The sequence below is a fragment of the Pleuronectes platessa genome, chromosome 14, assembly GCF_947347685.1.
Source record: "Pleuronectes platessa chromosome 14, fPlePla1.1, whole genome shotgun sequence".
In the NCBI taxonomy this organism is placed as follows: Eukaryota; Metazoa; Chordata; class Actinopteri; order Pleuronectiformes; family Pleuronectidae; genus Pleuronectes; species Pleuronectes platessa.
In genome coordinates this window covers 11855832-11911585 of record NC_070639.1, presented here as the reverse complement: position 1 = coordinate 11911585, position 55754 = coordinate 11855832, and the positions used below count along the sequence as shown (strand labels likewise).

Below are 55754 nucleotides of genomic sequence, written 5' to 3'. Positions count from 1 at the left end.
AGCCAGCAAGTGACACTGAACTGAGACAACACAGAGATTTAAGCACTTATAAATACTAAATCCGGCCGCAACTTTTCTTTTTTTTCCCGTTGAGGCGCATTCGTTCGAGTGTGACCTCTGGTGATTAAAGAGAAAGCACTGCCCACTGATTACAGCCGGCACGGCTGCCAGTTTTAAGAGTACAGACTTATTTAATAGTCCAATAATGTCCAGTATCTGCTGAAAAAGCAGTAGTGTTAAGAAAAGCAATTAAAAGTGAATCAGCCGCTACTTCTGCAGCATGAAGTCACAATAAAAGAATAATCTATCTATCTATCTATCTATCTATCTATCTATCTATCTATCTATCTATCTATCTATCTACCTACCTATCATCTATCCATCCATCAATCCAAATGTTTTTTATTTGAATTATGTGTAATTTAGTATCCTAATTAGTATTCTTCTTTCATTAAGTCTCCTAATCTTGGATTTAATTAAGCACTACGGCAAATGCTGCATGTGCTATGAGTTCATTAGTATTTAAAATGTCACCAGTGGCCAACTGCCAAAACATGAAATGTGGAAAGGTAGCAGAACCTCAAACCTGTGAAATTATGCCAAAATTGGGATTAAATGGACAGCCCACCCATTTTATGCAGGAGTGTTAGTTCACTGGGGGAAGAACAGCTTAAGCCACAGAAATGCCATCTGCAGATGGGAGGAACTATGCAGAAAAATAACCTGAGAATGTCATCAAGGATTATTTAGTTATTGAAACTGTCATTTTTCTTTTAACAGAAAAGCTTTAAAGACAGTTGCTTGCAGTCACAAAGAAGTGAATATTTGCTACGATTGCCAGGTAGTTATAAAAAATAGAGTTGTTATTCCTGCATCTTCTGCAATAGTTGATTTAGATAATGCTTTTCAAAATTGTTTCGCATAAATTCAACAACTTTATGAAAGTCAAGCCCAATATCACAAATCATACAATTTACTATAAGGAACGTTTCCAAGTCAAAAGCACATGACTTCCCTTATCCTTGACTCTCACGTTGGAATAAGGAAAAAATTCCCCATCGTTGATGAAAAGAATCCCCCCTCCATGGCAGATGTAGAATAAATGTAGTGTCTTATAAAACTCTTAAAACTCATATGCAGACGTAATGGTCTACGTCTTGACATTAGCTCATAGTAAAACTCATGTTACCTTATCTGTGACTACATGATACCTGAGAACAAGCAAAGAGTGGAGTAAAAATCTGGCAAAACTTTCACAAGCTAGTGGAGTGAGTAGCTCCATTCAACAACATTAATATTAAATCTTTCATAATATTCAAAACAGGCCTACTGGAAGTCTTTAAGGTGAAATGTTTGAGATCAGAAAGATTAAATGATGAAAGCAGAGGTTCAACCACTTCGTTATAGATCCATGGATGCGAAATTCATCATCAATGATCAAAGACGGGACTACGTATGAAATCTCAGCACAAATTCATCACAGCAAAACTAATCTACACATTCATTCTCATTTTAGTACAAATAATACACTTTTTCCCCTGAAATAAATCAGAATTAAAAGGCGCCTGATAAAATGTATGCTGAAAACCCTGTATATCACCCACAATAGCTGACCAGTCTGTTACTGAGGCTCATACTTTAATGCACATGAGATAAAAAAAATTGTCTGGAATAACAATCCCTAACTATATAAGGACGACTAGTGGAAACCAACAAAAAAAGAAAAAATCTAACTATTTTTGTGTTTTAGTGGCACAACAAATTTTTGAAGGGATTCTGAATTAACCAATACAACCAAAACCATTAGTAATGACACTGATTTTATTTTAAATATAATGTGATCCATATTACAGATAAATTATGTGTGAAGACTAAAATTGTGTTAATACTAATTTGCAGTTTGTTAAAAAAGTTGAGCAACTAAACATTTCATTCTTTGAGACAGTCACTACCATAGGGCACCACAGCTTCAGCGTCTGTCTCTTTAGCTGTCTGCCGCTTTGCCTGATTAAAATACCACTGTAGCATCATGCTTTATTTAATTTGACACACGTTTATAGTAACTCTGAACGTAAAAGTTATGTTGAAAATTGTGCATGAAAACAATTACACATAATGCGTTGTTTATTACCGTGAGCTTTTTCAGATGTGAATAATGGCCAGCCTCAGCCACCCTGATACCCTGGCAGCTTGCTAGCTGCACCGGTTAGCCCGTTAGCTCTCCCAAAATACCTACCTGGAGCTTTTGCTTTGTATGGAAGCGCCTAGCATCAATTTGTGGTGAGGGATATTCTTGGAAACTTTCTATGTGCTACTACTCACACTGTTATTTAACACAAGCGGTATTCGGTCGGGTTAAATCCCGCTAGCTTGTCGTATTGTTTTGATTCACGGATAAAGTTAACTTTGATCTGAACGCTACTCAACGTTAATCGCGTCTGTTTCGTCACCTCGACGTGTTTTCCTCGCGCAGCTTCCTCTGCATCGTTGAATTTATGAGGTTTCTAAATAGTTGTACGTTGTTTTCTTTACACACGTTTTGACCCGTGCGACGTTGTGCAGCAGTGTTGTGTTTTTCTGACAATAAGTCCCAGTAACTACGTGGCATTGGCTCTCAAAGGGCTCAGACGAACCGTGCTGACCCCCACAGTGTGCCGCTTCTCTCCGCAGGCTCATGACACGTCGCCCCGGACATCATGAGGACTGTTATTGTGCTGTCACTGCTGCTGCTGAACATACATCATGTCACCGGGGCACCCAAAGGAGTCACTGCCAGCCTGAGAGCCAAATGGACCATGACACCTTTCCTCCTGGAGACAAGGTAACATCCCCGTCCCCTGGACCCGCTTCAAACACATCCGCACTGAACAGGGCTGAGTGGGGGCCCGTGTTCAATTTAGCTCCGATGGAAACATTAGATCTTAGTAATTGGATGGGGAATATCCAGAGAAATAACGGTATTGTTTCTGGATAGAGGTGCTGCTGTTTCAGTTAAAAGTTATTATATCATAATTTACTAATCCGTGTTTCTAGTATTATACAATTCAACTCATCAACATATGATATGCACAGGGTTTATGCCGGGTTTTAAAAATGTACATAAATATGTTTAAATTTATTTCACCTAGATTTCTTGTGTCTTTGTTTATGTAATTGTGTCTGTTTCTATGTTGATGCAGCACTTTATAAACTTGTTTTTGAAAAGTGCAGTGTAGATAAAGTTGTATTATTATTAAATATTTTTTACTAGGTCTTCAATACATTCAGGTAAAAATAATGTTAAAGTTCATTTACCATTTCTTCTGTTGTGCTTTAGAGCGAGTTTTGTTTTTACAAGAAATGTTTCCATTTAGTTATTGTTCTTTCTCAATGGAACAGATATTATCATACAACTACAAATAAGATTAACATGGAACTGATAATTTACCACCACCTTGGTCAGCATCTGTCTCGGGTACAGTCAGCTTGACTGTGGGATAGATGGATGCCTGTTGTCTCTGTCTGTAGTGTGTGAGATAGTGTGGACGTTTTAAGGGTTATTCTCTAGTAGGCTACTTCAGCATAACTTCAATTAAGGGCAATTGTAAGTAATTACGGGATTCTGATCTCCCTTCCAACTTGTTGTACTTGGCCCACATCCTCAATTTCATTCATTATGGTCTTAAAAAAAGTCTTAAATTATTCTTGATGAAACCTTCAGAAACCCTGTTGTAAGGTCAGTGTGGTACTTCACATAGACCCTATGGAGCCGACAACACTGGAGACAAGATGGGCAGAATAATTGCTAGAAAATCGAATATGATTATGTGTTCGGGCTGTCAGTTACTTTGTTATGCTGACTAACACATCATTTTCTCAATTGCAGCGAATTTATTGCAGAAGACGGGAATGACAAATTCTGGCAGTTTGTCGACACTGTGAAAGAACTCACCGTCTACAAGCAAGGAGGTATGTTTTCTGAAACCAAGACTTCAGAAGTATGCTAACAAATTATATATAATTTTGCACCACAAGTGGTGTTCTTCTCTTCTAAAAAGCCTCACTATTACAAATGTTGATGTGCCTTGCAGAGTCTGTGCGCTCCTACTATAACTTGGTCATAAAGAAGGCTGGCCAGTTCCTCACGGACCTTCAAGTGAATCTTCTTAAATTTGCCGTGGCTCTACGGTCTCACTCACCAGCTGTTCATGCATCCCAGCAGGTATGTTATGATCAAATTCTTCTTACAAGCAGCTTCATAATACAGGAGACGAGCAATTCTCCATCTCTTGTTTTGGATGATTATATTGTCTCAAGCCAGGTTGCTCCGCAGGCCTTACTTTAGGTTTTCTCTCGACCACTTTGGGGCACAGCCGTTAGTGACGATAATTATAGTCGGACCACTGTGTTGAATGCGGCGCATCAATAACTTATTTTCTCACAACAATGCTCTTGTCTCCGGGTTTCTTTCGGAATGTGTAATGATAATTATCTATAATTTATTCAGTGACAGGCAGAGTCATCCATGGTTCCCTTTGGATTACTCTCAGATGCCTTCATTTACATGCTCATTATTTAAAACGAATGAATGTGACTTTCAGCCTTTTTAGTTTTTCTTATTTCAAGTTGTCATATGTAGCTTACAGGTTTCTCAAAATCCTTCATACTGCAGTTTTAGGTACCACAATTCTAGAATATGGACCCTGTAAATATAGGAGAGGACGACATCCTGCTCATACCAGGGAGAGAGTGGTCTTAAAAATGCAGGATGGTTTTAAGGCCGGGAGAGGAGGACAGAGAATCAATGCTTATTTTCAATCCATAACCTCAGGGGCCCACTGTTTCCCACAGAGGACAAATATGAGACGTAAAAATCTGTGTTGTTAGGAAAAGCATGGTTGTGGAAGTTACTTACCTTCTTGATTTTTGTAATACTTCCTGATTTGCTGTACATTAATATATTGTGCTGAGACATTTATCTTTACTGTATATTTTATATTACTGTTAAAGGCATAATTTCAGAATGGTAATACATACAAGTACATGCTGAGAAACCTTTAAAAATGAATTTAAGCTTTTTATTTGACATGCGATGTTTTTGCTCTTGACTAAATTTGACTTTATGTTTAGTTGCTTCATATAATTTATGTGCTTCCTGTCCACAACTTCTGAGTCTTTTGATTGTGTCGGTTTCAGCGGTGATAAGGAGAAACCTCATTTTTGTGACAGTGATGCACTGCGATGATGAATTTCCCTCATTTCAAAATGTGTTAAATATTTGAGTGAGTTATGGCCTTTTTGCGGGTGAAATTAAGTTTTGTGCCACACAATGTAAATCGGTGTGATGATTGCTGGAGAGTACTGAGAATAAATCAATCAGGTTTCGGATTTAACTGATTAACTTTGGCCCATGTTAAAGAGTGGGAGGGTGGCAGTGCTGGACTTTTATAATTAAAGACTTGCCATGATGCATTTGTCTTTTATGCAAACTGAATCTCATCTCTGTGGTCGCATGCATTTTAATTTGTGTAGCCCTTTATGAGAACAAAACCACCAGGTCCTGGCAGCATAAGCATCATGTGTGTAGGCAGTGTGTTAGAAAACAAATTTCTCTCCCTCCTGCCCTGAACAGATAGCCAGCGATGAACCTCCACCTGAGGCTTGTCCTGCCTTTGTCTCCATTCATGGACAACTTAGCTGCAGCACCAAGGATATCAAGAAGCTCCTGAAGGCAGCTGCAGGCAGGTAACATATAAAGTCTTGCTTTGTACACATCTTAACATTTAACTTGCATAATGAACTTGTTATGAATCGTATTTCACTGACTGTAATTAACCTGTGTTGATATTTTTCCATTTCTAAATGTATTCAGGCCAAAGCCATTTTTGTACAAGAGTGATCACACATATCCCGGACTCAATAAAACAGATGTGCCAGTTGTGATCCTCTATGCTGAGATTGGAACCAAGAAATTCATGTCTTTTCATAATGCACTCTCCGAGAAAGCCCAAGAGGGCACACTCATGTATGTGCTGCGGCATTTTGTAGCGGTGAGTAGCAATGGTATTACAGCCATTTTGAAATGGTGTCCCAAAGATTACACTGACAGACGTTTCAGTGGATAAGCTATTTATTGATATGACCTGATGAATATTTGAATCCCTCTGAGAAGTAAAGCCTAATATAAGTAATATTAATATTTAATATTTAAATTTAGACCTCCATGGTTTGATCTTTTTATAGATCAGGGTTTTTGGAACCTCTGACCAGGTCATGTACGACCCATCAGAAGGTTACCCTCTTTGATAGAGTTAGTCTGCCTGAAAAGCAGCTTTCATGAAACCACATTCCAACACATACAATGTTATGTTAGAAGGTTTCGTGGTGATCGAGATTTGTAAAAACTTGTAGGTTGAATTTATGTGTCAAAATTTTAGACTCATTGAAATTCACATGGTCAATGAAAATGTCAGTTTTCATGAGTTAAACCTTGTTAGCAATGGGTGTGGCTGAAACAGTTGAACCCCCTAATTAGTGACCTATAATTTTGGCCATGTAGTATATATAGATATTGACTGAAAATGTCTCCTCTTGGGTGGATCTCAGTTGATAATTGTTTGTAATTGACATCTGTACATGTAAATAAACCTCTGCTTTGTTTGTATTTAATCAATCACTGTGCTTCTCACTGCTGCAGGATCCTAAACCTCAAAAGATGCTTTTATCAGGCTACAGTGTTGAGCTGGCTATCAAAAGCACAGAATACAAAGCTGTGGATGACACCAAAGTAAAAGGTCAGTAGTTGACTAATCGAACGTGTGCTGGACCTCACTGTGTCCAAAGAAATGAAACACACATCTTTTGCTTTATAGATCCAAAGACCTCTTTAAATACAGAGGAGGATGAAAACGATGTACAAGGATTCTTTTTTGGATCATTAAAGTAAGTAGCTTAACCATAACAGGCTAATTTCTTGTATACCTGGTTTTCCTGCAGTGCATCCTGTCCTCCGTGAGACTTTATTATGAAACAATTTGACTTATAATCGAAATGTAATCTCTTATTTAACCTCCTCTAAGGAAATCTCATCCAGAACTGCAGGAAGAACTCGTTGAGCTTCGCAAACATCTTCTGGAGAGCACCAATGACATGGCCCCTCTCAAAGTGTGGGAGATGCAAGGTATCAATTATATATTTCATATAATCAGTGATTGTAAGAAAAACTGTTCATCAATATACATGGTTATTATATTATCACCCTATTGTGGCATCTCATTTATAGCTCCCTTTGTTGCCTATGTAGATTCAGGTTGAGTGAACAATATTTATATATGTGTATTCACATATATGTACCTTTGATTCTGTTTCATGATCTCTACAGATCTAAGTTTCCAAGCAGCTGACAGAATCATGTCTGTGCCAAAGCATGATGCTTTGAAGCTCCTGCGAGACCTCAGTCAGAATTTTCCAAGCAAAGCAAGGTAAGTAAATCCATATTTTTTTCAGCCCTACTCTGTGTTTAAATGTGTGAACCATCCCCAGCAAATGCTATTATTTAATTGCACAGGAAATATGCTTTTTAAAAACCCATGTGTTTGAGCATTATAACTTTCCCTGTGACACCTATTACTTCCACAATAAATACTTCTATTGCCCAGATCTAATCAGCCGTTTTTGATGCCCGCTTATTTTGGCTCAGGCAGCTTGTAATAACACCAGAAAGCGCTGAGTAAGAGTTGTGTGTATACAGGGAATTGACTGCAAATGTACCATCTTGAAGCCCACAGGTTTTTGGAGATTAAAACTGGCATTTTACAGCCGGCTGGGGATATGGTAAAAGCTGATGGTGACTGGACATGTTTTACTGTTCCCACAGATCACTGACAAGAGTGGCTGTAAAGCAGGAAATGAGAAAAGAAATTGAGGACAACCAAAAGGTAAGATATCATAAGCAGCATTCCCACATGAAAGTGCTGGAGGTTTTCTTTGATATCATCCCTTAACCACTGCACGAGTTTCGTATTAGAGAACGGGTTTCTAAGCTATATCTGAAATAAATCCACTAACAACATCAAACGCAACATTTTATTCTGGCTTTTCTCTTATTCTCCACACTTTGTGTTTTATGCTTCCTGCTGCAGTCTCCGTGCAAATTCTTTCTTGTAGAGAGATCAGACATAAAAGGGCTTTGGCATTCGATTAACACTTTGAGTTTGTTCTTTCAGCATCTCAGTGAGACCGTTGGTGTTCACCCGGGAGATGGGGAGCTCTTCATCAATGGACTGCACATTGATCTGGACGTCCACAACCCTTTCAGGTAGAAACCCAGCAGGAGGGGCCAGCAGGAGGGGTCTGCCTCCCAGCCCCCCCCCCCCCCAAAAAAACCCTCAGACCTTCATCACCTCAGTAATCCCTTTACAGCAAGATCAGAGGTGGCTGCATTTCAAAGCCACTGCCGCACGGCTTATATTTGTTTAGGAAATAACCTGTGGTCTTAATTTTACAGCATTTTGGACATCCTCAGAGGAGAGGCCAGGGTCTTGGAGGGGCTTCATAACCTTGGCATAAAGGGGGAACATCAGGGCAAGCTTTTGAAGTTACCTGTGAATGCTGTGGATGACAACTACGCCTTAGATATCAGACATCCAGCCATAATGGTGAGTTATGTCCAGAAGAATTATTCATCTGGCCCAGATCAATACTGAAGATTTTTTTCTTCATTGTGTACTTGCACCAGGACGTGAATTAGTGAATCAGTCATCAGGCTATTGCCACCGTCTCGAGCCTACCAGAAACACCAGTTATTAACTTGGAAGTTAAGCAATCAGATTAAAAACTGGCAAGTTTTCATTTTAGCCTTTGGCCATTTTAAAATTCATCTAATTTCAACTTTCATCTCTCCCTCCAGAGACGATGTACTATTTATAATATGTAAAATTCAAGTGTCTTGAGAGAGAGAGAGACAATGAAGGAGAGAGAAGACAATGTATAATAGCTTTATAACAAGTGAAAATGTTAAATGTATACACTACAGCTTGCAATATATCTCTTTCCATACAATTGTACAGTGATACAACATCATACTGATGTCTACTGAAAATATATGTAAGTTAATTCCATACACCTTCTACTTTCTGCCATCCATCATCTATACCGCTTATCCTTTGATGCTTGAGAGGTGTACACCCTGAACAGGCCTCCAGCATATCACCTAGGCAGAGGGACATACCATTCAATCTCACATTTCACACCTTCGGTCAATCTAGATGTCTCAAATCAACCTAAGGCTCCAGTCAAGCTGGGTTTCGAACTGGAAACCTTCTTTCTCTGAGGCGACAGCGCTAACTACTGCACCTATAACCTATAAAGACTTGCTACTCAACTGACCTCAGTTTCATCATGAACCAAATATATTTTTATTCTTCTCAGTGTTTCCCATACATTGATTTATTTGTGGTGGCCCACCACAATATCAACGTGTACCACCACATATTGATTTTCTTCTTTCTTAACATTTCAAATGGCAAAAATGTCAATTCATCGTAGAGCTGTTGACTAATATAGTTTTTCTTTACTTTCCAGTGGATAAATGACATAGAGAATGACCCAATGTACCGGAGCTGGCCAACAGGTATACAGGAACTGCTCAGAGCCACCTTTCCTGGCGTGATCCGGCAGATCCGACGCAATTTCTTCAACCTGGTGAGTTGACAGCAGGAGATATAGGAATTAAGGACGGTGCTCATTGTAGTGGAGTTGTTATGTTGAATCAGCAGAGCACTTTGAAACTCTTTAGATATGTCTGACTCTATTAGATACCTTTTGTCAGGTTTTGGTTAATTTACCATCATAACATCTCATACATGACATAAATGAGCATACAGAGTACATTTTGAATGCTTCAGATTGGGTTTGATTATCAAGGCTGTCTCAGACGGGGTGTACTGTTCTGTCGTCTCTCTGATTATATCTTTGTTGTTAGGTGCTGTTCCTGGATCCCGTGCAAGAAGAAAGTGTCGAACTGGTGAAACTAGCCGAGCTTTTCTACAAGCATAAGATCCCCCTGAGGTCGGTGCTGTTATTTCTCACACCTCCACAGCTGTTTATGTGATCAACTCTCTGTATTTATATCTTTACCAGGTAGTGATTCTCATTTCACCTGCAAATTGAATACTTGTTTTTGTCCCCCTTTCTTACAGAATTGGATTTGTGTTTGTTGTCAACACCAAGGACGAGATTGATGGCTTCTCAGATGCAGGGGTTGGATTCTACCGACTGCTGAATTACATTGCAGACGAGTATGATTTATCCCAGGCTCTGATGTCCATGGTCTCTGTAAGTAAATCACATATATAAATCTGTTTTTTTAGCGAGCAGTTATTGAAGAATAACGAAAGCTGTTTTCTCATTTTAACTCTTGAGAATCAGGTCCAGATATCGACCGGCGTTGCCCTTTCACACAGACAGGAGACTGTTTGTGTGGAATACTTGTTTGGTTCCGGTGGGGGGGGGGTAGAGCATGTAGGAGTCAGGAATTGATGAAAAAGGCTGCTGCGTTGACCCTTCTTCTTTACTCTTGAATGCTTGAATTTTTCCAGTTACACTCCAGTGACGTGATGACATTTAATCGAAACAACATACATCTCCTCTACTCAATGTCCAGATAAGATTAGCATTGCAGAACATGTTTGAAAGCATGATGACCCCATGTTCGCTCATATGTCCTTGTGCCTCAGAAGTCAGTTGTTAAATTGTACCCTGTGTCATCCTATTATTGGACTACATGAGTCAGTGGGATTTTTCTCCTGGAATCAGCTCTTGGAACAGAACTTATAAATGGTTAAATCTCATTCCACTCTCCGATCTCTTGCAGATGTACAACCAAGTAGATGTTGGGAAGTCGCTATCTGTTGAGACTATCTCTTCCTACATGAAGAGGAAATTTCCTAGCGCCAATGCTGAGAAGATTCTAGGTTTAGAATCTGAGTATGATTACAAAAGAAACGTAAGTTATTTAAATTGTTCATTCTTTTGTCTTTGTTTTCATTGGAATTGATGATTGGGACTTAATGTGTGATTCCATGTTTTGTTTGCTTCAGGAGGGTGCCCTCTTCTACAAAAAGAGCGGCCTGGGTGCTCTACCTCTGGCTTTATTTAACGGAGTCCCTCTGAGCTCTGATGAGATGGACCCAGATGAGCTGGAGACTATCCTCCTGCAGCACATAATGGACACGACCACCGCTTTCCAGAGAGCTGCCTTTATGGTACGACACACCTTTATGCTTAGGGAGACACTCATCTTCTCCCTTCCAGAGTTTGTTTTTGTACAATGAAGCAACATGTTTATAATACACATGCATGAGTCTAGGTAAACAAACTTAAGAACTCTTCCAGTTTGTTTGTTCTTATAGCATGCAAACAAGAAATATTTCACATACTAGCCGGGGGTTCCTGTTCAGTGGATTAGAAAGTAGTTACCATTGACGCTCTTTGATAAATAAAGAAGCATATGCAGTATATTATATGGCTGTGTTCTGTGAAGTATCAAATCTAGATTTTGATGAAATTTTAATGATCTCTGGTTCATTGCAGCAGCCGAGTATAGGATATAGGCTCAGCTGATACCGTGTGTGGTAATGTGGTAAATAATTTAAAGCATAATAAGTAATTGATCAATAGCCAACTTTTCTTTCTGCTAGATTTGCAAGATAGCAGGACAGTAAGCACTCAAATATCCCTCCACATTATTGTTTTCATAGATACGTTTACAATGTTAACTGTTTAGATATAAGGCATTCACAATATCAAATTCATCCTGGTGGATTGATGTCCTAAGCATTGTCCCTTTTCTCCCTCGCCTACAGGGTCAGTTATCTGAGGGCTCAGATGTGGTGGACCATCTAATGGAGCAGGCCAATGTGGTTCCGAGGATGAACCCTCTCATTCTGGGCACCGACCGAAAGTACCTCGACTTCACTTCCACGCCAGGTGACCTGCAGTAGTCGTCGTACACCATCTAGCTTGGTTTTACTGTATGCCTTGCACGTTTTTAACTTCTCCTCTTTTGCTATGTAGTTGTGGACGATTGGGAGGACACAACTATGTTTTCATTCCTGGAAGGCAGAGACAAAACAGCTGTGGTGGCTAAGAGAATGAAGTACTTTAGAAATAACGGTAAGCTATTACCTGAAATTTCATGCCTTGCTTTTCCAATGAACCCCATTACAGAGGAATGCTCACCGTGTCATTTCCAGTTACACGTGACTTGCAACAGTATAAATAACTCGGTCAAGCATTTGCATCCTGTCCTCTAAAGTAGAACAGCTATTGTGATTTGCTTGTTGGGATGAATAAAAAAAGGAAAATGAATCCTGCATTGCTTTACTGATCTATTAAAGTGTGAAATTGACCTTTGTTAAGGCAGACAGGTTCGGCCTCCAACAAGATATTTACTGGGCCTGCGGTCGGGCGTTCAGCCAGCAGTCAAAATGGCCATAAGAGCTGCATTTCACAGCTCAGGCCCAGAGTGTAGGTGTCTCATTGAGGCTGAGGTGGCTGATTGCCATCCCTCCTCTGTGGGCTAACTGGCCAGCAGCTATTCTGACTGTTTAAGAGACGGTATTATAACAATGACTGGTGGCACAGCTCTTCTCTAATATCCTCATCCCTTTTCTGCCAGATGTCGCATTCTCTTTTACCTCTTATACTCAAACTGAACATTCACTGTAACGTCTGCGCCTCATTTTGCTTCCTACTTTCATCTGATTGTCAGTGTGTAACCAGGGTGAGGACTCTCCAAAATCTACATGAGGATTAAAGTTGACATTGGAGCTCAAAAATACAGTTGCCCTCCACTCTTGCTTCGATTATATATTCAGTATTGAGTTTACCTTAATATCAAGGAAGCTTCAACCATCTGCAGGGTGGCAGCTTTTTTTAACCATAATCTTCCAGTCACTGGTTATAATAGGATGCTTAAATTCCTATTTAAGCATCCTATTATAAAATCTCTAAAAAAGCTTAAAATCTCAAAAGCAGTGTGATTTGTACTCTATGTAATTGATGTATTAAAGAGTTTTTGCTCTACTGTCTTAGATGAGGATGGGATGAGTACTGTGACCACGTGGATAGCTGGAGATTTTGACACGGCCTCAGGAAGAAAGCTGTTACTCAATGCTCTGAAACATGTGGTGAGTACTGTCACCACTTCTCCCCATTCTGCCCTCTCATGACTTAGCTTGTGTATTCTTGTAATGACATAACAAGCCATACAAATTTAGAAGGATTGGTGTAGTTACCCTGAAAAGGATATTTTTCTCTTCCTCTGTGCTTTCTCAGAAATCATCCATACAGATATCTTTCAAAGTGAATATTGTCTGTTAATACAGATTACTTGGTTGTAACACAGAAAGCAAATATCTTCTGTTTGCGATGGAGGAAAACATTTATTTTTTGGTATATTAAGTGAAATTCGAGAAACTATGACTGCAAAGCACTCAACACGCTTTCCTCTCTGCCTCAGTCAAACCTGCATTTTCTTGAAATATGAGGACATGTGATATATGTGTGTGAATTATATCACTGTTTGTGTGTGTGTGTGTGTATGTGTGCAAGCAGAAGGCCAGCCGTGGAGTGCGAGTGGGGGTGATAGATAACCCCAGCGGAAAGCCCACTGAAGATAACACTGTGCTGTACAGGGCTATCTGGGCCTCCTTCCTCACCCAGAAGAATAAGGCTACAGTCGAGTTTGTGCAAAAGCTCCTGAAAGAGGAAAGCAGCCGGCTCCTCCAGCAGGGGAGCAAGATGAAGGAATTACTGATGCAGGTAAAGAAGGGATTAAGAAATGCTGCTCTGTATTTTTTATTTTTTTGGTCACGTCTGTTTCCAAACATTTCATTTGCATTTCTTTTATGTTTTAATAATAAATGGGACCCTTTTATATCTCTTGCCATCACCTGAAGCTACTGCAGAGCTGAGATTTAGAAACAGCTTGGCAATTATTTGCTGAAGATATTTTTATATGATATTTACAAAGTAAATTTGTACAAGTCGGGAATATCTCCTGTCTGCTGAAGTGTGTTTAGATTAGCAGTAAACATATAAATCTTGTGATGCCGATAGTCGATACTTATTTATTAAAATGTATTATCTGCTGAATGCATTTGAGCTGAAGTGGCAAAAATCACATTTCTTGCTTCCTTTTGACATGACAAGAATTTGTCAGAAGATCCATGCCCATCAAAGTAAACTAGGAAGCATAGAATCAATGCAAGGATAGCGTTTGTGAGATAATATATCAAAATATATCAATATATATCACAAAATATATCAAATCAGCAAGTGATGCACCATCACAAAAATACACAATGCATATGTTGTGAAGTTAACAGTCTCAGTGAAAGTAAAACATAATAATAAATAATCAAGATAAAAATGAATCATGGAATTTAAATCCTAGATTTAGTCTAAATTCAGTCAGTTAATTCAGCAGCCCACCACTGTCATTATGTTGTTTTCGTTTCTGCATTAGAAATTACATATTTTTTTTAAAAGTTCCTCCGAACACTATAGCAGAAGATCCCACAAATGTGTTGCCCTTGTAGTTTGCTTTGCTTTCACCATCCCTCCAGTCTATGCTGAGCCAGCTCTGTGGGATTTAAGTCTGGAGCCTTTGCTGCTCCTCTATCATTTGAAGCCCCCGTCTGGTTCTTCTCTTCTAATGGTTTGGATCGTTATTCTGCTGTAGGATGAACCCCTGACCAACCAGTCTGTCTTCTTTTCGTCACTTTTTCTCAACTTAGGTGGTTCCTTTCCATTCTGATAGTTATATATAGTACCACTTCCTGCAGTGCAGTGTTGTCCTAATAATGCATCCGAGGGTGTAATGACACAGTTTGTTCCAACACTGCCTGAAGACACACAGGGGCTTTGAAAGTAATTAACAAAAGTTTGGACAACTTCAGGAATTATTTGTATTAACTTCTATTTAATTCCATTGTTGCAGGAAAGAAACAAGTTTACCAATTTAATAATTCTCTTATAAAATTAGCATGATTTTGTTTATTAACTTTGTACCATTTAAGGTCATTCACTGGACTCTGAACTGATTACCTTTTTGTACAAATTGGGAGTAAAAAGGAGGCTTTCCAAAACTCTGAATCAATAGTGTATGAAGTCCCTGACAAATAAAGTACTTCATCTTTTTTATGCATAATCTTATAAATTCAAAACTGCCATTAAACAGTCTGGCTGATTGATTTGCAACACTTCATGCGATAGACTAATACCAGTAGAGATGCTAAAGACATACCTGGATGAATATAAATAGTGTAGCTAAAGCTCCCAGAGCTGATAGATTTATAATGTCTCGTGGTACTGTGTAATATAATCCATACCCTGAAAGTTACACAGGTCAACAGTGGGAGAGTTAGTGCTTAGAAAAGTAATATAAATCGTTTTTTGACTGATTATTTGAATTTAGCTTGGTCGTCGTGATTGAAAGGTGTCTCTTTGAGAAAGGGATAATGAGCACAATGGTAAAAAGTAGGAAAATGAAGGTTGTCTATAACCACTTGCAGAGATTTGTCTGACCCTGCTTTCTTGATTTAAGTGCACAGTCGAGGAAAATGGTGATTGATGAGCCCAACTTCTCGTTCCTCTCATGCATGGTGCTCCGCACTCTGTGGATACCAAGGCAAGCAGTCTACTCACTTAAGGTTCCACATGATCTGTCACAGGGACCAACACAAAGCAGGCTCCACACTGAATCTTTAAGTTAAAAGGCACTGGGGGAAATCTGGTCTCTAGGACCTGATGAATAGTTCCCGCGGACTATTTGTGATTGTGTGAGCGACGTGTGTTCGGCCAAGCCTGACTATCACTGTGCTGCTGTAAGCAGTCTACAACCGCTCGTGTTCTCTGCGCTGCAGCGTGCAGAATCCACCCACGCAGCGTTGCACATAAGAAAACAAATTCGCAGGCACTAATCAGCTGACGGGAGAGCTTGTTTCTCCCCCGTCAGGATAGGTCATATAACACAGGTTACATATGGGACCATCCATAACAAACCGGCCTGCAGGTATACCAGCCTTAACAATGAGGAGACAATGGGTTGGAAATAGCAGTGGAACGAGAGAGGGGATGTGGCTGTGTGAGTTGAGACCCAGAGTCGAGGGATATGAGTTTATTATTGGCTGCCAGGCAGACTTGCTGACTGGATTGTGCTGACATTATTGGTTTCACCTGTTCTCCCGAGGAGAGAAATGTTAGAGAAACTAATAACTTGACTCCGCAAACCTCCAAACTCCCACCCCCTAATTTGTTATAGACAAACATGGCACAGGCTTAATTAAGGGTTTGTTGTATTAATTACAAATTGATTAATCTCATTTTCACACATGTGCATTTCTGACAGCTTGCTCCTCTGGTTGAAATATTTTATGCTTGAAAACTGCAGTGATTACACTGATGAAAGGCATCGATGATATTGTGAATAATTGTTTTTGCCTCATACATCATTCCTCATGCCAATACATCACTCAGATTTTGTTTTGGAAAGACTGTAAAGGCAGAAAGGTCCTAGAGCTAGTCTACTGGATCATTCAGTACATCAGAATTTTTTGGGCGAGCGTTTGTGTTAACAGAGCAATCGATTTATCTAACACCCTGAACAAACTTTTGTTTTTCTGCTATAGGGCATGGACGCAGATGCCTTCGAGAAAAAGTTCAACACACTGGAAGTGGATTTCATCCTCAGTCAGCAGCTGTTCTGTAGAGAGGTCTTGAAACTGAGGCCTGGAGAGCGTGCAGTGATAAGCAACGGCAGGGTCAGTGGACTTCACCTGTGTTAGAAGAGACAAATTTATATAGTAAGCGAGTCCAATAATCTGTCAAATGTTGTTGTTATTGTTTGCTACAGAGAAGCAGGATCCTTTAAGATGCTGCACTTAGGAAGTTTTTCCCTCCAGTGACTTCAGAGCACTTCCTTAGTACTGTCAAATCAGCATGATGTCTGTTTCTTAAAGGTCACAGGTGGCACCAACAGCACAACGCGTGCGTGTTTGTGTGAGTGTCTCTGTATCTGCTGACCTTAGGTGTGCACTGTCTCAGCAGCAGCAGCGATGCTGACAGTTATGGATGAAGAGGCCAGCCTCTGAGATGGCAGTAACAATTAATATCATTTCACATTCCTCTGCTGCAGTGGCAGAGCCCTACTCCAAAAATAGAAAGGAGGCAAACACATCACTGAATACCATGACTTTAAGTGGATAAAACACTATGTTACGATCACATTATATTTAACACGCCCCCGGGTGAGAAGTAAATAATACATGCTGGGATAAGAAAAGTTTTGTTCTGACCGACTTATTGTCTCCATGTTAGATCCTTGGCCCGTTTGAGGAGCAGGAGGAATTCACTGTGGAAGATTTCCAATTGCTGGAGAAGATCACACTGAGTGGTTCTGCAGAGAAAGTCAAAGCCAAAGTTAAACAGATGCAGATGAAGCCAAAGCAGTAAGTTTGGGTTTAGTTTCAAACTCGTTATGTAACATAAAAATATATTTTTTGACCTTTTTGTGTCCTTATTATCTATTTCTCTATTATTACATTTAATTGAAAGGATCCAAAAATGAAGGGGTCATCTTACTTAAAGTGGTTTTAGAATTTCACACTCTGTCACTGCTTCCATACTTCACTTCATTGTAAATTTAATTTAATTTGTAAATTGATCTAATTGCCATTTTCCCCATTAGTCTACTCTGAATATATCCTACAACAAAGTGAAAAATTTACTTTTAGAAGGTTTTGCATATTTGCTTATATTGAAAAAGAATATTCTCTCATTTATAAAAGTATTTGGACTGTTTGCGCTGACACTTCAAATTATGATCTTTCATTTTCTTTGAGATGTGACAACAATCACGCAGTTTAAACAATACAAAATAGTGTATGTAAGGTCCCACACTGCATGTCAAAACAAAAACCAAGCCATGAAGTTCAGAGGAACTCTGTAGACCTCTGATCAAATTGTTCTGAGATACAGGTCAGGGCGAGGGTGTAAAACCATCTCTGAAGTTTTGAGTTTTTCCAGTAGCTCAGTGACCTCAATAATTGTCAAATAAAAGAAGTTTTGAAGAATTAGTCGTGTGGACAAACTGAGCAAAAGGGCAAGAAGGGCCTTGGAGGGGGGTGACATGAAAACCAAACAATAACTTTAACAGAGCTTCAGAGGGGGGGGGGGGGGGGGCTTCTCTGCGATACAGGGGAGAGTTGGGAGAATGAATGAAGCCAAGTACTTCACATACTGAGAATTCCTTGAATAAGAACCTGCCCCAGAGAGCACTCAACGTCAGACTGACACGCAGGGTCACTTTTCAGTTCAGCAATAGCCCCAAGCAAACAACACTGGAGTGGCTTCAGGACAAGTCTCTGACTGTCCTTGTGTGACCCAACCAGGAGAGACCTAATTATGGCAGCTCACAGATGCTCTCCATCCATTCTGACAGATGTGGAGATGATTTCTCAGGAAGAATGAGATAACCTGCTCAAATTCAGGTGTTTCAAAACTTCTTGAGGGTTAACCCAAGAAGACTTAGAGCTTCTAGTGCTGCCAAAGAGACTTCTAGCAAAGAGTGCTGATTGAAAGGTGTGAATACTTCAGTGTTGACATGTTAAAGTTTAGTGTTTGACATTTTTAACGCATTGCACTTATATATGTAAAGATTCTCCTTTACTTAAAAATAACTGTTTTTGGATTGGATTTATGACCCCTTGTCCTTTTTGCACTGTATAGGAGCGGCCCCCATCAAGTTGTTGGAAGTAACTAAGTAACTTTTACTTAAAGTACATTTTAAATGAACTACTTTTTACTTTTACTTGAGTAGATTTTTGGATGGGTACTTTTACTTGTACTTAAGTAAAATTTCATCAAAGTAAAGGTACTTTTACTTGAGTACAATATTTCAGTACTTTTTACACCTCTGGACATCACAGTACATGAACTGTGTTTGACATCTCCGCTAACACGTACCATTAATAAATGATGGAGTGACCCTGCTACACCTCTTTTCCCTCAGCGCCAGCGACTTAGTCATGAAAGTTGATGCCCTTCTAAGTGCAGCCCCGAAAGGAGAGGTCAGGAGGGATGTTCACTTTATCAAAGACAGCCACAGGTGGGCAATGTTTTTCTTTTCTCCTGTTTACTGTCCTGTTGGCTCTGCAGTTTCATTCCCTTTTGTTATATTACATTTGAAAGTCGCCACACCATCATTTCAAGCAGCCCAGAAAGGCAAATCTTTTGATTTCCAGTTCTGCTGAATAAGTGTTGTTCAACCTTTTGTTGCTGAATTCACTTTGATGTGCTTTTTCCTCCTCCTCAGTATTCTCAGTCTCTCACCGCGGGAAAACGAGGTGTTCTACGATGTGGTGGCCATCGTTGACCCCCTCACGAGAGAGGCACAGAAGATGTCCTCTCTGCTGATGGTAAGCTGCATTCTTCTCCCTTTTGGTTCTCTTCTTTTCTGCATCGATTCCTAACAAAGCAAGGATTCCCTAAAATAACTACAAGTGAGAACACAGAAGCAAAAAGTTCAGATGTGTTTATCATCATCAAAAGTTTTATGGTCATATTCCTTTTTATGCACTTTATTTGACTTCGTAGAAGGTAGGGCTTTGTGTGCTAAAACAAGTCTGCTTAATTTTCATTTGACCTGATAAGGTCATTTTGAAGCTTTTTTCTTTAGTGGCTTAGTTTCACTGAATCCCACTTGCTGTCTGCAGCTGTCTTGCTTGAGGCTTGCTGTGCTGGAGAATTCGACTTGGGGAGGATATAAAAATATGACTCACCACGTCTTTACAAAGCAGCCAGCGAGACTGCCACATTCAGTAGCCGTTGTTTGCAGTGTACGCTTTTCAGGAGGCTACTGCTGCATACAGTAGAAAGTTGATGCCGGCATATCAACATCATAGCTGGTCATGAGGGAGGCAGCTCACTGTGCCTGTGTCCACTTGCTCATTATTTTTTTGACTGCTGATATGTCATAAAAGATGTAACGTTAGAATGTCTGTGCTCGGCTATTTGAAAACCCTGTTAAACTGAGTATAATAAGAATAATGACCAGTGAAACTACAAGCTTGTTTCTCATCTGTTGGTCTGTTATCTGCTTTTCTCCTGATTTCTGGCCGGGTCTCGTCTTCTATCACTCCTGCAGGTGCTCAGTCAAGTGGTCAATGTGAGAATGCAGGTGTTTATGAATTGCAGGGCCAAGTTGTCCGAGATGCCCCTCAAGAGGTAAGCTCGAGCTCCAACAGTAATTAAATGTTCCTGTTTGGCTTGTTTGTGTATCCTCTGTCCGCTGCAGACTTAGCATCTCTGCCTCGCTCCTTCCCTTTGTTAAATTATACTGCACAGATGCAATCTGCTTAATAACGCCACCTTATTGCTTTGGGCCTCCCCTCGCATCTCTTGTAAAGTGCTTACAGCTTGCACCTTTGCAGCTCAAGTCATGCAGTAAAAACAACCACATAAAAAAAAACACCAACAACAAATAAAAGGTTAAAATTGTCCATTATAAGCACTCCACTTCACAAATGTTAGTCATTATGTAATTTGAGGTGTTTTCTCTTTTAATTTGTCCAACAACAGGTTGAGTCATGTGTAGTGCAAGTAAAGTGAAAAAGCTTAAATCTTATGGTCTAAGCATGAGATGGCAGGAAATGTCAAGGAAGTTTATGCTCACCTTGAATGAACAATATACATCATAACCTTTACTAAACTCTGTTAAAGATCAGCTGGAAATAAACCTCCCCCCTAGAAATGACTCGCATGCTCCACCCACCCATCATTCTTCCCGTCCCCCTGAGGGATAATTGCATATAATTAACGCAGATGGCTATATTATATTTTCACATGAGACATAACTCAGCTGGAAGTCTGCAATCAAGCTGCTAATAGTAGCCATTCCAGTATATCACAGTGCAGACACGTCTCTGTTATTTGCCTTTGTTAATCAAATGTCTTGTGTTGCTGGGCGATTTCCTGAAGCCCCTTACTCGTCTTCAGCCATTGACAACTTGAGAACCTGAGGATAATACAGGAAATAGACAGAAATGCTAACACCTTGTCAGCCCTATGAAATTTCTGTTTGAGGAAATTAAAAGGCCCAAAAGTCTGCTTTAATTAAATCAAGCTGCTCAATTCCTCACACCCTTAGATATCAGTTCTCTAAATGTGCCTACTTCTTTTCTTCAAGATCCATGAATTATTCCCTTGGAAATGGAGAATCTGACTATGTTAAAGAAAGTGGAAAAATATGCCCCAAAATTTAATGGGCTGTTGACTGAACTACTCTCCATCCTTCCACTAAGGTTTATAGCATCCGTCCAGTTGTTTTCTTCTATACTTGCTAACAAAAAAACCTACAAATCAACCTACAAACAAACAAGATGCGGGTGAAAACATAACCTCAATGGCGGAGTTCAACATTGTAACTCAAAACTAAGACAATGGAGCTTTATTCAGTTTTTTGGCTTTCATCATTAAAATCCTGAGAATAACGATGTCTAGTTTAAAACGGAAGACGAGTTTTGCAAAGACAAAGTGGCTTCTGCTTCATGTCCCTTTTTAAGAGTCGTATTTTAACCTTGGTAATCTTATAGCCCACCCTTAGCGATACGGCTGTCAGCGGGTGCACATGAATCCTGTTCTGAGTCAGTGGGTTCATTTTGTTAACTGTTATACGTCTCATAGTTGAAGTGAGGCCACAGGGCTGCTCATCTCCTTGCTCTCACTTTTCTTCTCGCAGTGAATTGTATTTCTCCACCTTAACTACACCCTCCCCCTCGCCGCTTTCCTGTGCGATGGTAGCAGCTCCCTCACCCCACGGGTCATCAGACACTATTTAAGTGCCCTGCTCTGGCCCCCAGAAACATGTCTGCTGTGGAGGGAATTCAGTTTTGAGGAAAATGTTCCTGTGAACAGAGAATGTATTGATGCACATTTGAGGGTGAGAAGGCATTAAAAACAAAACTGATTAGCATTGGTAATGTTTATCATCTTCCATGTTATCTTCACTCATTATGGCTCCTCCGTGTCAGAGGGCGCACTGAGTAAAAGCGATTAGCATAAACATTAGCCCAAAGCTGGCCTCTGTGAAAACTCCAGGTAATAAAACGGAAAGAGAACAATTCTGTTGCACATCTCTCTGCTGCTGGCTGAGCAGGAACACTGGCAGTAATGGTATTAGATCCCTCACTTTGAAGAGATTGTATATACCCAACTGTCACAATAGAGCACATCTCTCCTGTCCTAGAAAGGAGAGTGTTGCACAACATGTCATCATTTTAGTGCTTGCTGAGGAGCACAGAGCATCTGTTTGATGGAGTTGTTGTTTCGAACCGGTGACAAAACGTCCTGCAACATATCCGCCATGTTCAGGCTCGCTACGCTGTTGTTGGATATTATGTCAATTTCCAGTTAATTGTGAATTACCTAAACTATTGATCATTTCTTTTTATGTGTCTTTGCAGCTTTTACCGCTTTGTCTTGGAGTCTGATGTGGCTTTCTTGGCCAATGACACAGTGTCACCAGGACCAGTGGCCCGCTTCATGGAGCTCCCAGAATCTCCACTCCTCACCCTCAATATGATCACGCCAGAGAGCTGGATGGTGGAGGCAGTGCGCAGCCCCCATGACTTGGATAACATCCACCTGCAGGAGGTATCCCGCACCATAATCGCTTCTCCCCAGCAATCTTCTCCATCTCACCCTCTTGGTAGGATTGAGATATTTCCATGAATCCCTGCCCCATGATTTGTCATCTCTTCTTTGCTCCAGGTTAATGGGATAGTGAGGGCAGAGTATGAACTTGAGCACCTTTTGCTGGAGGGCCACTGCTTTGACCTGTCAACTGGCCAGCCTCCCCGCGGACTCCAGTTTACCCTCGGCACGAATCGGGACCCGCTCATGCATGACACTATTGTCATGGCTAACCTGGTCAGCAGTCTTTCTCTTCATACTAGAGTGACCGAGACAGTTTCCTTGCACTGATGATATCATGGTAATCAATTGACTTGTATTCTTACCATTGATACTTGAGACGCTCCCTTTTTTTAAACCACAACAGGGTTATTTCCAGCTGAAAGCCAATCCCGGTGCGTGGATCCTAAGATTACGTAAAGGGAGATCAGAGGATATCTATCAGGTCCTCACGTGAGTATTAACCAGTAGATATAGATTTTTTTGGGGGGCCACCGTAGTCTATCCTATTCTGTCCTGGCCTTCCCTATAACTCCTAACCTTCCCTAACCTTTCCTGCCCTGTAATGTCCTACCATCCTATCCTATACTATACTATCATATCCTATATTCTATCCCATCCCATACCCTGTTGATATTGGGGTAAAATTTAGATAATGATGCTAATTAGATGCCTTCATCAGTAGCTCAGCATCAAGGTTGTTCACAGCCACCTCTCTATTTCCTACTGGTATCTGTGAAAAGCATCACTATGGTAACATGGAGAGCTGCTGACACTAGCAGCTCAAGGTTTTGATGAATGCAGGGAGTTCTGCTCAGCGCAGAGGGGAGAGAGACAGGTAGGAGGAAAGGGATGCTATTATAGAGAAGACAGAGTGTTGGGATGATTCAGCTGGTCACCTTCCATTCCATCCACCTCAGACTGCAGAATACCAGCAGCAGCATGTGTTTTAGTTAGGATGCCGTATGTGTCAAAGGCTGCATGTACTAGACTGAGCGAGTTGGTGTTCTTTAATTTCCCTGGATGAATAGAAACAGTATTGTGCTTTGGTTGGTTTGATGCATTTTCTTAAAAGATGCAATATCCCTTTTTGTGTTTTGGCATTTTACCTTTATTTGACAGTCAGTATTGAGACAGACAGGAAACAATTAGAAAGAAAGGGGATATAACATGCAACAGTTTTACTGTGGTTACAATGTACTCTGACACGTTCTACTTGGCTCAAAAACAAGTCAAATTCATATTTTTCAGAAGAACTTTTCCCTGTATATTCCCAAGAATTTCTATGTGACATAACAGAGAACAATAATCCCTCACATTAAATTTGCAATAATCCCAACCATGTTCGTGAGTCTGCACAGGCAGCTGTACCGCACCATACTAGATGTCCCTACAATCACAGATATTGTCCTCTCTAGCTATCCATAAGATTTAGGACACATACAGCCCTCTGTTCCCCTGAAATCATATCAGACAACCAAGATTTATTCCCCAATCCTCCAGGTGAAGCTAAGAGGTGATGTCATTTTTCACCTTGGCAGTGTCATTATTCTTGTGGTTAGCGGCACTCTGCTCTGGTTAGGTGGCCGATCAGAGCCTAGTGGGAGTGTCTGTGCTCTCCGGTCCCGAGCCTGCATTTTCCTCACGCACCCTGTGCCACTGCGCCTCGCCCTGACAGCGATGAATGAGATGGCCAGTTCTCCTCTCCTCAGAGCAGGGATACAGATTGATCTCTGGCGCTTTCTAACACAAGCCCTATGGGCTGAGTTGCACTAGTGACAGCAGAGCGGGCAAAGCACGAGCAACACTTGAGCAAAGGGGGATGCACTTATGGCCAAATGAGGAGGGGGCATTTATCATAGTGATAAGGTTACTTTTTTAGCCTTTAGTAAGCATTGTGGTTGTAATGGCTAGCAGTGCATCATGGCCTATTGCTCATCTCTGGCTGAAGTTTGCTCTCTGGTGTTTTACCATCAGACCCCTGCAGATCTTGGCTGCCAAAACAAATTCTCAGCCGGACAAATCAGTCCTAAAACAATTACAGTGAAAGGCCAGTGTTATGCAGTCAATACCGTACAGACTTTCTCATTAAATCTACCACTATATACGGCATGCCTGGGAACTAGTGATGGATAAAATAATGGTAAGGTGATTTCTAATGTTGATGGAGGGTAATGAATATGGTCAGAGTGTGACCCTGGCAGCTTTCCCAGTTTCTGCTTTTATGTGTGTGCTCTCACTCTCCGTCAGTGGTCTGTCTATTAGCTGCGGTTGTCTCCCTCATAGTGCAGACTGTACTGTGTATGCTGTGTTTTTTTTTTTAGCTAAAACATGTCAGCAAGTCACAAAAAATGTGATTCATTAAAATGTGGACTGAATGACCCTATTAGCATGTAGATCAGAGTCAACTTGATTATTTGAGTTGTTCTTTGAATGCTAATATATACATACATTATACAGATATACATTTAGTGGTTCAAGTAAACTTACCTGCAAAACACAATGTTGTATTATTTAGATGGTAAATGTTCTGGCCCTTATTCATCAAATCCACTGATACATTTTAGTTTTAAGACCAAGCTACAGTTACTGGCGTCTGTTTTCATTGAATCTCTGCCCCTGCCTCCTCCTCAACTGCCAAACAAACCTTTACGCTAAAATAGGCTTTAAAGGAGTATCTCCTGTAAATCACCAGAGATATATATTTTTTACAGTGTTTATATTTGATGCAACAAAAAAAATTTTAAGAGGACGTTTGGGCACGCACTCTATCGAGTGACATTTAAGTTTGGACATGGATGTATATGGATGTATTATCTATTATGTAGTACTCAAATGGGTAGATTGCTTAAAAGTATCAAATAAATTAGGTTTGCAGGTATATTGAATCGCTGTTATTTTGTGAATGATGTAATTTTTCCATTTTTATACATTTTATCCCCCAGTCGGATAAGTTTCAGTCTCCAGACGGGGCCTTCCCTGTGTTACTCTAACCAGCTGCTGATCTATTGCTGAGATTTCATAATAATTGATTTTTACTCCGCGATGGTAATCCAATTCTCGCTCTTTATCCACTTTTTCAGGCACGATGGAACCGACTCCCCTGCAGATGCTGGTGATGTTGTTGTTATGCTGAACAGTTTCCACAGTAAGATTATCAAAGTCAGAGTGAGTGTGTTTCATATTTGCGTTAAACGCTTCATAGCTCTGAACATGATTGAACTTACAGTAAAATGTTCAACAGTTTTTATGACGTGCATGTCTTTCACAGGTCATAAATTAATTATTTCACACAGTCACACATAACTTAAAAAAAAAATAGCCTCGCCTTGTGTCTCTTTTGTTATTGTAGGTGCAGAAAAAGGCCGAGAAAATCAACGAAGATCTTCTTAGTGAAGCAAGTGAAAGCAAAGGCATATGGGACTCCATAGCAAGGTTCGTAATCAATTCTCACAAACAGCTAAGATTTGGTTGTTTTCAGTTGGTTTAAAATCTTCACGCAGCAGCCACAACTGTTTGCTCATTGACTGGTGGGTTTGTTGACGTGCCTTCTGTTTGTCAATTATACATTGCGGTTCCAGGAGATCTTATTCCTCCCCTGGATCCCGACTGCGATATTATGCTGTAAGATCTAGTCTTGCAAAAAATATGTGCTTCTGTAGGTATGTGTGTATGTGCGTTTGTGTGTGTTTTTCCCTCAACGCTTCCTAACTGTGTGATCCTGTCTCCTCACTTAATGCTTGCTGTATGAAGTGTTTGGAGCACTTTTGAGAAAAGGTAGGCAGTGTTGCTGCAACCCATTTAACACTTATAACTTCTTTATCATACTCATTAGCATGCAGTGTTTATTGATTGCTTTCAACTGCTGTGCTGCTCTTTTGTTTTGTAACGAATCCAAATGACTTATTACTTTCAAAAACAATATAGTAACATTGTAAGGCCATGTTTATATAAGATATTCACATTTTCTTGTTTTCGTCATCATTTTTTATTTGTTTATTCATCAATGTGGTCCTTTTACAACATTACAGGATTTGTCGTATACATTTTTGTATTCATGCAAAAGTACATAATCTATAATGCACAGTTACATACAACCATACATCTATAGAGTTTTTTGATGCAATGTGAATTCCTCATCAACTAAGGGGCCCCTGGTCAGATCTGAGTGTGGTTTGTCACCTGTCAGGTTGAGAAAGAGCCTTAAGAAGAGAAGAAGATCAAACAATATCATTAAATACAATTTAATTATCTTAATGCAGATGGAAGATCTGGAACCACAATCTTGGGTAGGGGCTGGACTCTTTGTCTTTCTGGAGTTGAATATGGTGCGAGGGTCACATTGATGCAGGGATGCTTTGGAGCCGCTGGCTGAAACCACTCAGTGTAGGCGTTTTCCCAAGAGAAAAGGATGACCAGTTGTGTGAGGTCTGTGCCTCTGCGCTGAATAACAATTCAGAGCACTTTGCCTTATTGGAGTATTTATTTGAGACCCTGGTGAGGGCACCACATAGGAACTCCAAAGTTCTGCAGACCTTTGTGCTCATATGGATAACCCCGGGACAGGGTTTGAATGCGAAGCACAGCTGATATACAGTGCTGTGAAAAAGTATTTGCCCCCTTCCTTGTTTCCAATGTTTTAGCATATTTGTCACACTTTATTGTTTCAGATCATTAAACAAATTTATATATTAAACAAAGATAGCCCAAGTAAATATAAAATGCAGTTTTTAAATGATGATTTCATTTATTAAGGGAAAAAAGCTATCCAAACCTACCTGGCCCTATGTGAAAAAGTAATTGACCCCTAAACCTAATAACTGGTTGTGCCACCCTTGGCGGAAACAACTGCAATCAAGCATTTTGCGATAACTGTCAATGAGTCTTTCACATCGCTGTGGAGGAATTTTGGCCCACTCTTCTTTGCAGAATAGTTTTAATTCAGCCACATTGTCGGGATTTTTAGTATAAACGGCTTGTTTGAGGTCATTCCACAGCATCTCAATTTGAGTAGTCAAATCTTCACTTTGACTACTCCAAAACCTTAATTTTTTTTTGCCATTCAGAGGTGGACTTGCTGGTGTGTTTCGGATCATTGTCCTGCTGCATAACCCAAGTGCGCTTGAGCTTGAGTTGACAAACTGATGGCTAGACATTCTCTAGAGAGCAGAATTCCTGGTTCCATCAATTATGGCAAGTCGTCCAGGTCCTGAAGCTGCAAAGCAGCCCCAGAACATCACACTACCACCACCATGTTTGACTGATGGTATGATGTTGTTTTTATGAAATGCTGTGTTGGTCAGCAGTGGCTTTCGCCGTGGAACTCTCCCATGGATGCCATTTTTGCCCATTGTCTTTGTTATTGTTGAATCACGGACACTGACCGTAACTGAGGCAAGTGAGGCCTGGAGTTCCTTAGACGTTGTTCTCTGGTCTTTTATGACCTCCTTGATGAGTCGTCGATGTGCTCTTGGAGTAATTTTGGTAGGCCGGCCACTCCTGGGAAGGTTCACCTATGTTCCAAGTCTTGTCCATATGTGGATAATGGCTCTCACCATTGTTCACTGAAGTCCCAAAGCCTTAGAAATGGCTTTGAAACCCTTTCCAGACTGATACATGTCAGTACTTTGTTTCTCATCTGTTTTTGAAATGATTTTAGATCGCGGCATGATGTGTTGCCTTTTTTAGATCTTTTAGCCTACTTCACTTTGTCAGACAGATTCTATTTAAGTGATTTCTTTATTCAACAGGTCTGGCAGTAATCAGGCCTGGGTGTGGCTAGTGAAATTTAATTCAGCTTTCCAAAAAGTGTTGTTAATCACAATTCATTCATGATTTATCATGGGGGGCAATTACTTTTTCACATAGGGCCAGGTATGTCTGGATAGCTTTTTTCCCTTAATAAATGAAATCATCATTTAAAAACTGCATTTTATATTTACTTGGTTTATCTTTGTGTAATTTAAAAATGTGTTTAATGATCTGAAACATTTAAGTGTGACAAATATGCAAAAACATAAGCAACCAGGAAGGGGGCAAATACTTTTTCACAGCACTGAATATAACTGACATTAGAGAAATATTAGACCAAATATGAATGATTAACTCAGTAGTTTCATTGGCAGCTGTTGCCATACAATTTGGAAGGGATGTACTCATGTAAATTAGGAGTATCTGGCTGTATTATGAAATGTTTCAATCACTGCCCTTTATGTTGAAAAAAGCTAATTCAGGTGATCTGGACACGTCCTGTAGACGTATTCTTGTCCTCTCCGACTGGGAGCATACGCCAGGCCCCGTCCAGAACAAGCCGAGCAGATTACAAATCCCTGCTGGTCTTGGCATCTGTTAATAAGGTGCCTGTGTTTGTCACTGGGGAAAACAAAACTTGGGTTACCCTCAGTAGCCTAATCCTGCCTCAACCAGGAGAAGATTAAAAGCAGAAAGTGGCCGGATGATGGACCACTACGTTTAAAGTTGAATGCAATTTTTAGACCATTTCCCATGGTATGGTTACATTTGAATAATGCAAGTACTCAACATTAAGAGGTTAAAAAAAGAGATCAAATAAGATTAATAAGCTTTAACACAATTGCTCCGTAAGTGCTAGAGATGAACTGATCTAAAATTAACTTGTATTTGACTGCATTTGGAGAGAGGAGAGTACTTTCATCTGGCAGGATTGTAGTATATCTTCCTTTACGAAATGAGAGTTCATAAATCTTAAGATGTAGAAGCCACTCATCACATTAGGAAGAAAATCTAACCATATATGCTACATTGTGCTTGTAGCTGCTATTCAGAACTAAAAATGATGCTCTGGAGAGTCTAACCTCAGCATCCTACGTTGTTACAATCCACCAATCACAATTTTTTTCAGTAACAAATGAGACAAAATGCTGAGACAATATTAAATTGTTTGACAGTTAAACCCTCACAAGAAAATATGTTTCTCTTAAAGAACGGAATGTCAGTCCCAGAGAAATAAACATTGGAATAAAAGGTTTTCAAATGTGCTGAATATTTCAACAAAGACATTGCGCGCAGACCTTGACCCTCAAAATATTCTTGTTTGAAAAGTTAAGACATTTTTCTGTCGTTCCGCACATTGCTTCGTTTTTTGAAACACTGACTGCTTTGAGAGCTTCGTCATTGAGGGGCGGGACTGAAGGCCACGCATTGATCTAACACCTCCAAAGAATTAGTGAGGTGGATCCATGCGGTAGAAGCTCCCTCTTGCTAAGCAGTCCTCAGCCCATCAGTGGAGTGAGGTGTGGTCTTGGCCATTCATGTTCTTTTGTTTCCCAAACTTAATCTGAAGAATACCAATGCTTTTAATGTCTGAGATTTTTGTAAAGAATCAAGTGGTTTTGTCTGAGGCTTGTTAAATGTGCTGGGCTAAAGCAAAAAGTGTTTGCAAACCATATAACTCAAAGGATAAACTGAACAACAGCATTAGGTTGTTGTGAGGAGGATGCTGCCTATGGTTGTGGCTTTATTTGTCATTGTTGAAATATTTCGCCATCACATTCCATTACTGCTTTCTCTCGGTGGAGAGACGCTCATTTATGACCTGTTCTTACAATTTATTTTTGTACTACTTTACAAATTTAGCTGGATGCCTAGACCACACTTTGGTCTCTAATAGTGTTTTCACTCTTCCTTTGTTAGGGATTTTGAAGTTTTTACAGGACACAATTTTTAGACCAATCATTACTTAGCATGAGAAATAGCTCCTCTCTTTATGCCCATGTGTGCGTCATGCTTGATGTCAAAAACAAACCAATAACTATGGCGCTCTCTCGCCTCACAGTCTTGCTAAATAAGGATGTTCACCCAGGTATCTAATTTCCACCACATCTGATTGGAGTCAGAGCCCATTTAGACCCATGTCTACTGCAGAGTTGTTTGACCTGGGAGTGAATGCCGATTTATCCTCTCCCATTGCAGACAAAAGCCAGATATTAGTGTGGTTTTTGGACACTTCAGTGTCACGGTTTCCATTACACACATATATTTACTGCACGTGGACAATCTGCCTATTGGTCTTTCTGCTAACTACAGTTTTGTCTGGTTAGTGCTGCTAACTGTGGCTGTGTGGATCCTTCCAGAGGTCCAGGTTATTATGGGGGCATCAGCCAAGTGGGCTCTCACCTGACCCTTGAAAGCAGCTCTATCTGAGCTGGGCCCCACTGTGGTGCTGGAGGCCCTTCAAAAGGCTGACTTAGTTGTCACAGACAGGAGTTATTCGCAAACCCCCTGAAGCAAATAAAAAATGTGTTAAGTGCAGGTAGAGAAATTAATTAAATGTCGTCTTAATGATAATGTGATAGTTAGATAGATAAGTTTGTGTTGATGGTTGCAACTTGCTCGCTAGTCAGACCATTGCACGTTTGTGTGTGTGTGAGAGCGTGCACGCGTGTGTGTGAGAGTTGGTTTTAGAGGACGTGTTGAGAAAAACATTATGCTCCCTCACCTCCCTCTCACTCACTGGTGTCCTCCTGGAGCCTCGGGCCGTGGCAGTGCTTGTGATTGAATGTGGGAGAGAGACTCTTTCCTCATCAGCAGTCCGTTTTAGACAAGGACACACAGTTTGACTGCAGACACATGTACCCCGCAGCACAAGTCCTGATTTCTGTCCGCTAAATGTGCCGCGCATCATGAGCCACTGCTCTTTAATAGCGGTCAGGGGGGGGTAGCGGTGCTTTCACAAATGAGGGGATTGTCCTTTTATTCTGATACATTTTCTGACTTACTCTATAACTCAGTCTGAAAAGTAAAAGACTGACCTAATGGGCTCTATCTTTGTGCCGAAAGAGATGTTCTGCACCATTTTTTTTCGAAGGCACTAAAGAGTTTATTTTGTTTGGTAAATATTTAGCTTGGCGTACATCACATTGGACTTTCATGCATCTGCCACGTACAGGAGGGACTCTTCAAAATCCCACAACAGCACAACATGGCAGAAATTATGAGCAACAACTTTCAGCATTTTGTGTGAAAAATATGCTAACTTAAACCTAAAACTTATAAGACATTGTCTGAAGATATGCTAATCACTGGAATGGCTGCAAACACCACAACTTTATGCAGTGTAAATGAGCTGTGTGAACAGGGAGTGTTACTTCTCTCTCTTCTCATCACTAAGCTCCATCAGGACCATCCATTCTCACAAGTTCTTTAGCCTCATTCCCATCCCAACTCCATAATGTGTTTCTATCTATCTGGAGACATTAAGAAGAAACATCCGCCCTCCGCAGAATCGGCTGCCGTACATTTATTTACGTTCCACAGCAGGATAATGTGACTTCTCAGGTTTCTCACTACTTTTAAAGGCGAGTTATTGTTGGGCTTGGTTTTTACAGACCATTGACCCATGTACATAAAACATATCGTATGGATCTGTCTCTTGCACCAAAACTGAATGGGTTCTGTCTTGGGTCAAGTCCCTCCCCTCCACAAAGTTGCATGTGAATCGGTTGAGTCGTTTTTTTGCGTAATCCTGCTATCAAACAAACAAATGTAGAAGAAAACAGAACCTCCTTGGCTGATGTTTGATAAACTGTTCACTGCTGCAGGGATATAGGCATCCAATTAGGAATGCAACACAAAAATATATAAAAAATGTTCCTGTTGCTTTTACTAAAACATTTAGATCCCATGACATTTGTCTCCAATTTAAAACGTAAAAGACCATATTTGTCTCTTATTCTTTTCCTCATGCAGTGAGTTGTTTAATGTCACAGCTGCCTTCACTGCGTCTGTTAGGATGTTGATTATTTGCGCTCCGAGTGTCGGCACATGAACTGAACTGCTGTCTAAACCATCCGAGTTCTAATCTTTTCCCGAGCGTCGTCATCGCCTATATCACGGCTCCATTTAAATAAAACACCTCCAGTTTGCTGCACAGTGATGCATGGTTTGTTGGAAAATGTTTTCTGCTGGGAAGTATAACTATTATTACCCCCCTGCTTTACGAAGCCATGGTGGCGACTGGCTTAGTCCTGATTTACTGTCACTGTGTGAAAAAACAGACATCAATCACTACACAACAACCTCATGTATTATGGTGTCGTTTACAGCATCACAGGTGGCGGCTCCAAGAAGGATGATGGAGAGAAGAAGAAAGAGGATGTTCTGAACATATTTTCTGTTGCCTCAGGCCACCTGTATGAACGCTTTCTCAGGTCGGTCTTTATTTCACACCAACACACAAACACACACACACACACAAACAAACACACACACACTCTGAAGTAGTTATTTTCCAGGTCCAACACGGATTACATTCCTTTCAGCCCTGATCCTGAGACTCACCTCTCAATCTTTCTATCTCCATCTCAGAATAATGATGCTGTCCGTCCTTCGGCATACCAAAACACCTGTCAAGTTCTGGTTCCTCAAGAATTACCTCTCTCCGTCTTTCAAGGTACTGCCCTGACTTCATGATTTCTTTATTTGCATTATTTCCACTGCTTTTTCAAAACAACGTGACCCGCAGTTCTGCAGACATTCAATTCCTCTCAATGGAGAAAATACCAGTGGATGGCTCCTTCCTCTGTGATGGCATGTGCTTAATCTCAAGGTTTCCGCAAATGAAATTGCCTAAAGGAGTTGCATTTTTTATTTTAATGGCATCTTTAGTGAATTCATCTTCATTTATCCAGTATTTTGAAATGGCTAACACAATATGTTATTCCACTGTTAATGAAATAGAGCTCATGATTTGTCTAACCAGCATTTCCTATGTCAAAAGGATGCTAATGACTCAGAATACAGTCGCCTAAGTGCATGTTCTCAGTACTCCGACAAAACCTTATCCTTAAAATTGTCTTTGTCATACTATAATTTTCTCAACAGCTAACTGATAAATTGCTTGGACTTTAATATTTGCCAATATGAGCCTTTTCACAGATATATCTGTTTTCGTTTCTGCTGATATGAACCCCCATGACAATATTTACTTTACAGAGTAAACTATTTAGAAAGTAAGTGCATTTATGATATATTTTATATAACATTTTAAAATGTAACTTTATTTTTATTTTCTTAGTTGAAGTACTTTATAATTGTTTTCTTTTTTTTATCTGTAGTCATTTATAAAATAGTTCATGGTTAAACTGTAAAATATGAATTCGATTTCTTGGTCATAAGGGTTGGTTGGACCATAAATTGTAACAAATATTCCACTGTATAGTTCTTGGTTGCATGTAAATAAATGTATGTGTGGTGAAGTGGATTTGATTTAGTTAAGAAAACGCGCTCTTGTACTTGATTGACTTTGACCCTTGGTGTTTTGTTCCCGGTGCGGTCAGGAGACCATCTCTTTCATGGCCGAGTCGTACGGCTTCCAGTATGAATTAGTTCAGTACAAGTGGCCGCGGTGGCTCCACCAGCAGACCGAGAAGCAGCGTATCATCTGGGGACACAAGATCCTGTTCCTGGATGTTCTGTTCCCCTTGGCGGTCGACAAGATCATCTTTGTGGACGCGGACCAGGTGAGGATCCAATTGCACTGAGAGGAAAGAGAAAAGTGTGCGGCTGGAAGTGAGAGACTCCTCTGGAACTGTTTCAGAGCTGTGTGTGACATTTGGGTGAGATTGTGAAATCCCCTGCAGAGTCTTCAGTCCTTCTCAGTCCTCACAGATGTTCTCTCTTTCTCTCACAGATCGTCCGGGCTGATCTGAAGGACCTGAGGGATTTAGACCTGGAGGGCGCTCCCTATGGCTACACACCGTTCTGTGAAAGCCGCAGAGAGATGGATGGCTATCGCTTCTGGAAAACCGGCTATTGGGCCTCACATCTGGGACACAGAAAATACCACATCAGGTACAGTGCCTTGCATAAGTATTCACCCCCTTTGGACTTTTCTACATTTTGTCATGGTATAACCACAGATTAAAATTTATTTCATCGTGAGTTTATGTAATGGACCAACACAAAATAGTGCATCATTTGGAAGTGGGGGGAAATATTACATGGATTTCACAATTATTTACAAATAAAAATCTGAAAAGTGTTGAGTGCATATGTATTCACCCCCTTTACTGTGAAACCCCTAACAAAGATCTGGTGCGACCAATTGCATTCACAAGTCACATTTGCAAGTCACATAATTAGTAAATAGGGTCCACCTGTCTGCAATTTAATCTCAGTATAAATACACCTGTTCTGTGACGGACTCAGAGTTTGTTGGAGATCATTACTGAACAAACAGCATCATGAAGACCAAGGAGCTCACCAAACAGGTCAGGGATAAAGTTGTGGAGAAATATGAAGCAGGGTTAGGTTATAAAAAAATATCCAGAGCTTTTTACATCTCTCTGAGCACCATAAAATCCATCATAAGAAAATGGAAAGAATATGGCACAACCGCAAACCTACCAAGAGGAGGCCGTCCACCCAAACTGAAGAGTCGGACAAGGAGAAAATTAATCAGAGAAGCAACCAGGAGGCCCATGGTTACTCTGGAGGAGTTGCAGAGATCCACAGCTGAGGTGGGAGAATCTGTCCACAGGACAACTATTAGTTGTCTACTCCACAAATCTGGCCTTTATGGAAGAGTGGCAAGAAGAAAGCCATTGTTGAAAGGGATCCATAAAAAATCCCGTTTGGAGTTTGCCATAAGCCATGTGGGAGACACAGCAAACATGTGGAAGAAGGTGCTCTGGTCAGATGAGACCAAAATTGAGCTTTTTGGCCTAAATGCAAAACGCTATGTGTGGCGAAAACCCAACACTGCCCATCACCCTGAGCACACCATCCCAACAGTGAAACATGGTGGTGGTAGCATCATGCTGTGGGGATGCTTCTCTTCAGCAGGTACAGGGAAACTGGTCAGAATAGAGGGAAAGATGGATGGAGCCAAATACAGGGAAATCCTTGAAGAAAATCTGATGCAGTCTGCAAAAGACTTGAGACTGGGGCGGAGGTTCATCTTCCAGCAGGACAATGACCCTAAACATACAGCCAGAGCTACAAAGGAATGGTTTGGATTAAAGAATGTTAATGTGTTAAAATGGCCCAGTCAAAGCCCAGACCTCAATCCAATAGAGAATCTATGGCAAGACTTGAAGATTGCGGTTCACAGACGGTCTCCATCCAATCTGACTGAGCTTCATCTTTTTTGCCAAGAAGAATGGACAAACCTTTCCATCTCTAGATGTGCAAAGCTGGTAGAGACATACCCCAAAAGACTTGCAGCTGTAATTGCAGCGAAAGGGGGTTCTACCAAGTATTGACACAGGGGGGTGAATACTTATGCACCTAACAGATGTCAACTTTTTTGTTCTCATTATTGTTTGTGTCACAATAAAATTTATTTTGCACCTCCAAAGTACTATGCACGTTTTGTTGATCAAACGGGAAAAAGTTTATTTAAGTCTATTTGAATTCCAGTTAGTAACAGTACATAATGGGAAAAAGTCCAAGGGGGGTGAATACTTATGCAAAGCACTGTATATTTCAACAGCAAAGTGTTGGAGATTAAAGCCACATTAAACAATGCCGAAGCACGGAATTCTGACATTTAAAAAATGAAACAATAACACAATAATCACTCCCTGTAACATATGCAGCAGAATTAATTCATGCATTTTTAAATAGTAACATTCAGAACACTGTGTTTCTACAGACACCTTCTTACCTGTAGGCTATTCGGCCAGTTTATTTAGTCAGGGACATTCGTGATTTGCTTTTGCAATTTGTAGAGCAGAATGAAAAGAGTCCTAAAACATATCTGTCACTATTACATTTAATTTCCTTTACATTAGCTTGGATTCAGATATTCATCAGGAAGCCTTCATTATTCTGCAAGAGTTTTCTTTAGTACTACTTAACTCAAAGATAAGAAGAAAATAACTAAATAATAATGTAGTTTTATATGTAGAGGCTCAAGATGCTATTGCTGTTTTTGTTGTTCTTCATCTTTCAATTTAATTGTCAAATTTAGGGGAAAGCTAAAACTTTCATTAGGTTTCCAAACAGGACTTTACTACTAATTCTTTTCATTTAAACAATCCACCAGAGATGGGCTCTATAAGAATTGTGCTTGATTGTTAGAGAATTAAAATTATTTCACCCAGATTCTTTTGCACAAGCTGAAATCAACAAATCCATATAGGATTAAATTAATCCTGATATAAAAAAATGTAAAATAGTTCAGCTCCCTGCTGGACGTAAGGAGATGTACTTCTGTCAGTGTGATGACTGATCAGGTGGCAGCTAGTAGGAGAACACAGCTGCCATGATGGCGTCTCTGTTTTCGGCCGATGAAGACTGAAAAGAGTTTGAATCTATAGTGACTTGATGGGATGTCGGCGTGCCGCTCACTCTGTGGTACGACCTCCGGGAAGCGGAGAGATGATCCATATCATGGCCCCAGGGAAACATAAGGTGGTGAATTCCTCTGGCAATCTTACATCTAATAAGTGAGAAGTGAAAATGCAGAGTCCACACCTTCAGGTTTATTAATATGACGAGTTGGGTACAATTATCCAAATGTGCCTGGAGTATTTATCTTGAGTCATTTTTATGAAGTCCCTCCTCCGGGCTTCTTCCTTTAGGAAATGTTTTTTTCACACCTCTCTCTCTCTCTCTCTCTCACCCTTTTCTCTCTCTCCTCTCCCATATTTCACCCAGTGCTCTGTATGTCGTCGATTTAAAGAAGTTTCGTAAGATTGCAGCCGGGGACCGATTACGAGGCCAGTACCAAGCCCTGAGCCAAGACCCTAACAGCCTGTCCAACCTGGACCAGGTACATATATCAGAAAACAACACAATTACTTTATATGATACAGAGTTTCTTCTTGTAGCACTACTACTACTATTACTATAACTTTATTCATGTATCATATTTTTAATACACCTTTAATATTTTGTTTCTAGGACCTTCCTAACAACATGATCCACCAGGTGGCCATCAAGTCTCTTCCTCAGGAGTGGCTGTGGTGTGAGACGTGGTGCGATAACGCCTCCAAAGTCACAGCGAAGACGATAGACCTGGTGAGTCCCGGAGCCGTCAGCTCAGTCTACAGCCGTTTAAAGACATGAACTCTGGAAAACATCCGTAAAATTGGGTCAGGACATTTTCTGGATTTCGTCTTTCTTATGTAGCAGGAGATTGTGTGGGTTAGACGAGTTCACAGCATCAGGAAAATGTCCAGAACGTTTAGGCGAGAGGCGGCGTCTGGGTAGAGAAAGCAGTAGGAATGACATGATGCATAAATTCTGCTCCAGAAATAGGGTTAGGGTTAGGGTTATAAGTTATGGTTCACAGCACATCGACACCAGCGTCGGTCCTTATCTCTAAAAGCTCTCGAATCTAGTTTTCTTTCCAAGATGACAACTTCATCTGTGTCTTCTGCATGTAGGACTTTTCCTCTGGAGACGCAGTGTGTGTCACCAATGTCATCAACATGCTTTCTGGGATTTTCTTCAAATTTTCCTGTTGTCTTCTCACATTGTACATTTACTGGACATTTTATTTTCGTGGCCGTAAGGATTTTTTTTTTCTTGTGGAGCAGCTGACTGAGTCTTCAGATACATTTCACAAGGATTTCAGTGCAGGTCTGAAAGCGGCTTGTGGAATGACACCAGACAACTAACCAGAATTACTGAATAATTCATCATCAAATCAAATTATTCTGTTTTGATAGTGAAGTCCTTCCGTATTATTTATTCAGATCATTATTTTGATTCTGTAAACACGCTGATAAGTGGAGTAATATTGTTGCTATGTATTTTTTACCAGAGCATATTTCCAGTCACTAATGTCCATGAGACACTCTGCATTTAGGAGGCAACTGAGGAGCAATCCCGTAGCCTCCTAAACTAATTTAGAGAATTACAGTGCAGGCTCCATTCCACTGAATTAGGAAGCATTGTCTCATTGTGGTATAGGACACCACTTGGTAACTCAGACAGTAGACATGGCCTAACATCCTTTTAACGGAATTGGAAATCAAATTAGGTTCAAATGCTGCCACAGACTGTGCTGCCAATGACCATCTGACTTGTGGGGAGAAAGTGGCTCTGGTGGCGTGAGTGATGCTTTGTCTGCTTTTCTGCTGCAGTGTAATAACCCCAAGACCAAGGAGCCCAAGCTGACGGCCGCGGCCAGGATTGTACCTGAGTGGGTCGAGTATGACAACGAGATAAAACGGCTGCTGAGACGAGTCGAGGAGCAGGGAGACGCAGAGAAAGAAGAACACAGTCCCTCTGCCTCACAGCACAAAAAAGGTTGATAGAGGGAAAAGAAAGAATATTCCCTGTGCCTCAATATGTGCTTATTTTTAGCCGACTGAGAATTCAAACTGTAACACCTACCTATTCAACCTTGTGATCCAATTTCTTTTTCCCACTGTGTTCGCTTTCCTAATTTCCGTCATACGTCTCTTCCCCCTGCACAGACGACAACCTGCGTGATGAACTTTAGTGTCTGCCAGCGCCCTGCTGGAGAGGAGGGAGGCAGCACCTTCTGCAGGCAGGCCACCCGCTGAAGCCTGAAGACAGACCGTTCCATCTAAACATAGCCATGCAGGACAAGGATGTTGTAGAGATCTCAGAGATGCCATAACTGCTGCTGCTGCTGCTGCTGCTGCAGTCGATACGTCGTGATGTAAGTGTGAGCCGCCAGCTGTGAACTCCTGGTGCACCCCCAGCACCAGTCAGGCCTCGGCCGGTACGGTGTTACTGGAAAATGAATTTTCAATTCAGTGTGCGTGAGGGACAAATAGTTGGCGTTTGTGGCATTGTTGATTAATGCAAAGAATCTTAAAAGGCACATCTCTCAGACTACGTCCACATTGTTATGTTTTAGTTTTTTATTGTTACTAGGTTTACGCCCGCTGTCCAAATTACTTCAGTTTATGAGTGTCTCAGGCTGAAGTTTGGAAACGCTGGGGCTGCGTTTTAGTCTGAACAGGCAGAAACTGAGATGTTTGAAAACGAGGATGCAGTCATCCGCCTTTACTTCCTCATTCTTACAGTTCCATCTCATTGTTGGTCAAACTAAAGAAATCTCTCGTCTTACTTTTCATCATCGCTGTTCCTTCATTCATTGTATTTTCTATAACCAAGCAACCAACCACAGAGTAGACAATGTGCTTCCTGATTATGATGTTCAAATGATTTCTGCTGTGTGAGTATGGACGGGTATTATCATGCGGAGGTCTTAAAATTAAAGTGTACTGGTGTGGATGTAGCCTGAGAACCTAATCTTAAATCAAATTTGTATGTTCTTTGTTCAAAGCTTTTTCAGAGGCATTCTATTTACATTATTCTTCATTTGACTTTGCAAACTTGGACTTTGATCACATTTAGACTGAAATGCCAAAACCAAAGTTGTAACATGTCTTATTTTTAAATGTTACTTTAATGAAATGCAATGTTGTTCTATTTGAGCAGCAGTTAGCACTGTCAGCTTAACAGTGCTAAGTCCCGCCCCCATGAGTTGTGATAACATGCATAGCATTTATTTTTTTGTGGTGCAAAACACCAGGAATACTTGAGCAGAGCTTCGCCTTCATTTCATATGGATCATCCACTGGTGACCATGCAAATGTTGCATCAGAATACTATCTCACTGCTCATAGTCATGTCCACATGTCAGACCCGTTGCTGGTAGAGAAGCCTGCACTGCCTTTTTACAAGCTCATGAGTGATAAGTTCAGGGGGCGGGGCCTAGTGAACAGCCCCCTGTCTGTTTACCTTTGGCTCAGCAGACCAGGCTGAGCTGCTTCTGTTGCCAAGATGTGGATGAAGAATCCTCATTTGCACTCTACAGGTCATGGTTTATGTGAAGAATACAGGATTTTAAATTATTTCACTGTTAATTCCTTATGTGCGTTCATGTTTCACATGTTAGGAAAGAACCTTTCAATATTTAAATTCCCCAGTGACCCAGTGTTTTGTCTCAGGAATAAGACGAGTGCTGCTGCTCGATGAAGCCAGGAGCAGTTTTTTTTTCTTCTGTATCATATATGAAAATGGGTGTAGGACGTCTGGGCACCCATCTGTCAATGCGCTGTGTCACAGAAATGTTTATACTATGTGATGGAAAAAATAAATAAACATTTGATACAAAACCGTAGCTACAAAAAGCAGTTAGTGGATTTTCTTCACCTGTGGATGTAAAGGGATTTGTTCTTCACTCTGAACCACTGCATTGTGTGGAAATACAGTCAATGTAGTAAATTACTCAATATTTTAATTTCCTCGTTTTAATGTACATAAATAGCTCTTTATTTACACTTCAGAAAAACTCCATATAAAAATAGCACTGTACCTATGTACAAACTGAAAGGATGTGAATTGTACAGCATACAATACATGGAGAGGATGGAGAATGATCAGTTGGTCTTGACAGATAAAAGCTGCTTTGCACTCGGCAGTGATTTGTTAGCATAGCAACAGTCCGTCCCCAAACGGAATCTGAAGTTGTATTATTCAACAACGAAGATGTGTCTTAAATTAATGTCGCTGAATCTAAGTGACGATTGGTTCCACATTGGAATGCGCTGGCACGCCTCTTGTCAGCGATCTCCCTTTTGAATAGGGAGGAAAATACAAACAATCCCCTCAAGCAGTGCTGGACTGGAGCCTCCTCAGTTGAAGTTGAATTTAAAGTTAAAGGGTCCAGAACCGAAGGGATTGAAACCGGAGTGACCTCCATGGAAGTTCTGATGGTGACTCTGCTGGCTCTCTGGATCCATGGGGTCCTCACCGTGGTCGAACTTGGTTCTCATCTCTGCAAAACACAAATTAACATGTTTTTATGCAATGCTTTGAAAAGACTTAAGTGGAAGCCTGTCAACAGTTGACAGGGAGGAGTTTTGCATTTGGCTCATACGGGTTGAGTTCATTTAACCTTATACTAAATTGAATGCATTTTGCAGGAAAATGTATTTAATTAATCATTTCTGTGCACTTCTCTTATCTCATTTGGTCAGTTAAGTTTATAAATCTTACCAAACTAGAGAGGATTGTGTCGCAATATTGGAATGCATTAATACAAAATCATGGACGAAAGGTTGTGTCTACTGCAGACCCTAACAATCGGTGTGATATCGGTAATGTTTGCTGACATGAAAAGTTTATTTTACAGAATAAACACTGAAGAAGAGATTTTTGTTTACATATTTGTAAAAAGTAGACAGGACTCCTCGTTACCTGGGTCAGTGAGAACCTCTTTGGCCTGAGCGATGTCTATGAACCTCTTCTCCGCCTTCTTCTTTTCCTCTGGATTTTGGAAGTTGTCCGGATGCCACTGTTGTGCCATTTTCCTATAGGCTTTGATGATCTCCTTTTTCTGGGCATTTCTGTGACCATGGGGGAGACGACGATCAGCTCATTTAGCTGGAAATAAGATCAAGATTCTATACCCTTGTTCTCAACATGAGCCGACTCTAATAATACCAGTGTCAGGGTTAACATGGCTCCTATAAAATATACCATTACTTATAATAACCACGAGCACCTCTGTTGCCGTACATTTGTCAGTAGAGCTTTTGAATGCAACAAAATTCTTAAAAGTCGACAAAACTATAACATTCAAAAGCATTAGGGCTTATTTTGTGGTTATTCAGCACTTAAAACTGACATCAAAACATAAATGGAATCCCGATGCACCACCTTTTACCCAGAGTTTTTAAGAGATTCCAGTGATCAGTGCTCACCTCTTCACGCCCAGGATCTTATAATAATCCCTCCGCAGCGACTGCTTGAGGAGTCGCTGAGCTTTGTCCAACCCTTCTTTAATCTGACGGTCATTCTCACTGTGTTTAGCCGCCGTCTCATAGTCACGGATAGCTGCAAAGACAAAAAGCAAAAAGGGCGGGCTAGGATCAGCATTGCTTATTCATACAAAACAGCCAATGGGGGTGAATTACAGTATCAACAGTATTCAACTGACACAAAAGGCTCCAAGTCCTCGAGCATTGAGTGATAAAGTTTCTTTGAGCAAGGCACCGAGCATGTTTTGGGATTAATGTTTTGTTTGGGAGACTCCACTGACATGATGAACCTTCTGAACTTAAAATAACTGTCTGAGGCTGATAGGTAAAGATGTCCTTTGTACAGAAGTTTTGGATGAAGTCTTTAATAGAATAATATTCTAAATAAAAAAAGGACGACATGTCTCCACTTCCTCCTGTTGTATAAAACTGAAAGCAAATTTCAGTTTTATCCTCCATCTTGCGCTTCTGATGTCATTTCGATCCAGAGTCTGTGCAGTAGTGATCGTGGTGAGGAGCCGCGGTGTCGAGCCGATACTCACTACACCAAACATGAGTCAGTCTCACCTGTCAATCAGGACGTTTTTAAAACATTAAATAACCATTTAAAACCAAGAACCACCTAAAAAGACAGAAAATGTATTTGACTATTACGTTAACTTATTAGTTCGGACCATGTTCCATCTGGAGGAGGTCGGGTTTATGACCTATACTGCAGCCAGTCACCAGGGGGCGATCAGAAGAATTTGGCTTCACTTTGTGCTATCAAAAAAGCGTCTGGCTAAAAGTAAAACCCACATGAGCAAACATCTGAAAGTGACTGATCTTGTACTTTATCCAGAAAGCCCCATCACATCCGGATAATGTTGCAGCAGCTCCAGGCCGTGTGTGTGTCTGTGTGAGTGAGTGAGTTCATGCATGTGTGTGTGTGTGTGTGTGTGTGTGTGTGCGCGCTCAGAGGCTTGTTTACCCTGTTAAAATGTACTGAGGTGAATTTAAAACCCATGGGTTCTGACAGTTTAAAAGCCCACATGAGGTCGGCTGTTCCCACCTGCTGATGTGCTTGCGGTCAGACAGCGTCTCCTGCGGTTGCAGAACTGATGAGCTCTTGGTAAACGGTGTTATTACTCTGGCTCTGACCTGCCTGCAGGGTTGCCGCTGTTAATTGTGGATTTAATTGGATTTACATGCATGTGTGCGTTTGTGTAAGAGAGATCGTGAATGTTCTTTTCTCTTTTGGAATTTTACATGACTTGTTTTGTCCTCTCGGCGTTAAATAGAAGTTAAATTCACATTTGTAGAAGTGACACTATAGATGGCAAATCTAGGAACTGACGGGGCTTTAATCTGACTGATTTCTTTCCTCTATTAAACAACTTGGACGATTATTATTGTACTTAAAGAGGACACGCATCTAATTCTTACCACCCACAGCCTGTACCATCAAGCGCTGTGTAACTCCAGCCTCTGAGAATGTCAGGTGTGAGGAATGTTGTCTATAATGTAAATGACGTACATTATCCAACAGATCCAAAGTAGTTCTGAGCGACTGTTCTAAAAAATACACTCCTCCTGACCGTATCATCCTGCTCGGTTATGAGTCATTACTTTAGGTTTTATTTTAGTCTATGCAGCTCAAATCAATAGGAGTGTTGGAGACAGACGCACTGGAATCAGCTGAAAACGTCATAAATATTGTTAAAATAGAAAATGAGAGTGCTGGCTCGGCCTAGGTTTTCAGTTCTGCACCTCAACACTGAATAACTGCTAATACTGATACCAATCCTGTACTTACTTATCGTATAATGCACACTGCACCACTATGCCGAACTTTCAGGGGATATTTGTAATTGTGTGTACCGAATTTACATCTTTAATAAAAAGAAGAAAAAAAATCACTTCCAAAATATCTCTGGCACCCGTAGTGACATAAGAGAGTTTCAGGTTCTTATACGAAAAACAGCTGATGTAAAAATGACTCTATAGGAACCAGGGTTGGGATGTTGCACTGAAAATCTACACAAACACACTGAAGGGAGATGAATGGTTTAGAATTGATTTCAAACTTAATTGTAAGATAAATGGAAGGGATTCTGACGATCTCTGAGCCAATCGGTTAACTTCTGACCACAAATTAGCCTCTGGGGGTAGCGGCCAATATTTTGTCAGCAATTGGAACCCAAACTCTGTTCGGCGAACTCGTTTACATTCCGATGGGTCCACACCAATCGAACGTTTCTCCACACAAACAGCGATCCTTTTTGTTGGTGTTTTAGGTCCAGACAACACTGTGTCTAATCTTTATTAGCAACTATCGGCATATGAATACAGATAAATAAAACCCTGCTCAAATGTGATCGGCCTAGCTAGAAAACAGAAAGCCTCCTGTGGTCCCCTGCCTACATATCTAGCATATTCACAAGGAGAACCTGTTCATAAAGGATGCATGGTAGTGGCAGACCACCAGGTGACAGGGCGGCTGGGAGGTGATTTAACAACACGTAGAGGAAAGTGTTGTTTCGTGCTAATCCTGCCTCTGCCTCCACGGGCTTAATGACGACAGTCAACGCTTCAACTTCTGCATGATGTCAGCTCTTCATTTTGTAGACGACACTTACTTCTAACACACTGATGATGAGGATCTTTGAATTTTTCGGGCAGAAATTGTTAAGTGCTCGTTGTGTTTACTGACATTTAGGCTTTGATTTTCTTTTTTCAAATTCACAGTCACAGGAGATTTACTTCAGAGCGACTGTGTTAAATGAGACAGAATTTAATGATCAGGTCAAAGAAGCTGATGAGCGATTACTTTACTTCACTGGGCATAGTGTTACAGGGACCCCTTGTGGTAAACTATTGCCATGACATCCAATAGTTAGGCCTCTCAAGTGAAGTAGAGGTTATTACAACATACTGTACACTCAGTGATATGGCTTGCATTAAAATAAATGGATGTATCTACTAAAGTGGTCAGAAACTTCCGAGCCACTCAAGTGGCTTTCAGACATTTACTGAACTCCATTTGTGTTTACAGCCCCATCAGATTTCAGGATAATCTCCTGAAATCTGATGGGGCTGTGAACACAAATGTCCAACTCAGTTTCTGCGGATATTCTCTTAAGTTTCTCCTGCCAGCCTCTTAGTAAAAACTCTGGATAGTGTCTGAATGAGCCCATATGAGAAAACAGTAGGAGATTATCTGGAGTAAGTTTATGACATTTCTAACATGCAACAGATGCAAAAACTATCTGATGTCTGTGTTGTTGTGAGCGAGTCTGAGCAGCACCATCTCCTGCTGTGTTCTTTATTTGTGAAAGGCAAACACCGGAGAATGTCTGGCCCCCGTGGTGTGGACATTTTTCCGGAGTTCGTGTCTAAAAAGTCTTTAAAGGCAGATAAATTGTGTGAAGTGAGCACATTTAATTGTGGTTGTTAAGTAAAGTTACAAAAATCTGCACAACAGCTGTGTCACAGGTGAGTCCTTCTTTAACAAATAACAGTAGAGAATGTCCAAGGACTTGAGTAGAGAATGTGTCCAAGGACATGTCACGTGGCAGCAGGGAGAGAATGTCCCAGGACATTCTCTACTCAAATCAAGAATTCACAGCAGAGTGTGAGACCGACTCCACTAAACTGCCAAAATAAGACACGGCCACATCTGACAGTCTTACCTTCCTCATACTGCTCGTCCTGGATAAAGGCCTCAGCTCTGTCCTTTAGCACGTTTACATTCTCTGGGTCCGACTCCAGGACTTCACTACACACCGAGATAGCCTTGCTACCATGCTGGCCCTGGTCACAGCATGTACAAAATGCGATGTTCAGACACAGAGTATCACGGGTGAGTTACTACATCACGTGGCAGTAGGGAGAGGTCTTACCTGAGCCAGTGCATGGCAGATACGCCCCTTGGCAAGGAGAGAGAACTGGGGAACTTTGGGCTCAGTCTTCATCACCGTCTCATATTTACTCACAGCGTCGTCATATCTAAGAGAACAAGAGGCACTCAGTCATTCTCTTGATTTAAAAAAAACACATCTTGGGTGTGTCAAATATAATGTGACATCCATTCACATATATGTGTTTTCCATGCCTGTCTATAAGGGCAGAAAAATGACGGAGGATAAGGACACATTCATTCTACAGCTAACACAATCCATGGAATTCAGAGGGGATGTTATTTTGATTATTTACACAGATACACAACTGCCTGAACACATACAGACATACACCCACACACACACACCTCTGCTCTTGGATGAGTTCCTCTGCAGACCGGATCTGTTTGTTGAGCTTCTTGACCTGCTTGTAATGGCTGTAGCACTGCTTGTGATCAGGATCCAGCTTCAGGCACTCGCGCACTTCACTGCAGATCAGAGGAGGAAGAAAAGTGAATGTGGTGACAACAGGCTCATGGTTGATGTTACTGCATGTGCAGTATGTGTGCACACAACAGTCCAGCAGTAACAACAGTTTTGGTGAAGCTCAAGCTGATATGATTTTATTTTAGAAGCCACACTGTGCATTGTTTTTTTCTTGTGGCCCTTTTTCTGCTTGGCTTCTGATTTTAGCTGTTGTGCTCCAGATGTTTTCTCATCTCACTTTTTTTGCTTCACATCACCTAATGAAATATAGATTTACAACGGTTGAGAGATGTAATCTAATATTTGAGACAGTTTAGTATATAGGAGGGTCTCTCTTAGTGACACTGTTTTACCCTGGTCCCGCAAAATATTGTAGTCTGCAAGTTGTTCTTACTTGAGGGACATCTCATGGTCTCCCAGGTTATAGTAGATGGTGCTGAGTTTGTAGAAAGCCTGGGTGTTGTCATTCTTTAACTTCGACGCAGCTTTGAGGTCGCTGACGGCCTTCCCCATCTCTCCCATGTGGATAAAGCACTCGGCTCGCATCTCACGAGAAGTCACATCCCAAACGCAAGTCTGTCACAGGAGGACGGGGACTCTTACAAACTGCAGGACTCATTATAACGACTACACCAATGCTTGCAGGAAGAAATCAGGCAATGCTGACGAGGCACGCCGCTCACCTCGATGATTGCGTCGAGCTGGACAGAGGCTGTCATGTAATCCTGGCTGCTGTAGCTGCTGTGTGCCTGAGCCACCAGCCGCTGAATTTCATCCGACTTTGTCAGCTGACTCTGGGCTTCTCTCTCGTCTTTGTCGTTGGGGTGGGACTTCAGCTGGAAGATTGCAAGGTAAGACATTATATCAGCTACTTAGAAACAAAATGAACTGTGTGCTTAAGAGAATTTTGTTCTCTCCCTCCCAAATGGGTTCCAATATGAGCTCTTATATTTCTGTGCCAATTACAGCAGTGCTTACCATACCTGACACCCATTACATTACAATCACCCCCATCAAAGAGGTCATCATATTCACAAGGGCAATCTCAGCTAATGACACATCCTTTACGAGGAGACCTGGCTACCCCATGAGTGTTTCCTGTTGGCTCAGCTAAAGAAAGAGTGTAGAGCATAAATGTGAAGCATTACACCAGGCCGGTGTGGTGGACTGCTGAAGCAGCAGGACAACATGCAGCTCAGGTCAGATTTTTTGACAATATACCAGCAGAGTATTGTCCATATAAATCTTTACAAGCTCAAATGCCAATAGGGCTCAACAGGTAATCAAAGTCCTTGCTATCTAGAAGCAGGAATTATTAAAGCTGATTGCCAGTGTAAAACTTTCCAGGCTTTGCACCGTGACTGTTTAACCTCTGACTGTTTAACTTATTGTAGATATAAAAAGGGCATTTGTGTCTTCTGGGGTCTAACATGGTAAATCCAATGAAAAATGCATTAGCGAGTCTTAATCCTTAATAAGCACCTACAAATGGTCCCTGAAGGCCCGAAAGAGAGCCCACTCAATTTAATCTTGTAAGATGGCTTATGGATGCAGCATGTTTCATATTGTATTATGTGTATCACTTAACTCCCAACTGGAGTTTTGTTAAAGGTTGAGCAAGCAAATCTAATCCAATAAACATTAATTGCAAATCAGTTGAAGAAGAGGTACCGTTCAACCTTTCCATCATTGAAAGACCATGTGTCTGCAGACAAGAGACCGCAAGAAGGCAAGTGAAGGGAAGGAGTGTTTACCAGTGATGCTGGGATGGCATCTCCGAGAAGTGTGGAGCGGTATGGAAGCTTTGACGGTGTACTGTTGGAACAGCTCACTTGATTTCTTTTTTTGCTCCATAGTGTTTTGGATGCAGTGTTTTTCTGCATGCAATTTGCTTGACAAAGTTTAATATTACAAATTTTGTTTTGCGACAGCTTCAGAAAGTAATCAAATCTGCAAAGACGTAAGACGCTCTGGATTCCGTCATTGTGTTGTTGTCTTAGCGGTGTGCATATATGAACGTGGGAGATGGCACTTCTAAAGGAGCAGAGAAGACATGGGGTATTTCTTCTGAGTTGCTTACTCCACCTCCTAAATCTAACGGTGAATTTTGAATCATATTGATACCACACTAGTCTAGATCTGAGAAACGCTGACATCTCCTGGTGAACTCTGTTTATCATGACTTCTTCTCAGTCCCATTAAACTGGATGTTACTCACCACCTTCTTGAAGTCACTCTCTGCTTCGTCGAGTCTCCCCTGCTTCAGAAGGAGATTTCCTCTCTGTAGTCGTGCCTGTTGGGAGAGGGAGAGAGGGAGAGAGGGAGAGAGCAAGCAGAGTCAGGCTGAATGAATGATTGTACAGCTCTCTTATGAAGAAAGATTTCAACAGTTTAAGTTTCATTATAAAGAGCTCAGGGTTGATATTGTGGTGGTGGCTACAAACAAATCAATGTAATATCACTGAGAACCATAAAGGTACTTCTGATTCATTGTGAAACTTGGTCAGCTGGACATCAGCTGTGTAGGTGAGCCTTCATATGTGGAACAGGATCCATTAGTGTTCACACGGTGAAAAGAGTGAGGCCTTATGCATCCCACACCCTCTTCAGATTTGGTCTGAGTGATCGGATCTCAGGACACATCGAGGACACATTGAGAGTGCATTCAGACAGATGTTAACACCAGGTCTGAACTAGGTCACAGGTTATATCTCTGGTGAGGGTGCAGTACGACACGTGAAAATAAGATTCAAGACAAATTGGTGAACAGCAAAAATGTACCGATGTGAAGTCCGGTTTGAGCTCTATGACTCTGCTCAAATCTGGCAGCGCCGACTTGGACTTCCCCATGGCAAGAAACACCGTCGCTCTCCTGTAGAAGGCCATGTAGTTCTTGGAATCTCCGTCTGATGACACACAATGGAGACAAATGAGTGCAAAAAATTTTGCACTGCAATTTCTAATGTCACCAAAAAATGGAAACACCGCTAACTCTGCATGTTGATGACACTTACCCACAGCAGCGTGGAAATGAGAGAGGGCATCAGCTAACTGTCCAGCAGCCAGCAGCTTCTTCCCCATCTCCATGTGATTGTCCACACTCCCATCCCGACCACAGGTCACCCCTGAAACACACACACACACACACACGAACACACACACATTAACACTACTGAGCATATACTGCAACACTACAGTGACGTGTTCTCGTTTGACAGACAGCTCTGACAGACAGCACTGACAGACCACTGACACGCTGGACATGACTTTGACATGTAGCTAGCTTGACGTTTTGAAGTTAACAACTAGTTAGCTTACACCTAAGGGTGGCTAGCGTTAGCATGGTGGCAGTTGTGCTAGTTTTGAAATCTCCCGTGGGCAAAAACAAACTGAAAACTTTAACTAACAATAGGCAGATACAGGGTTACTTTAAAAAAAAAATGGTTAGCTAGCTTAGCGTTAGCCGACACTCTAGTGGAGATGTTGACATTAGCATTAAAGCTAATAACAGGCAGTTTCGACTAGGCTAACATTGTTGTATCGATAACTTAAGTTGCAGTTAGTTTGTCTAGTAAAGTTCGGTTGTTAACTCATCCTCTTACCTTCGTATCTCATGTCAACCAGGACAAGAACATATGGGATGTAAGTCAGTATTTTGTGAGCTACATGCTCAATGGACACCATGGTTCAGTTCGTGTCCGACGAGTCCTCGTGCTCCCGATGTCCCACAGAAAACGAGCCCGCGTGGTTTCAGCTGTAGTTTGTCTCGTTGAGTGTCCACAGTCCCATCACAGGAGAGTCCCGCAGCATGGTCTCTGTGTCTGTCTCTGTCCCACTCAGGACAGCAACCCACCCGATCGTGGGGGACACTGATTGGCTGGATGCGCCGGACAGCCCCGCCCAACTCCGCTGGTTCAACTGAGAGGAGCCACGGCAGCATTAAGAGAGAGGGAGAGGGGGGGGAGAGACGGAGAGAGAAAGATAGAGAGAGAGAGGGAGGGTGAGGGGGGAGAGAGAGAGAGGGAGAGAGAGAAGGGGGACAGGTTTGTAATAATTTTTGTTATATTTTTTAATTTTAAATTTATCAACGGATTTTTCCCCCCACAAATTTAGATCAAATTTAGATTTAGAATCCGACATATTGTAGCAAATGGATAAATGGAGGCAGAAGACGTGAAAACTGTGTGTCCACAGATGGCTTGAGGATCCACTGTCCCTTCTACATGTATGTTTGAAATAAAAACATGAATCTGTGAATTATTTGAATAGCTCAGTGTTGTATGCTAGATGTATGTTTAAAAATGGCAGTTGCACGGCCACCCTGCACCTTGCACATGTTTAAAATAAAACATGAATATATGAACCTGTGTAATATTTGAATAGCTTAGGATTCAATGCACAATAACGGGGTAGCTATGTTTATACATGGCACTAGGCCCAGTTTAATATAAAACCCAATTTTATACAATATATATAGTAGGGGGTCCCTGCTCCATCTCTCCATCAGTTTCGGGGACCTGGGCCTGAAAAACGTTGAAGGACCCTGATCTAGAGGAAGTAAAACTCGTAACAAAGTTTCTGAAGGTGAACCTGCGGAGGAATCATTACCGATACAGGCCGACCAACCTCCGGACACTTGTCTTGCGCATGAAAAATCTATTAAAGTACAGTAACAAAGTATTTGGATTTGTAGAGAAGGACGTTTCACTGGTCTTTCATTTTTAAATTCCATGTGTGTTTTTGAGACATTTAGTTTTCTTCTGTAAACTATTATCAGATTGAAGTGTTATTTATTACTTTTTGCTGATGCCATTATTGGAAAGATCTTGAAATTCTCTCTCTCTCTCTCTCTCTCTCTCTCTCTCTCTCTCTCTCTCTCTCTCTCTCTCTCTCTCTCTCTCTCTCTTTCTCTCTCTCTCTCTCTCTCTCAGCTGCCATCTGCAAAACACACACACACACACTGTCAGGCGTGTTGGTTTATCCTAAATAAGAGATGAGCCGGACTTGTCCAATTTAAGTATTTATTGAGATGCAATGAAAGTTGAACAACATAGCTATGGAAAATTCACAATCACAGTCTAGGCAAAATCAGTAAGCAATAGGTAGTTATTATTTATATTTAATATGATTGGTTATAAAAGATTGGAGGGGAGTCACCACAAATCAATTTGGTTCTCCTTTATTGGTCCACAGCTGTAGTCCCCAGTCTCGTGTCAAGGAATCCAGGAAGTGACAATGAGCCGCTCTTCGGGACGCTACTACTACTCTGATAGTTGTCTTCATGAAAGGCCTTGACACAGCTGATGCCATGTGGGCCATTGGAGAAAGGAATATGATGTTCCTGCTATATCCAAACAATGTCCTGTTGATGTAAACATTAAGATCCACGAAATCAACGAAACAAAAGAATGTCAACAAAGTCCCTCTGCCCGACCTCCAGAATTTATCAGACAGCTGCATGAAATATATGTGATGTGAATGAATCTTAGGGAATAATGGTTTAATACCAAAAGTTAGAATTCAGAACAATTATAAGATTAATTATTAACACTATGCAGCAAGGGTTATTTATAAATAATTTGTATAATTGCCTTATATCTGGCCCAACCTGCTCAAGGCCGCCCCTCCTGCCTTTATTGCAAATGGTACAGTCAGACCCACACAACAGCTAAAATATTGAAATCCTGACAATTCACCTAAATATTCACACTTAACTGAGTTTAACAATCAAACATGAATAGATATTCTCTGACGGACTGTGTGTGTGAACATGATGCACCATGAATCTTTTGCACAGTAAGTGTCATAGACAAAGTCTTCGGATTAGAATCAGGTTTTCATAATTATGGGTGCCTGCCACTAGGCGGCACAATGCTTTGCATGGCGCAACGAATGGGACTCAAGGTCTTTCGCCCAAAAGAGCGACAGGCTGAAAATCAGTGTTTCAAGACCCTTTTTTCGTCACTAAAACTGCTCTCAAATCCCCAAACGGAGGTCCTCAGACATGATTTTTAGATATTTGAGGTGGTGAGATTGTTTCCTTCGCAGACGTGTCACTCTCAAATCTCTCGGACCTGTGCTTATATCCGCATCGAAAAATCGAGGAATATTTCCGGATCCTTCTCCCATTGGAGCCCCATGTTAATTCTGAAGATTTTCCTGAAAAGATTAAAACTGAAAAATAAAACGTAAATCGCTCCCACGGCTCCATTTCTCAGCTCTCACAAATAAAAAATACATCTGATTGTAGTGTAAACTGTTGTGATTCTCATTTTCCAGATAGAAAATGTCTCTTCCATTCAAAATAATGATGATTCTCGGAGGAGAATTCATGAAATGAGAAGTACGTTTCTAAACTGCTCTTACGGCCTCCTTTTTTGATTCTAAACAATAATATAGATATGTACTTGTTTGAAGTCCAAGTGTGGGTAAGACACAAACATTGAATTTTTATTTGTCTTTCAGGGGGGAACTGTTGAATTCTTTAAATAATCAACTGTCAATGATATCTTAAGTCAATGTGATTGGATTAGTGGGTCTGCGGCTGACTCAGTGATCCACTGGTTGTGACTTCAAAACCAACAGAAGCCAAAAATTACTTTTGAACAAATATATTAATATATCTGGTTGTGGTGTCAAGCCTTGTGATTCTCAAAATGTTTTCATTTTCCAGATAGGACTTATAGTTTTTGAGTAACAAGTATTTGTTTGATGACAGCGTTAGAGTTTGAAAAAATGTATCTTCAATCAAACCTAATGATAGCAAAAGGAGATTTATGAAATGAGAACTACGTCACTAAACTGCTCGTACAGCCTCATTTTTTTTACTCTAAACAATAATATAGATATGTACTTGTTCGTCCAAGCCTTGTGATTGTCAAGGTGTTTTCATTTCACAGACAGGGGTTATAGATTTTGAATTAGAGCATTTTGTTCAGGACCTTCTCCTGAGGTCTGAGGTCTCCCTCTCATTCTCGCACACCTGGATAAGTAGCGAGTTGCACACGCTGAGGAGGGGGGCCAAATGGGGAAAGGGGAGAGTGAGATCAATAAATAAACTACTGCACCTGTGTTAATCATCATTATAGGTGGTACAGTCAGTAGAGTAGAGGGACAGTGACCCAGAGGCTGTTGGTTCAAGTCCCAGTGCGAGTGGGAGTTAAACGTTGATTTTTTTTCTTTGTCTTTCAGGGGGGAACTGTTTTACTACAATGTGATTGGCTCTACATCAGATTCCTGTATTAGTGGGTATGAAGTGACAGTGATGGCGCCACCTGGTGGTCGGTGTGAAAATGAAGTTTAAGCAATCGCCCCCAAAATCCTGTCACATGATCAGAGCCCTGACCTGAAGAGATCTATGAGTGTGTATGCTATGTTAGTGATAGCGCCACCTACTGATCAAGTCTGTCGCTCTCTCTTTTATACCAGCCAGTTTCTCTCTCTCTCTCTCTGGGATTGTCTCTCTCTCTCTCTGGGTCTATCTCTCTGGGTCTCTCTCTCTGGGTCTCTCTCTCAAATTGACACAGTCTATCCCTCTTCCCCACCAAAAAAAGCGTCTCTTTTCGAGCCGGCAAATTCTAGGCACCCATTCGAAATTTCTCGGCAGGAGGAATTTTATAGTTAGATTTATGAGCAACATCATAAAATGAACATTATGATTCAAGACAGTGTGCAACAGGTTGTTTTCAACAATCTGCTCTCTGTGAAAACTTTAATTTTTGTGTGAGTGGATTTTATATTGTATATGACAGGAGAGAACTGGATCCCCTGGGATTAACAGCTATCAAAGTGGAACTTCTTCTGAAATAGTTCCTTGAAGAGTTTCTCTCCATTATTCAGCAAGGAAACTATTTAAAGATGAAGAATCCTAAACAGAGTTTGGTGAATTTGAAACAACAGCAGCTCTTCTAGTTGAGGAAGCTCTGAATCTACCGTTCAGTTGTGTTTCATTTCGGTAAGTGGGAAACACAGTCAGAGCTCCAATCAACATGTTGATAATTTAGATCTTTCTTTACAGGAAACATACTTACAGAATGAATCACCACATGAGCCTGCAGAGGGCGCTGTTGCTCAGTAAAAGTGACAGCGTTGCTTTCATGAAAGAGAACGACTACACTGATGTGTTCGTGTTGTTTTTTTCTCCAAACAACATGAATCACAATATGCTATTCAGAATTGTTTAAAAAAAATAAATAATGAATATCTGCATGCAAGTGAATATAAGAGGAAATGTGTGTTTTTGTGGTTTGACTGGACTCACCAGGTCTGAGGTGCGGTGCTGAGCTGCAGCAGGTGACTCCCAGGTCGTGGGCGTCCTTCTCGGCATGCAGGAGGCTGATGTCCACGTCCCATAGTTTAAGGTCGCCGTTGGTGCAGCCGTTCACGAAGACCTGGCCACACAGTGAGTCCCCTGTGAAGGGACAGAGCAGGCCTGAGGAGATGAGGGCCAGGACGTGGAATTCGAAGATTAAGAGACAAATAATCTTAACAAAATAATTGTGCACATACAAGGACACCGTTTTATCAACTTAGTCCATCAGCTTCATTGATGTGATTGTGTTTCATGTTCTTTCGTCGCATGTGTATCTTTTCAAAGCAGTTATATGACTTTGAACCTTATTTGATGCAGCCCTGAATTAACTTTAATGTTTCTTTAGAAGATGGGTTCAGTTAATGAATGATTACAGGTTACACTTTTCCAAACAGCATCTTACTATGAGACATTTTGAATGTGTTTTTGTCTGTGCTCCGCTCACTTTGACGAATACTTTAATAATTTGATGGCACATGATCCCGTTCACCATTAGGTTTTACAAAACAATATATATCAAGGCAGATCCTTATGGTCGTTATGGGATGTTTCCATCTGCTGATGAAGGTTGTACCAGATGTGGCCAAAGCAAACATTCACACTGATTCTGAG

At 40.9% G+C, this 55754-nt stretch overlaps 2 protein-coding genes across 2 annotated transcripts; one reads left to right on the top strand and one right to left on the bottom strand.

Annotated features, from left to right (window-relative positions):
- The first annotated feature begins 2175 nt into the window (after positions 1 to 2175).
- uggt2 (UDP-glucose glycoprotein glucosyltransferase 2) lies at positions 2176 to 40825 on the top strand. Its single transcript, XM_053439379.1, has 40 exons — positions 2176 to 2280; positions 2671 to 2821; positions 3866 to 3948; positions 4071 to 4201; positions 5612 to 5724; positions 5852 to 6029; positions 6677 to 6773; positions 6852 to 6921; positions 7059 to 7159; positions 7361 to 7460; positions 7856 to 7916; positions 8205 to 8296; positions 8486 to 8636; positions 9562 to 9681; positions 9962 to 10047; positions 10179 to 10314; positions 10853 to 10984; positions 11079 to 11243; positions 11844 to 11967; positions 12055 to 12153; positions 13075 to 13169; positions 13597 to 13803; positions 16674 to 16805; positions 17362 to 17492; positions 19055 to 19150; positions 19358 to 19460; positions 20189 to 20268; positions 22506 to 22695; positions 22813 to 22971; positions 23102 to 23187; positions 25818 to 25902; positions 26087 to 26169; positions 32817 to 32921; positions 33079 to 33163; positions 34050 to 34232; positions 34403 to 34563; positions 37375 to 37489; positions 37621 to 37737; positions 38808 to 38973; positions 39144 to 40825. Exons 2-40 carry the CDS (start codon positions 2697 to 2699, stop codon positions 39167 to 39169), a joined length of 4569 nt encoding a protein of 1522 aa, XP_053295354.1. The 5' UTR covers positions 2176 to 2280; positions 2671 to 2696; the 3' UTR covers positions 39170 to 40825.
- Positions 40826 to 40925: 100 nt separating this feature from the next.
- On the bottom strand, positions 40926 to 50700 carry dnajc3a (DnaJ (Hsp40) homolog, subfamily C, member 3a). The gene is made up of 12 exons (XM_053439380.1): positions 50434 to 50700; positions 49846 to 49956; positions 49613 to 49737; positions 49050 to 49124; positions 47515 to 47667; positions 47226 to 47407; positions 46714 to 46833; positions 46349 to 46454; positions 46139 to 46259; positions 42411 to 42543; positions 41905 to 42053; positions 40926 to 41482 (listed from the first exon to the last, which is right to left on the bottom strand). The coding sequence occupies exons 1-12, from the start codon at positions 50513 to 50515 to the stop codon at positions 41340 to 41342; spliced, it is 1500 nt and encodes a 499-aa protein (XP_053295355.1). The 5' UTR covers positions 50516 to 50700; the 3' UTR covers positions 40926 to 41339.
- Between the last annotated feature and the right edge of the window lie 5054 nt (positions 50701 to 55754).

Coding starts and splice junctions, on each gene's coding strand:
- uggt2 (XM_053439379.1), top strand. CDS start 2,697: ATGAGGACTGTTATTGTGCTGTCACTGCTGCTGCTGAACATACATCAT. Junction 7,461..7,855: donor AATTTTCCAAGCAAAGCAAG/GTAAGTAAATCC, acceptor CTGTTCCCACAG/ATCACTGACAAGAGTGGCTG. Junction 38,974..39,143: donor TGCCTCACAGCACAAAAAAG/GTTGATAGAGGG, acceptor CCCCCTGCACAG/ACGACAACCTGCGTGATGAA.
- dnajc3a (XM_053439380.1), bottom strand. CDS start 50,515: ATGGTGTCCATTGAGCATGTAGCTCACAAAATACTGACTTACATCCCA. Junction 49,738..49,845: donor TCATTTCCACGCTGCTGTGG/GTAAGTGTCATC, acceptor GTGTGTCATCAG/ACGGAGATTCCAAGAACTAC. Junction 46,834..47,225: donor GACCATGAGATGTCCCTCAA/GTAAGAACAACT, acceptor TCTGATCTGCAG/TGAAGTGCGCGAGTGCCTGA.